The sequence below is a fragment of the Cryptomeria japonica genome, chromosome 8, assembly GCF_030272615.1.
Source record: "Cryptomeria japonica chromosome 8, Sugi_1.0, whole genome shotgun sequence".
Lineage (NCBI taxonomy): Eukaryota > Viridiplantae > Streptophyta > Pinopsida > Cupressales > Cupressaceae > Cryptomeria > Cryptomeria japonica.
Genome location: NC_081412.1, coordinates 571764117 through 571836205, shown reverse-complemented (window position 1 = coordinate 571836205; position 72089 = coordinate 571764117). Strand labels below are relative to the sequence as shown.

General features: G+C 35.8%; 1 protein-coding gene across 1 annotated transcript; it reads left to right on the top strand.

Annotated features, from left to right (window-relative positions):
- Positions 1-45319: 45319 nt before the first annotated feature.
- On the top strand, positions 45320-70928 carry LOC131048150 (cucumisin-like). Its single transcript, XM_057982026.2, has 11 exons — positions 45320-45469; positions 45593-45696; positions 51454-51551; positions 60727-60870; positions 61063-61168; positions 63515-64040; positions 67839-67942; positions 68201-68428; positions 68814-68925; positions 69019-69232; positions 69996-70928. The coding sequence occupies exons 1-11, from the start codon at positions 45320-45322 to the stop codon at positions 70559-70561; spliced, it is 2352 nt and encodes a 783-aa protein (XP_057838009.2). The 3' UTR covers positions 70562-70928.
- The last annotated feature ends 1161 nt before the right edge of the window (positions 70929-72089 follow it).

Below are 72089 nucleotides of genomic sequence, written 5' to 3'. Positions count from 1 at the left end.
TGTACACATTTGGCACTCTCCCTACTTGGCACGCACCAAATGTGGAATAGATACAAACTCTTCTTTGTCCCTCCCCTCTCTAGCTCTCACAATTCCCTTATTCTCCTATCCCTCGAGCTATCTCCCTCTTCATCCTTACACCCATCTAATTCCCTCTCTCACCTCTATCCCTCAGTTTTTTCCTCAATCCCTCCTCTCTCTAGGTCCTAAGGGGTCATAGGACACCATATGACCCCTTAGGACACAAAATGACCCCTAACGACACCTAAGGGGTCATATGGTTTCCTAAGGGGATAAGACACCATATGACCTCTTAGGTTACCATAGGACCCATAATGACACCATATTTTGTCCTAAGTGGTCATAGGACACCATATGACCCCTTAGGACACCATACAACCCATAACAACACCATATGGTGTCTTAATGGGTCATAGGACACCATATGACCCCTTAGGTGTCGTTAGGGGTCATATTGTGTCCTAAGGGGTTATATAGTGTCCTATGACCCCTTAGGACACCATACGACCCATAAGGACACCATATTGTGTCCTAAGGGGTCATATGGTTTCCTAAAGGGTCATAGGAAACCATATGACCCCTTACGACACCATCTGACCCATAACGACACCCTATTTGTCCTAAGGGGTCATATGGTGTCCTAAGGGGTCATAGGACACCATATGACCCCTTACGACACCATACGACCCATAACGACACCATATTGTGTCCTAACGGGTCATATGGTGTCCTAAGGGGTCATAGGACACCATACGACCCATAACGACACCATATTGTGTCCTAAGGGGTCATAGGACACCATACGACCCATAACGACACCATATTGTGTCCTAAGGGGTCATATGGTGTCCTAAGGGGTCATAAGACACCATATGACCCCTTAGGACACCATACGACCCATAACAACACCCTATTGTGTCCTAGGGGGTCAAATGGTGTCCTAAGGGACCATACGACCCATAACGACACCTAAGGGGTCATATGGTGTCCTATGGCCCCATAGGACATCATATGACCCCTTAGGTGTCCATACGACCCATAACAACACTATATTATGTCCTAAGGGGTCATATGGTGTCCTAAGGGGTCATACGACACCATATGACCCCTTAGGACACCATACGACCCATAACAACACCATATTGTGTCCTAAGGGGTCATAAGACACCATATGACCCCTTAGGACACCATACGAGCCATAACGACACCCTATTGTGTCCTAGGGGGTCATATGGTGTCCTAAGGGGTCATAGGACACCATATGACCCCTTACAACACCATCCAAGCCATAACGACACCTAAGGGGTCATATGGTGTCCTATGGCCCCATAGGACACCATATGACCCCTTAGGTGTCCATACAACCCATAACAACACCATATTATGTCCGAAGGGGTCATATGGTGTCCTAAGGGGTCATAAGACACCATATGACCCCTTAGGTCACCATACGACCCATAACGACACCCTATTGTGTCCTAGGGGGTCATATGGTGTCCTGAGGGGTCATAGGACACCATATGACCCCTTATGACACCATACGACCCATAACGACACCTAAGGGGTCATATGGTGTCCTATGGCCCCATAGGACACCATATGACCCCTTAGGTGTTCGTATGACCCATAGCAACACCATATTATGTCCTAAGGGGTCATATGGTGTCCTAAGGGGTCATAGGACACCATATGACCCCTTAGGACACCATACGACCCATAACAACACCATATTGTGTCCTAAGGGGTCATATGGTGTCCTAAGGGGTCATAAGACACCATATGACCCCTCAGGACACCATACAACCCATAACGACACCCTATTATGTCCTATGGGGTCATATGGTGTCCTAAGGGGTCATAGGACACCATATGACCCCTTACAACACCATACGACCCATAACAACACCTAAGGGGTCATATGGTGTCCTATGGCCCCAGAGGACACCATATGACCCCTTAGGTGTCCATATGACCCATAATGACACCATATTATGTTGGTATTTTGGTATGGGTTTGTCATTGATGTGAACACCTACTAAAACACTAGCACTTTGGAGATCCAGCGGCATTCACCAGCAAGCAAGTAACTATTGCACAGTTACTGGTATATGGTTCACCGACATGATATAATGATCATCGACACTTGGAATGATATGGAAGACACCTGGTAATGTTGAAGACATCATGTGGTCACTTTGTTTTGAAGAATTAATCATTGGTATATTCATATTTGCATATTTGCTTTTACCGGCAAATAGGTCTAGGGTTACCTAAGGTTACACCGGCAGGTTTATCTTTTCTAGATCAACATGGCACACTATGGAGATGATTAATTATTGTTGTCAATGCATTAAGCCGACATGTTTAATCGGTTATTGCATCAGATATTATATTGTTTGTAAAATGTTTTTATTGTAATATCTTGTAGAGCTGGCCTACTAAAATTGGTCTTAGGTTATGGTATAAATGTAAGATCTTATTTGTAAGATCGAATGTGGAATGTGAAAAAGAAGTGTGTGAAGGTATATGCGAGATTAAGCAGAGCTATACACGAAGACGTCATTTGAAGGTGAAGCTAGGTTTTTGTGAAAGCATATCGGCATTACACCGATACTGAATCTAGCATATGAAGATGCTATTTTATGCAGTACATTCTTATTGGATTTAACCATCCAACTATAGTCAATGTGACTCCCATTTTGTGATTGAGCAGTGAGCTCTAGGCTATTGGCCTTTCTGCATGTGCAGACCCCATTTATGTACACTTACTATCTGCAGTAGTATCATCTGATTGTGGGTAAGGTTTCCCATCGTGGTTTTTCCCCTTACAAGGTTTCCACGTACAAATATTGGTTTTATGTGTTGTGGATGACTTTGTGTTTATGTTTCATGCATTAATCTTTACCGGTACAACAATTAATTGTTAACACTGTCTACCGACATACTTAACTGATTTACCAGTAATAAGCATTAAGTTAGTAAAGTTGTTTTTGGTTTGAATTTATTAGACAACTGATTCACCCCCCCCCTCTCAGTTATCTCCGGGACCTAACAATTATGTCCTAAGGGGTCATATGGTGTCCTAAGGGGTCATAGGACACCATATGACCCCTTAGGACACCATACAACCCATAATGACACCATATGGTGTCCTAATGGGTCATAAGACACCATATGACCCCTTAGGACACCAGATGACCCATAACGACACCCTATTGTGTTCTAGGGGGTCATATGGTGTCCTAAGGGGTCATAGAACACCATATGACCCCTTATGACACCATACAACCCATAACGACACCTAAGGGGTCATATGGTGTCCTATAGGACACAATATGACCCCTTAGGTGTCCATACGACCCATAACGACACCATATTAAGTCCTAAGGGGTCATATGATGTCCTAAGGGGTCATAGGACACCATATGACCCCTTAGGACACCATACAACCCATAACAACACCCTATTGTGTCCTAGGGGGTCATATGGTGTCCTAAGGGGTCATAAGACACCATATGACCCCTTAGAACACCATATGACCCATAACAACACCTAAGGGGTCATATGGTGTCCTATGGCCCCATAGGACACCATATGGCCCCTCAGGTATCCATACGACCCATAACGACACCATATTATGTCCTAAGGGGTCATATTGTTTCCTAAGGGGTCATAAGACACCATATGACCCCTTAGGACACCATACGACCCATAACGATAGCCTATTGTGTCCTAGGGGGTCATATGGTGTCCTAAGGGGTCATAGGACACCATATGACCCCATAAAACACCATACGACCCATAACAACAACCTATTGTGTCCTAGGGGGTCATATGGTGTCCTAAGGGGTCATAGGACACCATATGACCCCTTACAACACCATACAACCCATAACGACACCTAAGGGGTCATAGGACACCATATGACCCCTTAGGTGTCCATATGTGGTGTAGGAGAACCCTTCCAAACTCTTTCTCTTTCTTTGTTTTGTTGGTGTTATGCTTCTTATGAAGCCATTGTACATGAATAAGAGCCATGAGCTCATGTGTGCTAGACTAGGTCCTAGTTTTAGGTCCTTAGTGTTTGTGTGATTTCTTGTGCAAGAGAGGTTGAGTGTGCCTGGAATGTGTGTTAGGCCTTATTGGCATGTTGATGTCCTTAGGATAGCCCAAAATAGGCTAGCTTAGGAGTCATGAAAAGCAACAATGGCAAAGTTGCTCAAAAGATGCAAAAGTTGCATGACAACTTTTAAAAGTTGTCAAGCAACTTTTCCACCCAAAATGGTCATAGACCCTTGTTGTGCATGGATAGCCCTAATTTTGGCACACCAACTGAGGTATGGGTAGTATAAGTACTTGCAAACCCTAAATGCATGGGTTGGATGTCAGACTTTGTACGGCCCAAGGAAGAAAAGCTTGACTGTTTTTGAGTTACCAGTCAGTTTGAATGAAGTTACCGAGCAAACTAATGGATTGATTTGTGAGAAAAATTGTGTGAAATGTCTTCTTTGGTGTATATATCTTCATTGTGAGTGATTATATTAGCTTTTTGTTTACCAGTTGAGTGTCTTTGTAAATAATTTGTAAGTTGCAGTCTTACTGTCCAGTTTTGGACCAGTTTGAGTAAATGAAGTCTTAACTCCATTCCCCATTGTGGAACCACCATGAAACCATGGGGAATGGATGTGAAGACCCTGTACTATAGTCCCAAGAAAGCAGGGCCCTTGGAAATGAAAGGAGGCCAACCAAAGACCCATTCCTAGGCGAGACTGGACAGTTCCCGGTTAGGAATGGTTGTTGGTGCAGAGGTCTTGGAGAGCAACGTTGATTAGTGGAGAGTGCATCCTTTGGAGGAAGTGCAGAGGAGTGAGTGAAGCATCATTAGTGTGAAGGAGGAGCCTCCACCAATCCAAACAAGGTGGCTAGAATACAAAACCTTCACTGTGACCCAGAACCCTCACAAAAACCCTTGAAAACCTTAAAATCCACCTAGGACAGTGTACGGACACTTGGAGGCCTAAAAAATTGAAAATCCTTGAGTCCTTGCCAAATGAATGGTAGTCCTTTTTGGGAGTTTGGGTTGTTTGTGCATCATTTGTGAGAGGGAGCCCTAGAAGACCGGTTTGGAGGCCTAATTGGTCCTAATCCTTGTAGCCCTTTTTGAAGGCAAAAATCCAAATTTGTGAAATCGGTAAGGGGTTAGAATCTTGAAACCTCTTGGGGGCTCATGAATGCATGGATAGACCATGAAATAGACCTAAAACAACCTTGCTAAGACCTTGGAAGGTGTGGAACAAGATTAGCCCTTATTAGCCATAGTAAGGGGTTTTGAGTCTCATGAGTAGGTGAGACCTTAGGAGTAGCATTGCAACTCATTGGTGGGTGGATTGGGCATGGTCAGGGGATTCCTCAAGAAAAGGGAAGTCCTAGAGACCCTAGGGTATGTAGAGAACACCAGGTGATCCAAGGAAAGGATCTAGGAGCATAGACTAGGCTAGTCTATCCCAAACCCTATCCCATCAGATTGGTATCAGAGCCAAGTTAAAGACTTGTTGGACTGTGTATGTCTCTATATACTAGTGAATCAGTAGGGGAGAGTAGAATGGTCACTAATGTAGAGCTGGCTAGAGAGGTGGAAGAACAAAAGGAGAAAAATAGACTCCTTGAAGAAGTTGTGAGTGAGATGAGGGATAAACTGCAGGAAGTGGTGGATCAGAGGACACAAGGACCTTGGGAAGAAGACACCAAGGGTAGAGGTAGGAAGACTATAGATATAGATGATATTATCCCTGAACCTGATCCCTTATTCAATGAAGAACCATTTGTGATGGCTATTAAGGCCTTGAACACCAAAGCCTTTGAAGGATTGCCACTTTTCAGTGGAAGAATGGACATAGACATTGTTATGGACTGGATTGAGGGCATGGAAAACCACTTTGAGTGTGAAGGAGTGACAGAGGCTTAGAAGGTTAAAGTTGCCAAATCAAGATTAAGGGGAGCAGCTTTGACATGGTGGAAGTACCTACAAGAAGAAAGGGTTAGCATGGGAAAGCTACCTATTGCAAATTGGAAAGCTATGGTGGGTAAGATTAAGGAGAACTACTTACCAGAGGATTATGAAGTCCAATTTCATAAGAAGAGACAAGGATTGAAGCAGAAGGATCTTGATGTGGCCTCCTACACAGAGGACTTTCAAAAGCTATGTCTAAGATTTAAAGTCCAAGAAGATGAATCCATTAAGGTGGCTAGGTATCTAAGCGGCCTTAAGTGGAACATTCAAGAGGAGATAAGCCTATGGACTCCTACTACTGTCTAGAAGTGTCATCAGCTTGCTGCCAAGGTAGAAGAGAGGAACAAAAGGAAAGGAGACTCCAATAACAGGGGTAGAGGTAGAGGTAGAGACCAAGTGAATCACTGAGGTGGTTACCAAAGCAAGACAAATGAACAGAGGAACCAAGGAGAAGCCAAGCTGACTGAACATGGCAGTGAAACCAATCCTAGAGGAGGACATTCTAGAGGAAGGGGTGCACAAGGTGGTCCAAATAGGGGTAGAGGTACCAGCAGAGGTAACTCCTATTTTGCAACAAAGAAGTGTTACAATTGTGGACAATTGGGACACTCGACATATAGATGCCCTGACAAGCCTACATCATCAAGCAGTGGAAAGAGGTTTGCTTATGCACATGAAGACTCTTCAAGCAGCAAGACACCTGAGGTGGACCATATTGAATCGAAGAGTGGAGAAAATATGATGTTCAATAGGGTCTTGATAAGACAGCCAGTCAATAGTGAACCTAAGCATAGGAGAGCATTGTTTAGGGTGAGATGCAAGATTCTTGGTAAAGTGTGCAAGGTGATACTGGATTCAGGCTCAACTGACAATATCATGTCAGAAGAGGTAGTTAGGAAGCTGAAACTCACAAGGATACCCCACACTAACCCATACAAGGTGACATGGTTGAATCATGAGCAAAGTGTGCTGGTCAATGAATAGACTTGGGTAGAGTTTTCCATTGGAGGATACAAAGACAAAATCCTTTGTGATGTGTTTCCCATGGATGCATGTCATCTACTGCTAGGAAGACCCTAGCAATTTGATAGGAAGGTGATCTATGATGGAGAGGATAACTCCATATCCTTTAAGAAGGACAACAAGACCTTCAAAATTCAGTCTTTGACAAAGAATGAAGAAGGAACTTCAAAGACACCTAGTGTTTTAATGGCTACCGGTAAAGAGTTTTTGAACTTGCTACATGAGGAGGAGATAGTGAAGTGTGCCATCTTTGTGAAGCCAAAGGAGGAAGAAGACAAGTTGCAGGCAGAAATACCCAAGGAGGTAAAGGAAATGTTGCAAGAGCATAAGGATATAGTGAGTGATGGAACACCTGCAACACTCCCACCTAGAAGGACTATAAGTCATTAAATAGACTTTGTTCACGGTGCATCCTTACCTAACAAGGCTGCATATAAGCTCACACCTGATCAGAACAAGGAGGTAGCAAGGCAAGTGCAGGAGCTATTGGAACAAGGACTGATTAAGAAGAGCATCAGCCCATGTCTAGTCCCGATAGTGCTAGCATCAAAAAAAGGTGGTAAGTGGAGACTTTGCACTGACTCAAGAGAAATCAATAGGATCACCATAAGGTATAGGTTTCCTATTCCTAGAATAGAGGATCTAATGGACTATTTAGGAGGGGCTATGTATTTCACCAAGCTAGACCTTAAAAGTGGTTATCACTAGATAAGAATTAAGGAGGGTGATGAGTGGAAGACTGCTTTTAAAACCACAGAGGGATTATATGAATGGCTTGTGATGCCATTTGGACTCACCAATGCTCCAAGCACCTTCATGAGGTTGATGAATGAAGTGTTGAAGGATTTCACAGGCAGGTTTGTGGTGGTGTACCTAGATGACATTCTCATCTATAGCAGAACCAAAGAAGAGGACCTTGAGCATTTGAGGTTAGTCTTAGAGAGGTTGCATGAGGAGAAGCTATCCATCAAACTAGAGAAGTGTGACTTCTTGAAGCAAGAGCTGGTTTACTTAGGATTTGTGGTGTCTAAAGGAACCTTGAAGATGGATCCAAGCAAAGTGGAGGCAATTTTGAATTGGCCTGCACCTAAAATAGGGACTGAGGTAAGAAGTTTCCATGGATTAGCTCAATTCTATAGGAAGTTTGTGAGGAATTTCAGTGGTATATGTGCACCAGTCCTTGACACCATTAAAGGAGGTCTTAAAACCAAGTTTAAATGGACTAAGCAGGCTAACAAAGCATTTCAAATGTTGAAGCAAGAAGTAGCCACAAAACCTATCCTTCTCCTACCTACGTTTGATAAACTATTCACTTTGGAGTGTGATGCAAGTGGAATTGCAGTAGGTGGTGTATTGAGTCAAGAGGGAAGACCTGTGGCATTTTTCAGTGAGAAGCTTAATGAAGCAAAGAAGAAGTACTCAGCCTATGACCTAGAGTTATATGCATTAGTGTAGTCACTAAAGAAATGGAGGCATTACCTACTCCTAAAAGAATTTGTAGTGTTCACAGACAATCAAGCATTGAGTTACATTAATACTAGAGAGAAGCTAAGCAATAGACATCTAAAATGGATGGAATACCTCCAATCCTTCACCTTCACCATTAAGCATAAGAAGGGGCAACTTAACAAGGTGGCAGATGCATTGAGCAGGAAGTTGTTGACTGTTCAAGAGTTACAATTGCAAAGCATAGGCATAGAAGGTTTCAAAGATCTCTATGAAGGAGATGAAGATTTCTCATCAACTTATAAGATTTGCAAAGAGTTTGAGAACCATTTCCATGGTGAGTATGCAAATTACACTCTCCAAAATGGTCTCTTGTTCAAAGGTAACCAGTTGTGTGTACCTAGAGGATCTATGAGGGAGAACCTCATCCAAGAGAAACATAATGGTAGTTTGAGTGGACACTTTGGGATTAACAAAACCTTGGATTTAGTACAGAGGTACTACTATTGGCCAAAGTTGCCAAGAGATGTGAAAAGATATGTAGAGCAATGTGGAGTGTGTCAAAGAGCAAAAGGAGGATCAAGCAATGCTGGTCTCTATCAACCATTGTCGGTCCCTAACAGACCTTGGGAATGTATAAGCATGGACTTTGTAGTAGGACTTCCCAAGACTAAAACAGGTATGGAGAACATCTATGTGGTACTAGATAGATTTTCCAAGATGAGTCAATTCATTCCATGTAAAACTACACATGATGCTAGCTATGTTGCACATCTCTTCTTCAAAGAGATTGTTAGGATTCATGGACTCCCTCTAACCATTGTTTCAGATAGGGACAACAAGTTCATGGGTCATTTTTGGTAGACATTATGGAGGAGACTAGGAACTAACTTGTCATTTAGTTCAGCTTACCATCCACAAACAGATGGTCAAACTAAAGTCATCAATAGAGTGTTAGGCAATTTGTTAAGGTGTTTGACTAAGGAGTATGGTCAGACATGGGACCTTATCATTCCTCAAGCAGAGTATGCATATAATGATAGTGTGAATAGGACCACTGGTAAAAGTCCTTTTGAGGTTGTGTATGGCAGACATCCAAGGGGAGTATGTGAGTTAAGAGACCTTGGTACTTTGGAGATGAAGAGTGGACAAGCAGAGGAATTCACTCAAACCATCAAGGAAGTTCAAGAGCAAGTTAAGAAGGCCATCCTTGAATCCACTCAAAAACTGAAAGCCAAAGTGGATGAGAAAAGGAGAGAAGTTCAGTTCAAGGTGGGTGACTATGTGATGGTCCATTTGAGCAAAGCTAGGATGCAAAGTGGTAATCCTACCAAACTACAAATGAGAAGGGTAGGACCTTGTAGAATCCTGTCACAATATGGTAAGAATGCTTACAAGATTGACCTACCTTCAGATTTAGCTATATCACTAGTCTTTAATGTAGCTGACCTAATCATGTACAAGGGTGAGATAGAAGGGCAGACTGCGAACCAAGCTAAGGTATTACAAGACTTGGATGTAAACACCTTACCTCAAGTGAAGATGATGTAGAGCATCATGGACCCTCCCACAATAACATTGTAGCTTATCATTCTTGCTTCTTCAAAAACTCAAGTCTTCTTGTTTCACCTTCCTTCACTAGGCTTCACCAAGATGCCCAAATAGAACTCTCAACCTCACCAACTTGTTACAACACATCCTAGGGTCTCTACATAACCTATTCCACTTTACCCAATAGGATTCACTCACCCTATCAATTGGTTAACTCACAAACCCTTACCCGGGTCCCTAAATAGGCCAATTCCCTAGTAGCCCTGTTCAGTGGGTATTCTAACCTTTACTCACAATAATCCCAAAACACTTGAGAAATAAATTATATATCTGGATACCCTTTTGGAAGTTACATAGTATATGTGAAAATCAACTATTGATCTTTTGACTAATTACTCAAACCAAAACCCTACTACACACCAACTAGGCCCAATTAGCCCTCTTTTTCAAAGCAAGTACCAACAAATGGTATGACCACAACTCCAAACCAAAAAAAAGTCTTGAAAAATGTTCCAAAACCATATATTTTCTAGGTTTCAAGACAATAAACATTGATTTGATAGGTTAGATACTAAACCCCCCTTTTTAGGCCTAGGAAACTAGAACCTCGTTGTTCAAACCCCAAAACTCACTTACAGATCTTGAAACTTGTTATTCACCATGTATTTACCATCCTCTAACACTGTTTCACATAAAAACACTACCTCCTTAAGGTAGATCTTCTGCTGCTATACTCATGCCTCCATTTTCATGCTTTTCCTTACTCAATCTCTTAGCCTAGGGTATCAACACTTGATCTCCACATTATTCCCTACACATGTAAGGTTAGAGACACATATAATACAATATTCCTGACCCATTCCACAAGAAACAACCACCACATAAAGTGGAATGGGTCACATTTGGATAGTGACTCTCAAAACTTCCAAAAAACAATCACCTACAACAGATTTTAGGACAACAAATAGAAGTATATCAGATTTGAATGTAAAACCTTCAATAACAGTATAAAATGATAGTAAAAATACTCCTCTACATTTCCAAATCCATTTCCAATCAAGAATGAAGCAAAGAAGAAGAGTTTCAGACCAATAAAGTGCAGATTTTAGACCAAAATTGCAAGGAAAACCTTGTATTTTTATTGCCAAACTCCAAACTCTTACAATGCCCAGCAAATCCGACCCTGTACCTCTCAATTTTGGATTATTACAAACATATTTAAACCTCTTCCCTTCATGGAAACTGAAAACCAACTCTTAACCACCCATACAACCACTTTTGGGTGTTTACAACTTTAATTTATTGTCAAATTGACACTTTTAGTTGTCAATTGACAAGTTTTTAACTTTTTTGCATCTTGAAACTTTCTAATCAATTTTATTACATTAATATGGTCACAAAAGACCTTATGAAACTTAAAATGCTCATTAAAAACCTATTCTACCCATTGAACCCCATTACATTACTCATTTTGACATTATTTGCCCAACATGGCAATTTTGACAACTTATTACAAAATGACTCATTACATGAGTTTGATGACTCCAAATGGCATTATTTATCCATGTTTAAAATATCAAATGGTAATTTTAACCTCATAGACTTAATTATCTCATAAATCTTCATTATGGCCTCATGGTGGCCAATCTTGTCTTGGGTGCTCCTGCACCAGAAGAAGCCTAAAGCAGAGGAGATCTTGCAATCCAGAGTAAAGAAGTCCACCAGACACCAGGTCTACATGGAACACTTGGTGAAGTGGGCAGGAGAGCCTGATTCTGAAGCTACTTGGGTTGAAGAAAGCAGGTTCAAGACACTTGGAATAGACTTGGCTCTCATCTCTTCTTCTATTTCTTAGTTGTGTGCAGAGGGGGAGTATGGTGCAGGAGAACCTTTCCAAACTCTTTCTCTTTCTTTTTTTTGTTGGTGTTATGCTTCTTATGAAGCCATTGTACATGAATAAGAGCCATGAGCTCATGTGTGCTAGACTAGGTCCTAGTTTTAGGTCCTCAGTGTTTGTGTGATTTCTTGTGCAGAAGAGGTTGATTGTGCCTGGAATGTGTGTTAGGCCTTATTGGCATGTTGATGTCCTTAGGATAGCCCAAAATAGGCTTAGGAGTCATGAAAAGCAACAATGGCAAAGTTGCTCAAAAGATGCAAAAATTGCATGACAACTTTTAAAAGTTGTCAAGCAACTTTTCCACCCAAAATGGTCATAGACCCTTGTTGTGCATGGAAAGCCCTAATTTTGGCATGCTGACCAAGGTATGCGTAGTATAAGTACTTGCAAACCCTAAATGCATGGGTTGGATGTCAGACTTTGTACGACCCAAGGAAGAAAAGCTTGACCATGACTATTTTTGAGTTACCAGTCAGTTTGAATGAAGTTACCGAGCAAACTAATGGATTGATTTGTGAACAAACCTATGTGAAATTTCTTCTTTGGTGTATATATCTTCATTGTGAGTGATTAGATTAGCTTTTTGTTTACCGGTTGAGTGTGTTTGTAAATAATTTGTAAGTTGCAGTCTTATTGTCCAGTTTTGGACCGGTTTGAGTAAATGAAGTCTTAACTCCATTCCCTGTTGTGGAACCACCATGAAACCATGGGGAATGGATGTGAAGACCCTGTACTATAGTCCCAAGCAAGCAGGGCCCTTGGAAATGCAAGGAGGCCAAGCAAAGACCCATTCCTAGGCGAGACTGGACAGTGCCCGGTTAGGAATGGTTGTTGGTGCAGAGGTCTTGGAGAGCAAAATTGATTAGTGGAGAGTGCATCCTTTGGAGGAAGTGCAGAGGAGTGAGTGAAGCATCATTGGTGTGAAGGAGGAGCCTCCACCAATCCAAACAAGGTGGCTAGAATACAAAACCTTCACTATGACCCAGAACCCTCACAAAAACCCTTGAAAACCTTAAAATCCACCTAGGATAGTGTACGGACACTTGGAGGCCTAAAACTTAGAAAATCCTTGAGTCCTTGCCAAATGAATGGTAGTCCTTTTAGGGAGTTTGGTTTTTTTGTGCATCGTTTGTGAGAGGGAGCCCTAGAAGACCGGTTTGGAGGCCTAATTGGTCCTAATCCTTGTAGCCCTTTTTGAAGGCAAAAACCCAAATTTGTGAAATCGGTAAGGGGTTAGAATCTTGAAACCTCTCGGGGGGGCTCATGAATGCATGGATAGACCATGAAATAGACCTGAAACAACCTTGCTAAGACCTTGGAAGGTGTGGAACAAGATTAGCCCTTATTAGCCATAGTAAGGGGTTTTGAGTCTCATGAGTAGGTGAGACCTTAGGAGCAGCATTGCAACTCATTGGTGGGTGGATTGGGCATGGTCAGGGGATTCCTCAAGCAAAGGGAATTCCTAGAGACCCTAGGGTGTGTAGAGAACACCAGGTGATCCAAGGAAAGGATCTAGGAGCATAGACTAGGCTAGTCGATCCCAAACCCTATCCCATCAGATTGGTATCAGAGCCAAGTTAAAGACTTGTTGGACTATGTATGTCTCTATATACTAGTGAATCAGTAGGGGAGAGCAGAATGGTCACTAATGCAGAGTTGGCTAGAGAGGTGGAAGAACAGGAGGAGAAAAGTAGACTACTTGAAGAAGCTGTGAGTGAGATGAGGGATAAACTGCAGGAAGTGGTGCATCAGAGGACACAAGGACCTTGGGATGAAGACACCAAGGGTAGAGGCAGGAAGACTATAGACACCATATGACCCCTTAGGTGTCCATACGACCCATAACGACACCATATTATGTCCTAAGGGGTCATAAGACACCATATGACCCCTTGGGATACCATACGACCCATAACGACACCCTATTGTGTCCTAGGGGGTCATTTGGTATCCTAAGGGATCATAGGACACCATATGACCCCTTACGACACCATACGACCCATAACAACACCTAAAGGGTCATATGGTGTCCTATGGCCCCATAGGACACCATATGACCCCTTAGGTGTCCATACAACCCATAACAACACCATATTATGTCCTAAGGGGTCATATGGTGTCCTAAGGGGTCATAAGAGACCACATGACCCCTTAGGACACCATACAACCCACAACAACACCCTATTGTCTCCTAGGGGTTCATATGGTGTCCTAAGCAGTCATAGGACACCATATGTCCCGTTACGACACCGTACGACCCATAACAAAACCTAAGGGGTCATATGGTGTCTTATGGCCCCATAGGACACCATATGACCCCTTAGGTGTCCATACAACCCATAACGATACCATATTATGTCCTAAGGGGTCATATGGTGTCATAAGGGGTCATAAGACACCATATGACCCCTTAAGACACCATACGATCCATAACGACACCCTATTGTGTTCTAGGGGGTCATATGGTGTCCTAAGGGGTCATAGGACACCATATGACCCCTTACGACACCATACGACCTATAACGACACCTAAGGGGTCATATGGTGTCCTTTGGCCCCGTAGGACATCATATGACCCCTTTGGTGTCCATACGACCCATAACAACACCATATTATGTCCTAATGGGTCATATGGTGTCCTAAAGGGTCATAAGACACCATATGATCCCTTAGGACACCATATGACCCATAACGACACCATATTGTGTCCTAAGGGGTCATAAGACACCATATGACCCATAACGATGCCCTATTGTGTCCTAGGGGGTCATATGGTGTCCTAAGGGGTCATAGGACACCATATGACCCCTTACGACACCATACAACCCATAACGACACCTAAGGGTTCATATGGTGTCTTATGGCCCCATAGGACATCATATGACCCCTTAGGTGTCCATACAACCCATAACAACACCATATTATGTCCTAAGGGGTCATATGGTGTCCTAAGGTGTCATAGGACACCATATGACCCCTTAGGACACCATACGACCCATAACAACACCATATTGTGTCCTAAGGGGTCATATGGTATCATAAGGGGTCCTAAGACACCATATGACCCCTTAGGACACCATACGACCCATAACGACACCCTATTGTGTCTTAGGGGGTCATATGGTATCCTAAGGGGTCATAGGACACCATATGACCCCTTATGACACCATATGACCCATAACGACACCTAAGGGGTCATATGGTGTCCTATGGCCCCATAGGACACCATATGACCCCTTAGGTGTCCATACAACCCATAACGACACCATATTATGTCCTAAGGGGTCATATGGTGTCCTAAGGGGTCAGAAGACACCATATGACCCCTTAGGACACCATACGACCCATAACGACACCCTATTATATCCTAGGGGTCATATGGTGTCCTAAGGGGTCATAGGATACCATATGACCCCTTACAACACCATACGACCCATAACGACACCTAAGGGGTCATATGGTGTCCCATGGCCCCATAGGACATCATATGACCCCTTAGGTGTCCATACGACCCATAACAACACCATATTATGTCCTAAGGGGTCATAGGACACCATATGACCCCTTAGGACACCATACGACCCATAACAACACCATATTGTGTCCTAAGGGGTCATATGGTGTCCTAAGGGGTCAGAAGACACCATATGACCCCTTAGGACACCATATGACCCATAATGACACCGTATTGTGTCCTAAGGGTTCATATGGTGTCCTAAGGGGTTAGAGGACACCATATGACCCCTTAGGACACCATACGACCCATAACGACACCGTATTATGTCCTAGGGGGTCATATGGTGTCGTAAGGGGTGATAGGACACCACATGACCCCTTATGACCCATAACGACACCATATTGTGTCCTAAGGGGTCATATGGTGTCCTAAGGGGTCATAAGACACCATATGACCCCTTAGGACACTATACGACCCATAACGACACCTAAGGGGTCATATGGTGTCCTAAGACACCATATTATGTCCTAAAGAGTCATATGGTTTAATTTTTATGGTTGTGGCTATCAAACTATAGGGTATATAGTAGAAATTTATCAAAGGTTAAAAAATTTCAATGGAAGTATTTGGTGCTAGCCAAATGAGCTGCACAAAAAAAAGGTTATAGGGTATAGAGTAGAAATTTATCAAAGGTAAAAAATTTCAATGGAAGTCATTTCGCGCTAGCCAAATGAGCTGCACAAAAAAAAGGTTATAGGGTATAGAGTTAGTGTTTAGTTTAAGGTAAAAAATTTCAATGGAAGTCATTCGGCGCTGTAGACACCTAAAATTGTCCAGTTATATTAAATAAATATCTTTATTTATTTAATTACTTTAGCCTAATTCTTCTATTAATTAAATAAATCTTTATTTATTTAATTAATTCATTTATCCTCTTCTAGCCTTATTTCTCATTTAAATAAATACATTTATTTGTTTAAATTATCCTTTTCCTAAATTAAATAAATATCTTATTTATTTAATTGATCCCACTTCTTCTATTAATTAAATAAATCTTTATTTATTTAATTAATTCATTAACCTTTTCTACCCATGACATATGTCACTCGTCTCTTAATTCATACACTACCTACCCCTTTCATTATTTTATTATTTCCTCTACCTACCCTCTAATCATAGCCAACCTCTTTTACACCTCTCAATCTTATCCCTCCATTTCTTATAGTGTCTTCTATATAAGGAGATGCTTCCTTCATTATCAAACCCTGACTACCTCACTATGCATTCAGCCCCGACTATGCTTTCGAACTTGCATATGCGATCAAGCCTACTTGCAACCACATTTCCGGTCTTTGTTGAGCTCTTGTGCACACATAAAATCTTAGAGCAAATATATCAAGCAAGATCAATGGAGATAGGAAGAATGGAGATTCAAACCCTATTGGACATGTGATGGTATAATCTTTGTGATTTCATTTGATTTGCATTGTCTTAGGTAATCTTCATATGTTATGGTGGATCTTTGTTGTTGTTAGGCTAGGGTTTTGTGGTTGAATTCATTTAGTCTTTCAACATTGTTGTTATCCATTTTCACCATATACAGGCGCTAGCCAAATGAGCTGCACTTAAAAACGATTATATGGGACCCTTGACCCGTGATCCAAGCCCACATTCTCTTCCATGATCCAAGCCCACATTCTCTCATTTTGTCTTCTTTCTGTGCATGATCAGACAAAAAAATGCTTTTTGCATGGTGTTGACATTTTATGCAAGGTTATTTTATACATTCCATTAGCTCTCCACCACCTTTTTTTTCATTTGGCAACGTCAAAGAGGAAGAACATAGTTTTTTTAATCAAATTTGAATAATTGAGGTAATATTTTCTTGTTTTTAGAATTCAAATACTTATTAAGTGTTATTTTGTTTAAATGTTAGAATAAAAGTGTGAGTCAAAATTGATTATAATCCTATTTGATTTACATTAGATTTAACAATGCATTCGAAGGAAGTTGCATAAGAAAATTATTTGTTTAGTGGTTTAAAACAAAATTTGCAATTTCATACATCCTTTTTAAGATCTTATGAAATAATTTAGAAAAGGAATACATGAAATAATTTCAATTTCATATATCCATTTTAACATATGCATAATCATCATCATGTTGAGGAAACAACCAAAAAATGTAACATCGGAAGAGCGTGAAGCTAAGAATGGAATGAATCAACTTCATGAACAAAGGAAATTGAATACCATAGAAGAAGAGGTGTCAATTGAAGAGGTGCCAATTGAAGAGGAACATGAAATATCCATCCAATCTAAGAGAGAGACAAAATTGGCCACACGAAGGCAACAGATGCAAAACCTTCGTGCATGAGACAATTGAATCCTGAGGTTGAGAGCATGTCTACCACAATTCAAGTTGAAGGCACCCCATCTCTTACATCTCAAGTTGAAGGCACGCAATCTCTTATTGGCACACCATTGGTGTCTACAACATCTCATATTGAATGCACTCCCTCTATGAAATTTGACGTTGCAAGTACTTCACGACTGACATCAAGTATTGGAGCTACACCATCTTGTACACCTCAATTTCAAGGTATGTCATCATTTTCATCTCCTGTTGAAGGTATGCCACCTATCCCTAATGTTGTTGACATTCCTAATCTTGAGATAACTCAAAGTTTGAGAACACCTCCTAGAGTTTTGCATAGAAAGCCTCAGTATTTGATTGATATTGATGCTAATGTTTTGAAACTAATGGTTGACAAGTTTCCGAAGCGTACTTGTCAAAGACATGCTAACCGGATATGGAAAATATTTTTTGAGCCTTTAAATGAGATAGGAAGATGTCAACTATTTGTTGAAATGATGAGAAATCTGAAATTTAGGCCTATAATGAAGATTCTTGGGCTAAGAACATCGATTGAATCAAGCGACAAATGTATTGTGAAGAATCTGATGAATGCATATGATACTGTTGGTTCTAACTCATGCACAAAAGATAGTAATGCCACATGACGTGTCATTACATCAACAATTGTAAGCACTCAAACTAAGAAAGATTGCCTCCTTAGAAAGACAAGTAAACAATTGAAGATAAGTAGACAAACTCTAATGAGAGCTTTGGGAAGGCAACAAAGAGTGAAGGATCCATATAATAATGAGTTATGGGCATTTTCTGGTAGATTACCACGGAAAGATAAAGCAATTGTTGAAGCATTGAGATCCCTAATTGAATATTTTTGGAAGAATAACACAAGGGTCTCTCCAAATCAAAGAGATGTTGATTGTGGTGGATTGCGACATTTACAAATTTGTCAACATATGGATATTGGACAAGAAATTGGTAATGAATTAGTAGAATTTGAAAAATATAAGACAGTGGCCTACATGCTAAAAGGTGGAAAAGAAGAAAAAAGGTGTGAATTGGTTAGTGAGAAGATTCCAGTGTATCAGTTTATGGGCATCTTTCATGAGAATATAGTGTATGAGTATGCAAGGCATAACCATCGAGCTCGTTGGTTGGACTCACAATTTAAGCTATGCAAGGACACATTTCCACTTCATACAATCATTTCAATTGTTGAGTTTGTAGAGAAGTACACACTACAACCACAGAATGAGGTGCAGTCACAATATTACAACTCCACACAAGTTGCCATATTTGTGCATATAGCATTCATTCATGCACATGATAGTATGGAAGAGGATAGGAAGATATTGAGGGAGTATCATTTTTACATCAGTGATGATCGCTCACACTCTATAGAGTTTGTGCAAGGTTGTTTTCAGATATTCTATGATGATTTGGCTAGCCGAGGCATATCATTCTGTCAACATATCATATGGTCAAATAATTGTGCATCACAATTTAAGAACTCTCGGATGTTTTATTGGCTGAGTAGGATGCATAAGTTGACTGCTATTCAACATATGTGGAATTTCTCTGAGGCTGGGCATGGAAAAGGGGAGCATGATGGTGCAGGAGAATGTATTAAAAGAGCTTTAGCACGCGAAGAGTTAAAGTACAAAGGGAATGTAAACTTGAAAGATGCTAGTATTGTGAACACTTTGACCCTGATTTTTTATCATAATAATTTACTAATTTAGATATATTCTCAAATTTACATATAAGATTTAATAAAAAGAATGAAATGAACTTGTAATGAAATTCACCTGGGTATCAATGCCAAATGTTTCATTCAACAAGGATTCTGTCATGACAATGTTCTCTGTAGCAAACCCCGCTCGTGCACGTGCATTCTCAGAACTATTAGAATCATAAGTGCAAAGAGAACCACAAGATCGACAAAAATGAGCTGGAACTCGATGCCTAGAAGAATCAACATCATCACTTGCATCATCCTCTACTAGAGGACTAGCATACTGTATAAGGGTCTGAGTGAGTGAGCTAATCGAGTCTAGAGTTTTGACCTCAATACTCTCCTTCACAATGGAAGGAATAATAACATGCTCCACCATAGGTTTGGCCAAGGGTCTTCGTGGGAGATTTGGATCACGCTGTGCACCCTCTCTATCATGCGAGGAACCCCCACCTCTACCTTGGAAATCTAGAAAATCAAAATAGTTTGGGATCTCATTAAGGACAAACTCACAGTACAGTTTTCTCAAAAAGTATTGGGGTACCTCATGATTATTGCATGGGGGTTGATCAAATACCATCCACCACCTATCCCAAAAATTGTTCTTAATCCCTTCATGATGACACCAATGAATAGGGAATCTCCTACATCCAGGATGTAAAGGTTGATTTGTTCGAGGGTCCGTAAAAAGAGCACACAAGTCAAATTTATTAATTTTATTTTTCTTCACTGCCGCATATGATAATTTGTCAGCATAAAATTGCTTTTGTTCTTCCTTCTTACGGGACCAAAAAATTATTTGCCCACTCACAGATTGTATGTGAGATAAAATAGATTGCAAAGAACTGGCAAGGTTTGTCCTATGGGAGTTTGTTCTAGTGGGATCTTTTAGCCTTGTGATTAAACCTTCAAGCTCTTTTTGGCTATTTTCTATTTGACCTAATAGGTTTTCTTGTGTACCTATGGGGTGTCTAGGGATTGTAGGAGGTTCTTGATGTGCTTCTTCTTCAATATGGTCTTCATGAGGAGCTGATTGATGTGCTTCTTCTTCAATATGGTCTTCATGAGGAGGTGATTGAGTGTTTTCAACATTTTCTTGTCTAATCTCATTTCCTGATAATGAAAATAAATTTAAATCAATTAACCTAGTTTAATCTTCAAATTAATAAAAAAAAGGACAATAAGAAAATAAAATTACATACCTCTTCGAGCTCTTCGATGGTGTGGCGGCATTTTGATGAGAGATGGACAACTTAGTGCCCAATTTCAAGCTTTTACAAAGAGTGAGCGCAAGAAAATAGCACCCAAAAATGCCAAAACGTGGGTTTGGAATGCAGAATGCATCCAAAATGCAGAGCAAGGTTTTTTTGAGGTTTACAATGCACATAAGGTGCACGCCTTATAAGGCATGTGCACTATAGGGTGCGCGCTCTATAGTGAGTGCTTCTTATAAGGCGTGCGCCTTATGCGCTTTTTAATTTTTTTTTGAAGTGTGGCACCTTTTTGGTACCACAACTTCGTGCATATACCCACCTATGTGATGTATGTTTCTATGTGATGCATGTTTCTATATGATGCTTATGATATTAATGTATATATGTACATGATAGAATGAAATATAATTTTATTCTTTTATGTTTTTAAATGTCATGCATGATGCAAATGTGAATCGGTGATAGATGGATGTATGATAGTGATATGATATGATTATGTACAGGATGAGATGTATGATGTGTATATGATATACTAATCAGATATCTATATGTATTTATGAAATGAGATATGATATCATGTGATGATGTAGATGCAGACTACATGAAGTGTATATATTTTTGGTGTGTTATTATACTCAGTCATGTGATAACGGGCTACACGGACTCAAGAAGGACAATGGAGGTCAATCAAGAAAGGGGGATGGAAGGTAGAATATATGGAAGTGAAAGAGATTCTTGTGCTTTATTATCATTGAGCTTTATTATGGAAAATAAGTTATGACAATCCAGATATAGGTTCGACCTAGAAATTGTATCCGTTTGCATGGAGATCAGACATTTGCAAACAAAGAATGCCATAGTTCATACTAGACGCACAAAATCCTCATATCCTTGGACAAGTCATAGAATTACTAAGAGACAATCCACAGACAACAAAACAATAGGTGAACATATCCCATCCTCGCCTTTCTAGTCAAAGACATCCTGGAGATAGAATCTCTAGTCAAAGACATCCAGGAAAAGCTAAAAGACATGTCACCAAAAAGATGAAATCAAAAGAAAACCAAGACTCAACACAAACATCCACTGTAGTCCTCAAGTTTAGTGTCTCTTAGCACTTGTATAAGTCTACTTGATTGTGGTCACAATGTTTACTTTCACAAAAGGATAAATAACATTGAACCATAATGTTGTCTGAGTTTGTTGAAAGAGCCGATTTGTTGAGGCCCATTGTTGTTGTGTCTCATCTTAAACTAACTGAATCCATGAAACTGATACTTTATTGCAAAGAAGACGGAACTTTATTGCGGATCTGTGATGCAAGTGTTGCTTTATTGTGGATTGTGCATGGATATATTGAAGAAAACTGGAAGAAACTGTACTCCTCAAAACATGTGATGCTCTTAGTTCTACACCCATTGCTAGACTAAGGATTTTACTTAGCCACAGATAGGAGCTGATTTATTATGGATGGAAAGGGAGGAAAAGGAGGGATTATTATGAATGGCTAACCAATCTTAGGTAGATCAATAACAAGCCACGATGGGAATGGGTAAGTTTATTATGGATGGATAGGTTGTGAGTGTGTGCAAAGTGAAAGGATGAGATTGAATCCTGAAGGAGGGAGGAGCAATGTGTCTACACATGGTGCCAGTAACCCGGTTTTCACCATGGTACTTGCCCAGGGCGCCGTCGAAGTGGTTTTCACCGTTGGACGAATTTATTTCTTTACTTTTTTTTAATTTTTTTCCAATTATTTTTGTGTCACAAGGTGCCTGTTTGCCAAGTTTTCACCAACTAACAATTTTTTAGTTTTATGATTTTTTTTTTGTATTTTTTATATTTTTATATTTTTTTGATTTTTTTGTATTTTTTAAGTTTTTTATATTCTGAAAAGCTATGTGTAGAACCTGCGAAGGTGCATGCTATTGATAGGATCCTCCAAAGGTTCTCCCTCTGGTGTCGAAAGCTGATATACATCTGATCCATAGACTGCTATGATGACATAAGGACCAAGCCAATTGGGCTCAAATTTTCTTTCTTTTCTCAGTCTTGTTGATTTCTTGGATTCTCCTTGAGAACTAAGTCACCTACCTCAGATGTACAAGGCTTAACCTTATGATTGTAGTTGCATTTTTCCCTGACTGAATGATGTGTAGCTTGAGTGACTGTCTTCCTTGATGAAGGAATTGAGATAGAATTACTAGTGTGTGGACTACACATGCTTGTATGCGTGTCACCTAAAGAAGTTTGGGAATCCCTGATAACAAAGTCCTTCAAGGAAGTTCCATTAAAGGTCCATGATGTATCACCAAAATGGGATAAATGTGTCGAACAAGTGGATGAGGAATGACGACTTATGATTGTGAAAAGAAGTGAAAGTAGGATAGCATGATGGAGAATTAGGATCAACAAGTAATCTTTTTGACTTGAAATTTTAGAACTTTTGCCCCCAGCTATTTTGATATTAGGGGAGATCATCTTTGTTCTTTTTTTCTTCATAGGATTTTTATCCTTGACTTTGATTTTTGCAAAGTCCAATAGCTTTTGATTTTGATTTGGATTGAAGGCCCTTTCTTTATTTTTGACCTTTAGATTTTTCTTTTCAAAGCTTGATTTTGGATCCCCAATTAGTAAGGGCTTTTGTGATTCATGTTGATCCAAGTCTGGGAGAGGAGTGGAAATGGAATGACTGGATAAAATGGTAAAGCTATGTGAGTTCTCAAGAGGGTTGGTGATACACTCAATATATTCTTTGTTGGAACCACTCTTAGGACTATTGATATAAAGAGTTGCTTGCACCACTAGAGGAGATTTGCATTCAGACTTAGAAGCCACAACACTAGGTGGTTCACACCCAATTCCTTGGGATTGAAAATTGTTTGTAAGTTGTTCCTGTCGACTGAATACCTTAGGAGATAGTGGGAGTTGATCAACATGAAAGATATATTCACCACATCCCATGTCTTTAATCTTGAACTTTTCTTTTATCTCTGCTCGTTTTGATATAGAAGCTTTCAAGGATTCTAGATCAACATATGCTGATGAAGGAACAACCTCTCGATTGATTGGGTTTGTTATTTATGATTTAGGGCACAAATTATTGCAATATATGAATGGGTTTGGATCAACTTTGATGGTCACTTCAACTCCATTGAGTGGGAACTTGATACATCGATGATATGTTGAGGGAACAACTCTCATTTCATGAATCCATGGGCGTCCCAAGAGTATGTTGTATGTGAGATCTAGATCAAGGACTTGACATACCACATCCTTCGTAATTGGCCCAACTTTGAGAGGTAAGGTGTTTGTGCCTTTGGATGAACGCTCTTTGTAATCATATGCTTTGATGGCAATTTTGTTTGTAGCATTCACAACTTTTTCAGAATATCCCAATTGCTTAAGAGTATTAATGTACAAATCTTCATACCTGCTCCTCCATCTATCATGACTCATTTTATTTGATGTTTGTGTAGGAAGGCTTCAATGTGTAAAGGTGCATTATGTGGTTGGCTTACAAAGGCATCGTCAGCTTCGGTGAATGTAAGGTAATGTAGAACGGAAAGGTATCCCACCATGACTTGAAATTGGTCCATGTTTAGATCAGTGGGTACAGATTTTTATCTTAGGACTTTGTCGAGTATGGCTTTATGCAAAGGAGAGATACACAGTAGTTCTAGGATTGAGATAAGCATTGGTGTCTTCCCTAACTGTTCTACTAGGTCGTACTCAAGTTTGGCCAATGAGGAAATGGTGGTTTTAGCTGGAGCACCTTGCAAGGTGAACTTACCTCAATGCGTTGTGACATTACATTCGGAGGTAGATTCAGAAGAAGTTCCAATGCCTTTCAGGACAACTTTGGGTCTTTGGGTAGAACTTTTAGGCGTTTTGTCCTTTATGATAATAGTAGAAACATAGTTGTCCATCGAAATGTGATTAATGATTGAATCATAATCATAGGACACTTTGGTATAGTTAGCTTTCTCATCTGTGGTTTTGGCTTTTCCCTTGTCATGTTTGGGGAATGGTTCCTTAAACATCTCATGTTCTTGATTAGATGTATGTCCCTCGATCTCAATGTCACCTCTATTAATAAGATCTTGTATAATGTTCTTTAAGTGATGGCAATTTCCTGTTTTATGTCCCTTGCTCTTGTGATATTCGCAATACTCATCGTCATTCCACCAATTTGGTTTGAATTTTGGCTCATATGGAGGATTGTTTGGAATTGTTATTATCTTGTTTGCTACTAGCTTCCTAAAATCTGACTCAAGTGGTTCTCTCAATGGGGTGTATTTCCTTCGTGGTTTTGAAGTTGCTTGAGTATTTACTTGGTTGTTTGTAGAAGAACTTGAACCTGAAAGAATGATTTTTGGTCTCACTATGTTAGTATCAACAACGCCATCATTTACTGTGTTCTTGTTCTTGTTCCAAAATTGTGGCTTGTCCTTTCCTTTAAAATCTTCTTTATTTTCTTTGAATATCTTGATGATTCCTTGCTCAATTAAGACCTTCTCTGTTGCTAAGCCTTTCTCAATGATGTCTTTGAAAGTGGAGAAAACAAGCTTTCCTCAAGTCATAACCAATCTCCCTATTGACATTCTGTGTAAACATTTCTACCATTTGTTTTTATGCAATTTCACAAGAGTATCTGTTGGCTAAATTTCTCCATCTTTGTAAGAATGATGAAAATGACTCCCCGTCTTTCTGTTTGGTATTGCACAAAGTGGCAACTGATATATCTATCTCTATGTTATATGAGAAATGTTCGATAAATGTCTCTGCGAAGTCACCCCATGACTTAATTCCAAGCGGAATTTGGGAGAACCATTCCATAGCTTGTTCACCTAAGCTTTGTGGAAACAATCTCATCAAGTATGTTTCTTCTGCTACTACCTCAATACAAGTTGTGAAAAATTGTCTTATATGTGCCTTAGGGTCTCCTTTGCTTCTATATTTATCAAACTTTGGTGTTACAAAGTATGTAGGAAATGGAGGCATTAGAATGCTTTTATCAAATGGATAGGGACATATATCTCTCATTGTGTAAGTTGGTTTTGGTGTATTGATGTCCTCCATCTTCTTTTGTAAGTCCTTTATCTGTTGTTCCAAATTATTTTTGGGTGGAGACCAACTTCTTGGACCATATCCCATGTCTGATCCACTAGGTGGAGGAGGAGAATATTGCATATATGGATGGTGTTGATCGTAAACATGTTCATATGGAGGAGGTCTATAATGATAATGTGTGTAGGGACCACTTGATATAGGGTCATAAGGCATATCATGGGTTTTCTCTTGTGTATTGCCCCCAAATTTGACACGGGGTTTTCTTGTGTCCAAATTTTGAGCATGCCTCTGGATATCCAATTTCTTTTGAGTTTGGTCCAGAGTATTGGTATGCGATTGAGTGTATTTATCCACATACAATTTCCATAAGGGTCTACGTAGACGAAGTTGTTCATGAGATGTTCTTTCGTGAGTATCATAAGATTGACCATTTGTATTTGGGATCTCAAGTTTTTGAAACAAGGACGATGGTGACTCATGCATGAAACGTGGTCCTCTAGTACCTCCACTATGAGGTCTCCTTTGATCCATGTTGAGTTGACTTTCTTGAGTAGGTCAAATTTCTACTATTTGAGACATGTCAAAATGATGAGGTATCTTAGCTCCACTTTGTGCCATCACTTGTAGGAAATATTGTCTAACTCTTCTCATGATCTCCTCAACCAATCTATTAAAATGATGATCCATTATAGTTTCCTCCACTTCTACTGAGTGTACTGAAATATTGTCCACATTGTCATTTTGTGCATCATTGTTGTTTGTATCATCTAGGTTCTCAACATTCTGAATGTTTCTATAGATGTCCATGTCAGGTAATGTGGTATGATCATAATTGAAAAATATATCATTGTCGTACTCATAACCACTCATGTTTGCAGATTATTGAGCCTCTTTAGCTTCCCTCGTAGATTTATGGGAATGGGTTTCAACCTTGAACTAGGTCTTGACCAAGATGTGTGAGACTAGATGAAAATGGAAAGAGTATGGAAGACCAAGAATTGGATGGAATGTAAATGAATCTGAAGTGTACTTGCAATGTCCCAAGTGTAAGACCAAGTATGTATGTAGTAGAGTAGGTGTGGCTTCCAAAGAGATGATAAATATCTTGATGAGGTAAGTTAAACTTGACTCTAAGTAAGACCAAATGAGACCCAAAGGTGATAGACCTTGATGAGGGACCACTTAGCAAAATGTTGTTGTATGTATTGTGTTGACAAAGTAAGATGAGGACAAGAAAGTGACCTTTTGACTCAAGTTTGGATAAATGTGAATGTAATGCAAAGTGTAAGGCAATGATGAACTTTGTGAGACCCCAAAAATAGGCTGAATTTTAGATGAAAACGCAGAGAAATAACCTAGGAAGCTCAAGAATTCTGAAACTGATTGCTCTTGTTTGCTGGACTGTAAATTCTCCCAATAATGAACATAGACGTGCATGTATACTTCATAGACGTGGTTCCCCAACACAGACATGATTAGACACTGCACATACACGTTTCTGAGAATTTTGTGAATGCAATTTGTTATGATAACAGATACATGTTTCTATCCTATACAGGCACGAATCTAAAGCCTGAGTACAATTTTTCCAATTTGTAAAGTTATTGTTGTGACCAAATTTAAATTTATGACCATTTTTCGTGACAAGAGGACACAATGTTGATGAGGACCCTACGTTTGCAAGTGTTTAGACTCAAAATGACTCAAAAGAAAGTGCGTTGTTTGATGTAAAAATGTTTTGCGTACACTTGAAGACACAAAGACACAATGTTTTGATGTTTGATCTTGAATGTTTAAATGTTTAAAAGAAGACACGCGCAATTCTTATGGTTGGCCAGGACAATAGTTGTTGATCCCACATGGGGTTTCCCCCAAGGCTACGCTATTCAAAGCGGATACTTAGATTGTTGACCCCACTCGCTCCACCCTTGGCACTCACTTCTCCGCGGTAGCCAATGTGAGGCCCTACCCCAACTCATCCTAGCATTTCTGTTATTTTCATGTTGAGACTATTATGGATGCTTTATTTTATTGCATTATGGACTTTGAACTTATATGATTCCATGATTTGGATAACATTGATGTATATTGATGCTTCATTTTTATGCATTATGGATATGAAACTTTATATGATGCTAGAATAGAATTACTTTGAGATGATGTATGTCATTATTGGATTTGCAGGACTTTATTATGATGATAGAAATAGGATGCATGGATCAATTATGAGGATTATGATAATTGCCTATGTGGATTAATTGGGATATATGAGATATTGATTTATTACTGTCAATTGTATGAGTGTTTGATGTGTATTCAAATTCATGTGTTTAATAATATATGTGGTTATTTGTAATTACTAATGTGTAAATTGAGATGCACAGGAAAATTATCCATGTGACCATGGAAATATTATGGAGAACCAAACCTAGACCTATGTACGTTTGTAAAGCCAGGGGTTGTCTATTTGGAGAGACAACACCCCGTTTGTATCGTATTTTATTTATGAAAGTAAATGTTGCATGTGTGTTGAATTGAATTTATTAACTTGTGTAAATCCAACAAGAGACAAATTCCATGTGTAATTTTGTAATGTATTTTATTGTGTCACTTGACACATGTGCTGATTAGTGTCATTGATTTTGACTTGTCTCTTGGAGGGAGTTTGTTTCTACCAAAGCCCATTCCAAACATTTGAGTGTGGTCCCAAATTTGTCTTGGGTAGGGAGTCTTGGGAGTGGTCAACTCAGGTTTGACCCGTAGGTTAACTTCAGTTGGGTTTCTAAGGGGTCAAATGGACTCCTAAGGTTAGTTTTAGGGCTTTTCCAAAGGTCCAAAGGGTATACCTATGGGTTAGGGGTATTTTTAAGCATGTGACTACTCCCATGTGACTGTTTAGTCACCTCAAAAAGTGGTTTTTCCAAGGTGAGCGAAAATTCAACTTAGAAGATTCCTCCTAGGATAGACAACCTTCATTTTTTATGTCAGACTCTCTTCCCCATCCTCTCTTACCTTTTCTCTTTCTAGTTCTAGCAACATGTAAGAAGTTGGGAAGACCAACCAATGGGAACTCTCACTCTATCCAAGGGGTTGGAAAGAGTGAGAGAGGTCTTCTTAGGAAAGGATTAGGGACTTAGTGAGTTAATCACCCACTCTCCATTGTTGGAGATTATGCAATTTTGAGAAGAATAGTTGTAGGAGAATTTTGGCTAAGTGTTGGTGAAAAGATTGTGTGGATTTGTGCTGCTCATCCCCAACTAGATCTAGCAAAACCTTTGGGCAGATTAAGGTTGGTTCTTACTCTCTTTTTTGTTTATGTTGCATATGTATGTTTGAAGAAATGCTTGTATGAAAGAGTTGTTTATTTGTATTTTACTTTGTGAAAGAATATGTGATTTTCCCCTTCATTTCTTTTATGCATTTTCTTGTATTGGGAGTATCCAAGGCCTTCTACTCTTGGGAGAGTAGGATGGTCTTGGGGTGGAAGAAGTTTGACAGCCTTGGGTGAGAGGCTCTCATTAAGAGAGTGATCTCAAGGGTGTTCTTTTGTGACCCTTGCTACATAGCCTTGTTTATGCATTTGGGGGTCATAAGGAGAGATGATATGGCTTATATGCCTTTGGGGGGCATAAGGATGTGGGGATGGACTTGTGTTGTATTTGGTTGCCATGAGGTGGCTTGAGATGTTCCATGCTTGCAATCTCCCCAATGGTATTTGGTCCACTTCCACCCTTGGAAAATCATCACCATTTGTGGTGAAGTGTAGCCTTGGTTGGGAAAGTGTTTGTTGTGTGTTTATCCCTTGCTTGTTGTGTTTGTATGTGTGTAACCCGTCTAGTGCTTGGTTCTCCAAGCTCGGGGGTGGCTTCTAGTAAGCCTAGGCTGGGAGGTGAGCACTCCATGGTCAAGCCTTATGTTAATTTGCAGGTTGTTTGGGAAGAAAAAGGAAAAGAAAAAAAAAGAAGCTAGGAGTTGCTGGTTTTTATTTGACTTGCAGAAAAGTTTGGGAAAGGGAATATTGTATTTTTAATGGTAGCAATGTAAAAAGGAAAGTTATATATTGTATTTATTTCAAAAAAATATGTATTCATTTTTATTTCAAGTCCTCATTTAATGGAATGAGAGACTAGTTGGGTATCACACCCTTTTGTAATATTGACTACTTTGTATTCTATATGCTCTTGAAAGAAATATGTATTTTCTCTATTAAGTTATTTTTGCAACAACAAAAAAAATGTTATTTATGCATTAAGTTCCTATAGTTGTTGAGTTAATATATTTGTTGCTTTCTTATTATTGGAAAATAAAAGTTCATTTTATTCCATCATGCAAAATGAAATTATGGGATTTGTAAACGCTGCATCTAGACCTATTTAGTTAAAAGCAAATACAAATTATGGTTAAATAGGTTTTTAAATGTTTTCTAGGTTAATATAGTTGTTGTTAAAATTTATTACATTCTGTCATTTTATTTATTGCAGAAATTAAATCTGAATGTAATAGTCTACTTCTAAAGTTAGCATCTAGACTTAAATTTTTTTAAATAGGAAAGAAATATACAGAATGCTTTGAACAAAAAAATATAGTATTTCCCACCATGCTAGGCTTAATGTGCTAGGGAAAAAAAATTAGTTCATGATTTGTATATAAAAAGATTATGACAAAATTTAAAGCCTAAATATTAGCATAACAGAAAAAAAAAAGAACTTTGCATCTATTATCATGCTGCTAATAATTTAATATTTTCTGCATGTTATAAAGAGATTAAAAATAAACAAAATGCTTATATATATATATATATATATATTTTATGAGAGTCTACATATTTTATTTGAAAATAGACTTAGCTTGGGAAACTTATCTTTGAATCATTATATCCTTAGAAAATTATATATATATATATATGTGTGTGTGTGTGTGTGTGTTTTGTATTTTAAATTAAAAAAAAACTAAAAACCCCCCCCCCCCCCCCAACCGAGGGTTCCGTGGAGCTGATCTCCACGCGGAGCCCCTCAACAGGTCGAGCCCCACAGAGGCGCTGATGGCGCCGCTGCGGGACGCGACCCGCAGGGGCGACCTTGGCCGCCATTGTGAGCCGCGCCCCGCAGGGACATCGTGGTGCCACTGCGGGCCGCGTCTCGCAAGGACGCCTCGGCGTCACTGCAGGCCGCAACCCGCAGTGGCGCCTCGGCGCCGCTGCAAGAGGCCCCGCCTTCCCCTGCACAAGCCGCCGCCCTGTGTGAAAACTCCACTGCTCCTCCCTCCTTTGGCTCCACCTTTCGCCATGGCCGCCACCTCCTCCAACTTGCACACACAAAAAAAATAAAGAAGACATACACACACACACATGCCCTAACCCAACTTTTGGGTTAGGGAAAAACACACATGGATATTATAAAAAAAAATGTGTGTGGGGTGTGTTAAAAAAAAAGGAAGTTAGGGTTTCATTATTTTATAAAAAAAAAAGGGGGGGGAAACCCTATTCGAATTTTGAATAGGGTATCCCCATAGACTTTGAACAAGACTGTATTCATGGTGTAATAGCACGCGCGCACGCGCGCACACACACACACACACACATATATATATGAATATGATTTATAAATTAAGATTTTAATTGGATTATCCTTCAAATAGTGAAATTACAATTGTTATTGAGTAGAGTTTTTCTAAGGGTTTTTATTTAGAAGCTAGTTTTAGTATCCTTTGGGTTTGAATTTTATGGGAGAATAATAATAACTACTTTGGTTAGTATTTAGCCTTAGTGGAATTAATTAATTATATTGGCCAAATAGTAATAGGGTAAATTACATTATGGACTTCATTGACCCCTTTAGTCAAATATTAGACAAATTAAGTATATTGATAAAATAAACAATGGGTTTATTAAATCTAAGAGCTAGGGCTAATAAATTTAGTTTCTAGGTAATTAAACGACTATTTGAGATTAATGATATCTCTTGCAAATGGATTTAGAGATTCTTTTTTTGTATAAACGAAGTTATTAATTATTATTTGATGAGATAGAAATAATTCTTTGGAGAATTAATATTCCATATTTAATTTAGATTATCTCACTTACTTGATCTAATGTTTAGATTATTATTAGTTGAAAAGAAACCAAACTTAGTTAAGACAAGACTTGTTAACGCGTTATTTAGCAAATCTAGTTTTATTAGGTTAAGTTTTTAAAAAAAAAAATTATTCTGTTTGTGCCCAAAAGTTTGGGCATGACAGCCAAGCACCAGTCCCCATGAAAACTCCCCATGGCGAACTTTGTATCTCTACTAAGAATCGTATGTGTGTGGGCCACTACAGAGGTTCGACCTCCTACCCCAACAACTAGAAGGATTTTGGCTTTCTAAAACAAAAAGGTTCTAGTAAGGGCATCCGCTCGTGTGGCCATACATGCGACACTTTCAGCTCTATAAATACAGAAGGTTCCCAGCCGATAGGGTTACACCCTACTACTGATCAAATATATTTGATCAAATGGGTGTATGGGGAGACATAGTGTCGGTATGAACTAATCAACACACGTTACCCATGGCTTTCACCATGGATACAGTTATTTATAGTGGTTCGGAAGAGGTGGGTTTTCCTCGCTACCACTTGGGTCGTTCCCTCCTCACTAGTAATCCTAATGACCACATGGGGAGGCAGACCCTCCAAAGATTAAACACAAAGAGCCTATTTCTCAAGACACAAAAGATAATGGTTCAATTTTAGTGCACCAATTGAAGTGTTTGCTAGACTAAGAAGACAAAGCAAACAATTTTAAAATGAAATCTTTGCCAAAGTTCCTACACCAAGATTATTAGTAGTTTTGAAATAATACCCCTCCTACAAGAACACAAGTAAGGTAAATTTTAAATCCAAAAGACTTTGTGAAATAGGGGCCTTCGACAAGACGTTTTTTGATAGATTCAAAGATATGATTTTCCACAAGTTGTTTTGCATCATAAAAAACATGCCGCCTGTAAAATTTCAAGAAATTTCCATAAATGTAAGAAAATCCAAAATTTTTTTTTTACTGGAAACTCCTGATAGCATTCCAAATCTGCATAAAACAATTCCTGCAAAAATTCCAAGCAGTTTGTGAGATATGATCAAAATAAAGCAAAAACCTACTTTTTTAAAGATCTGATTTTTTAGGAACTATTTTGCATCAAAATTAAAATGAAAAAGAACTAATATTGTTTATAATTCTAATAAATTTCCAAAGATATAAGAAAATCCTAAAAATTCGCTCATTTGCTCTCAAAATTAATTTTTTATGAAAATGCATAAAAAATTCATAGAAAATTCAAATATGCTCCAAAAAATCTGATTTTTTTACTGCACATTTTTGATACTGTTCTTGACCTACACAAATAATTTTATGCCAAAATTAAAATCAGTTTGTGAGATTTGTTCAAAATAATGAAAAACCCTAATTTTTAAAGATCCGATTTTTTAGAAAATATTTTGCATCAAAATTAAAATCACAAAGAACAGATCCTATGTATAAATATGAGAATTTCCAAAAATATAAGAAAATCCAAAAAATTTGCTCATTTTCTCTCAATATATATTTTTAATGAAAATTCCTAAAAAAATCATAGAAAATTCAAATATCCTCCAAAAAATATGAATTTTGGATTGCAATCTCTTAATAGTGTCCCAAACTTGAAAACAAAATTTGGTGCAAAACTTTCAAGTCGTTTATGAGATCGGATCAAATCTCTCCAAGATCTTAATCTTGTGTCCAAAACCCTAGCTGCAGAAAGTTATTCTCTAAATTGTTTTAGAAAATAGTAATATAGGGTTAAAAAAACCTGCAAAAAACATAGATCTAACAAAAATCCATGTCCCACCGGGCATGCCAAAATGTGTATGGTAAAAAGTGAATAATGGAAACAACAATATTTTAAGACTAAATGAATTCAACCATGAAACCCTAGCCTAACAACAACAAAGATCCACCATAACATATGAAGATTACCTAAGACAATGCAAATCAACAAAATCAAAAGATTATACCATCACATGTCCACTACGGTTTGAATCTCCATTCTTCCTATCTCCATTGATCTTGCTTGATATATTTGCTCTCAGATTCTATGTGTGCACAAGAGCTCAATAAAGAATGGAAATATGGTTGATAGCTTGATCGCAAAAAGGCTTGATTGCATATGAAAGTTCGAATGCGTAGAATACTTAGGAAGATTGATAATGAAAGAAGCATCCTCTTATACAGAAGACATTGTAGGAAATGGAGGGATAAGATTAAGAGGTGTAAAAGATAGATGGTCAGCTAGGATTAGAAGGTAGGTAGAAGAAACAAGAAAATAATGAGAGGGTAGGTAGTGTAGGAATTAAGAAATTAATGACATGTGTCATAGGTAGAAAAGGTTAATGAATTAATAAAATAAATAAAGATTTATTTAATTAATAGAGGAAGTGGGATTCTGAATGGACAGAACATATGATGTAAGGGTAGTGCCTATTTTTATCTTTTTGAAGGCTACAACTGGAGGTTTTCTTGTGGGTTCTTTCCTGCCGATATGCCTTTTTTTGAACCCGATGTAAACACTTTATTATTAATATATAAGTTTACTGGATTTTCCACTTTTAATTTAAAAAAAAAAAATTAAATAAATAAAATATTTATTTAATTTAGGAAAGGACAATTTAAATAAATAAAAGTATTTATTTAAATGAGGAAAAATGCTAGAAAGGGATAAATATATTAATTAAATAAGTAAAGATTCATTTAATTAATAGAAGAATTAGGATAAAATAATTAAATAAATAAAAATATTTATTTAATTAGATAAGAAAATTTAAGGTGTCTACATTCCTTAACTAAGGTGTGAACACAAAATTTTTTATATGGTGTTTGAAGTATATGGGTCTCTTGGCCCCCAGTGATTAAATAATGATGGTGGAACCCCTCCCATTGCTCTTGCAAGGTGTTTGACAAGTGGGAGATTTATTAGGAAAATGGTGTCTCAACCTTGTAATAATAAAAAGGTTACTATTGATATGTGAGTGATGATTCAAGGGATTTCCTCTGACTATCGAGGATTCAAGGACAACTTCCCTGACTTGGGGGTTGCAAGGAGTTCCCCCCTTACCAGCCTCAGTCTCATGATTAGTTGGGGGTCTAGGGAGCAACATGCCTTGATAGGGGTTTTTTGGGGTAGTGCCCTTGAAATAAAATTTTACTTATAATTTATTATTGTGAATCATAACCATTTATCATTAGGCCATAGATCTAATAATGGATATTTTGAGTGATTTGTTTGTCCTAGAAGGCAACCCTATATTATAAGGGCGTTGTATTATAACTATGTAGTGCATGATGTATTATCATAGTCTAATAGTTTTTGAGTTGCCTCAAGACCTCTGTTGGTGATACTCTCACAAGAAGCTTCCTTTGCAAGTATATTGTAATATGCTAATATTCATTTTTGAATAATATATTGGGGAGCTTTTTTGAGTGTGGGTATTTTCTCTTGAAGGAGTTTTCCCCACACAAATCACCGCGTTTTGGTATGCATGCTATTTATGTTTAATTTTGTAACTATTGAAAAGGTGTATAAAATTTTTGCATTACCCTCCTCTTAAGGTTAGTGTAAGAAGTTGTTCCACTACTTAACATCCTTTTAGAAATAATCTCTTTAGGAGTCAACATGAACTTAAAAAAGAGTGATGATAGACCTCTTTGACCCACTTTACTTTATACAAACTCAAATTTTAACAACAGAAAACATCAATGTCTATCATGTTGAATATAAAGACTTTCAATAGAGATATAACAAGTAGTCTCATTCTCAAATTTCATGAATATGAAAAAAACTAGAGGTACAACTGGATGGGATCTGAGAACTCAACAAAAGAAGAAATATCATTGGCATGCGATGGGGAAGTTGACACTTTCCACTTCTACTAGATTTGACAAGTGTACCACTCATGTGTTGATAAATAATCTAGACATTTACCTATCTCTCAAGCCTATGATTGAAGATAAAGCTATCAAGTTTTCCACTTTGGACTTGGAAGATATTGTACATGAATGGTGGTATCATGAATTAATTACATACGGTCACAATATCATCAACATCTATGATGAGCTATGTAAGAGACTAATCTAGAGATTTGATTGAAAGGGTCTTGAGATGAACACTTTAGGAAAATAGAAAAACTATGGAGGACACATTTAAAATTTGAATGATATAGGAAACAATGAGAAAAAGAAAGGGAAACACTTAGAGCCAATAATGAGGCAAAATTGGAAGAGAAAGAGATAAAGGTCAAGAAATTGATAGTTAATCTTGAGAAGATGGATGACCGAGCCAACCAACTTAGAAGTTGTCATCCCCTTGCCAGAGTGTATGAATTGTATGACTGAGCCAACCAACTTACTTAGTAATGCACCAATATCAATTATCACACAAAAGTCATTTCTCACTCCATACTCCAAAGCAACCCTTGAAATGTAAGACCAAATGTGTGAGTTCTCCATAACTTGACGGTATCGTATAACACCAATTTAAATCCTTTGATTTATGGTGGGGGATGTGTAGTTGAAAGAACTGACATCCTACCTAAGGAATAATCTAGAAATAGGGGAACTACACCAAGCATATCAAGAGAGAGAAAAGGCACATCCCTTATTCATTAGAGTTAAGTCAGTTGAACCTAATCAAAATATGGTTGAATGAGTTTGGTTGGTTGATAACCTAGAGGTAGCTGCAAATATTCATGAGTGCATAGAGAAGAATTATAACAAATTTAGAACTTTTATGAATGAAACAAGTAAGGAGACAACCATGATACATTTCTAGAACAGATTGACAAAGTTGACCCTAGATCTTAAGAAGAGGGAACCACACTCCCTTTATAACTACATTGCCTTGGAATTAAGAGAAAATAGGTACATCAAGGCCTCAAAGGACACTGAAGCATCATGGCTTCCACTTAGGTTTAATCCTCTTCTCCTCCTTTACAGGGAGTGCCACATTGGATCGGGAGGAAGGTGATAGATCTAGCTAAGGAAAGAGAACGATGGAAGCATATTACAAAAGACAAAGGCTTTTACTTGTATCAACTTTTAGGTGTCATCCAGTCTATAAATTACAAGCTTTCTTAGTTTTCTTGAGAACAAGCATAAGGCATAGTTGGGGGTGATGAGTACTATAATTTTAACCATTTCACTTGTTTATTACTAATTTTATCAAACTTTTTTTTATACTTTAACCATATCTTGAACCATTCTTTTATCTTGTTAATGATGGCATTTGAATATATGGATATGCTATGACAATTTCTATGGTTGATATACTATCAATATGTTATAAATGATGATTTATGTGGATGAATTCTCGACTTCAGTACTAACATGCAATATGTTATAAATGATGATTTATGTGGATGAATTCTTGAATTCAGTACTAACATGCATCTTAAAAGATTGCAATCAACCCACAACCAAAGGAGACATTGCCTGGTTGATTTGTGTGGAAGCAGTCAAGGGATTGCCAATAGGAACACAACTATGCTAGAGCAATGGTGACTTTGTTTGCCAAATGAATGCAAGGAAGGATTGTAGGATCCTATAGAATGATGAAATTATGTTTCATGAATTTGTATAAATGAGTTTTTGCATGATTCTGATTTACTATTGTCATTTGAATAAAGAGTCTGATTCAAATTGGGACTCATGAAAGGAATAACTTGTTAACTCAATTTCCTTTTGGAATAAGTCATCCTTAGCATTAGGGAGGATTGACACATGTATTATTTAGAATTGGAGAAGTAATTGTTCCACTCTCACAAACTATTTATAATAGATAGTTCTTCCCAAGTTAAATTCTCCAACAATTTTATCATCTTCAGTAATTGAACATTTCATATGTAAAAAAAAATACAAATTAGATTTGCACCTAGATTTTTGTGTAGTTGAGAATATTACTATTATTATTATCTGATCAATATGAATAATGCATATGATTATTACATTATGAGTTAGAAGCATTGTTATCTCTGGAGGTTACATCTCCTCAAGCAAGGACCACTCGAGGTAGTGCAACTCTCTCTCTTTCCTTTCTTCTTAGTTTTATTCATGCAAAGCATAAATTAGATTATCATTACTTTTCTAAAATAATTGTCATGGTTTATTTAGTTCAAATGTTCTATTAATATATTTGATGGTTAAGAGTTTAGGCTATAGTTCAAGCTACAACTGGGTTGTTACATTGTTTACCCATTGTCATTGTTGGGTCAATTTTTCAAGTTACCCATAGCAATTGTTTTACAAATAAAATTTCTATTCTAATATTTTTTATGCTTTCTTTAGTTAGCACTTTCCTTTATGCAACTAATAGCTGGCTTAAGAATCCTTTACTACTTATATAGTACAAGCATCATCCAAGTATATACATCTTTCTTTGATAATTAAATGATCCTCTACTTTAGGACATTAGGTTACTTCGTGTGGGATTAAATATCCAATAGAAACGATTACATTGATTTACTACATCAATCTCTTGTGCTTAGTAGAGACCAATCACCCTGTTTCCTCTTGATTGAATTATTTAGAATGTAATTGGCTCAAATTTGTGTTATGTGCTTATGTTCTATGATTCAATAGTATCTAGGGATCTTCCTAATTTGAGAATCCTCTGTATCCATTTTTTTATCATCTATATTTTGGCTTGTATGTTTTTTCTACTAGCATCACAATCTCAACTCTTATCTACTTTATCTTTTGCTATTCTTGAACTATGTAAGGGTGCAACTTACCTTTGCGTTCTCTCTGAACAAACGTCATGTGATGCACCTTCTTGTGCCTCTTTGTTGTCTATTTTGGATACTTAGGGTTGATGAATCTCTCACGTGTTCTCTTTCCCATATGAATCTTGATTTGAATTTTCATCTTCAACCTTTTTCGGGCTGGTTGAAAGGTTTTCCCTTCTTTTGTTTTGTATTCCTTGAATTTATTTGCCTCTGCTTCTTGAGTCCTTAAAACTTTATTTTTTGTTTCTACTTCCTTTGTTTGGTTTGTTGCATCAATTCTTATTTTTCCTTATTCCTTTATTTCTTGATCTATTGGTGTCTCTTTACTTTCATTCCCTTCTACTCGCCCAATCTCACTCTCTACTCTATTTTCTAAGGTTTCCACATGATCTTCCCTCCCTTTCTTTGTGATTTAACTCTTAATAAATCATTTTTCCTCTAAGTGATTCATTTTCCCTCATATAACACAATATAGTTTTTGTTTCCCCCTTTTAATTTTTTTTTAATTCCTTCTCATTATATGACAGTTGCATATTTTTTGGAAGTGGATCAATGGTTAGCAATTTTATTCTAAAATATAAGGCTAAGTCATGTTTCCCCATATCTAACCCTAATACAATGCCTAAATTTCATCTGATTGTTTTGAGACAGTATTCACTCCAATAGTCTATTGGTAAATTATATAATCAAATCAATAAGGTGTCATTTGCGGGTTCCTTAATTCTTCGGTTGAAGTTCATGACCCATCTATGTACCTTTCTATTTAATGTATATATTAGGTTTTGCCCAAACCACCATCGGGATGCATTAATAAATTCTTCTCTTCTTTCGTTTGAATTGAATTTTTCTATTAAGAAAGTATTTGGGATGAAGCTCATTTTTGGATTCATCCTCCAATTTTGTTTGATCTAGTCTCTTATTTGCATTCTGCTCCCATTTTTCTTATGTTTCTCCCGGTTAGGGTAGTGTTTTATAACGTTTCTTCTTATTTTGTAACTGCCATTGCCACGTCTATTATTGGCGTGCGCCCCTTTCCTAGGCACAAATTTTGTTTTTCATTTGTTTCGCTTCTCTTTGGTATGTCTATTACCCTGATTTATAGTTTCCTTATTTCACTAAAAAGGGGGTAAAAACTTATTGAAACACAAAAGAAATACAAAGCATAGGCATTAAACAACCATGTCAGTCTCAACCAGGTGGTCCAACTTTTGAGACAGATCTGGGGGTAATTGACCCCTATCCACAATGTTCCAATTGTACATTTGATCAGAGGCCCATATGGCCAAATAGTCCGCAACGCCATTCCATTCTCTAAGGATATGACTGAAAGTAACAGATTCCAAGGAAACACACAAATGAAAAATCTATTTAATAACCAAAGCTAAATGCTAACATAAATCATCTAGCCTCTTCCTATTCAACAAAGTCACCACAACCTAAGAATCAGATTCATATACTTTCTCCACCCAAAATCGCAACTATGCTCCACAACATAACGAATGCCAAGAGCCTCCATCAAATTGTTAGAATGTATGCCCTTATAGACAGAAAACATAAACTAAACAATACCAGAGCTATCTTGACCAACTCCACCAATACCAACATGACCAAGATTTCCACGAGAAGAACCATCAATGTTGATTTTCATAACTCCTTGAGGAGGAGGGCACCAATGACCCTCCCTATTAATCTTCGGAAGAGGATGTCGACATCTATTTCACATGACCTATCCAACAAACCTCAAAACATCTCCTTAAGGAGGAAGGTTGAGGCGATTGCAAAAACCAACATCTCCTGGATCCACCTATTCACCCAAGTCACACGTTGCCGAAATAGTTTCACCAAGAGAACAAAGAATTTTCCACAAAACATTTTGGACAACCATCTTGACATCTTGAAAAATCCTACCATTCTTCTCCAACCAAATATACCAAATAATGAAGGTAGGACCAAGAGCCCAAACAATTTAAAAAAAAGTCTTAATCGAGGCCTGCCCTAATGAGAAAAAAATTTAGCCAAAGAAGGGACATGCCAACAAGCCTAATTCCAAACACCCCACCAAGAGTGCTAGAGCTCCATAGAGAAGGAACATTAGAAGAGTAGATGAGAAACACTCTCCTCACAATTTCAACACAAAACACAGGTCGAGGGACCTTGGAACCCATACTTGCACAAATTATCCCAAGTAAGACACCGATTTTGAACCACCAAACACAAGAAAAAGTTGCACTTGGGCTAGGAGAATTTGTTCCACACCTATTTCCACCAAGGTATCTCTATGCCTCCAAACATTTGTCTATCAAGATCTACATACCCCAATGAAACAAATAACTTACCAAATGAATCTCTAACCGAAGCTAAAACATCATGCCCAACCAAGGCATTACATTCACAAGAAGAAAAAATCTGAGCTAACTCTTTCCTATCCTCCTCGAATCCACCTAGCAGCCATTCACCAAAGTTCTTCCATTTGTAACCAGTAGCCTGTCCTAAATTACGAGCCACCTTATAATGCACAACCTTATCCCAACTAGCCTCAGTTAAAATATCACAAAGGGATTGGAGGTGCAGATACATCGTAAGGATAAGAGGATTACCATCCCAAGAATCCAACCAAAAAAGGGCCTCTGAGGCCAAATTACAGGTCCTAAAAATACCATTCTTAACCAAATGAGCCCCCCTTTTCAAAGTATTATAGATCATAGAGCCCCTTCCCTTCAAAGAGTAGCAAGGAATATCCTAAAAGCTCACACCTTTAAGATACTTGTGAGTAAGAATACGAGCCCAAATATGATGTTAAATGGTACACCAACGCCAATATAACTTGGCAGCTAAATTATGCCCATTCACAATAGCAGAATGAAGACCAAGGCCCCCTTCCTTCCTTGGCCTACACACAAAATCCCACTTCACTAAAATCCACTTAGTAGTTTGAAAATTACTGCTCCAAAGAAACTGTTGCAAGAGAGAATCAAATTCCTTAAGGAAATACATAGGAGTTGTTTGAACTAATTGGCCAAGTTACAAAGGTTAGGGTCTTTCCTTTTGTTTGACTTTTTCCTTTTTCTCCCACTATCATTTCTTTTTTTGACTTTTGATTTTTCCAATTTTGCTTGTTTTCTTCTAATTTTCGCATTTTTACAAAGCTCATCACAACCATAAGTGAACAGTAAACCTAATTAAACTAAAACCCCCAGCCAAGAATTTTAGTGTACATGAAGGAGGAAATAATAAAAGTAAATGTTTCTTGAAAAGGCCATTCAAAGAAAAAAAAAACTTTATTTAAAGTAGAAATAAAATTTGAAATGAAAAGTTTTAGTGAAGAAATTAATGTGAAAAATTTGGATTCTTGAGTGAAGAATTTACAAGTTTAATTCAATGCTCACTCAAAATGGAAGGCATGCTCTTGTATGGGGGATAACTATGTCTAGTTAATTAGGATTTTTTAAAAAAAAAAATTAAAAGAAGAAGATAATTTAAGACACTGGGAAAGAATTCAAAGAATTGACCCATTTATATATTTTTGAAACAAGAAGATACAAAAATTTAAAAGATTACAACATAGAGTTCCCAAGATAGGCGATTCTAATAGGCACAAAATTGAAAGAACATGATATGTTTAGCAATTACCTTGGAGGGCTCCACTTTAATATCAAAATAAGAGTAATAACCACTAACACACAAGAATTTGGTGAGGTATGTGTCCAAGTGTTCCATGTGGGAAGCAAAGGAAAGCTACCATCTTCTATGGACGATGAAATTGGCGGATCTTCTCCTCACTCATAATCATACGAAGCCCTTTTTATACTAAAAGCCTCTTTAATAAGAGGTGTGATTTATGATCACAAATTGTTGTAATAAAAATACTTATACTTTGATTAATAGTACATTCAATGTTAAGCCTAGATGGAAGTTACAACAAGTTGGTCAAAAATAAGGTAGAAAAATATACAAAGATAAGACCATGAACATGGTAGTGTCTAGGATGGTACCGCAATCATGTTATTTTTTCCAAATGTGAAACTTAGAAATTACCTACAATGATAACGTTAAGAAGCCTATCTAAACGTATATAAAACCCTAGGAAATCCTAGTCCAAGGTGTTAATTGTTGTGGTGAATGTGTGCCTATTTTGTGAAGAAAATAACAAGTGGCAATTTTTAATAGTTTTTAATATTGTTGATTTTTCAAGGCAAATTATTTTTCAACTTTGATCCCTAATTATTTTCACTTGGTATTTTATTGAGATTATGAGTTCATGTACGAGTATGAAGTAATCATGTACCAGTATGAAGTAATCCTAATTCCCAACTCTTAACTCCTTAACTTATTTTTTTAGGCTACCTATTTGACTCATAGTTTTTGTCATCCCTTTGGCCATGTATCCATTCCTTAACATCTCCAATCATTAAAACCTAAAACCTTGAAACTCTTGCTATTAATGTCCAAATTCTACGATGAAAAATTATCAAATTCCTTGCCTTATTTCCACCATTTCCTTCATAATAAAATGTGGCTAAGGAAAAGAGAACATTTTAAGTTCGATTTGTCAAATTTTCAAACCTTGTTGTACCAACATGTCTTTCATCTAATCTTTGATTCTTTAGTATTTGCTTTGTCTTTCGATACAAAAGTTTTAGGCATATCCTTACTTGAGTAATGAGCCCTTAATATCCCCAAACCCCAATCATTGAATCTTTTCACTAATAATTTATCAAGATCAAAGTTTCAAATTTGTTCTCCTTTGAGTATCACCCAACAATTTCTCACAACCCAAAAACTCTTTCCTTCTTTCCAAATGAATGTTTTTTTGATTCATTTATTATGTTTCCTAAAAAATATCAAGTTACCTATTATGTCCTTTCTCTATGTAGTACCAACATCAATACAATAGTCCTCTAACCCCCCACCCCCTCGCATATTGAATCTTATTCTCTCTCTCTCTTATGCCTCCTTTTCTTCTTCTTATTTTTTTCAAAACTAATTTTATCAAGGAGCAATAACACAGTTTGAATTAAAGCTAAAATAATTTCCTTAACTTGATAATTAATTAATTGAACTAAACTCATAACCAAACTATTTAACTAATTAAAATAACTATATTTAATTTAGATATCATTTAAACATAACACAAGAAAATTCATTTTTTACTTCTTTTCCAATTTCCAAATGGATCATATATCATTACCATGCAATATCCATTCACCAAACATAAACAAATTCTATGAGGGAATACACAAACATGATCAAACACACATATACAATTTACCCACAACATAAAGTCTCTAGAATTATCATCGTGTTGAGTATGATTTTCATAGGGTTCTAATAAGGCGTATCTTGTATTCAATCTATATACAATAAGGGTTAGAAAATGCATTAAACTTAATGTGACATCTCTTAATAACCCATCATTGTATAAATAAACCAAACCTACATATTCAAGTGGGGAAATGGCTCTGTACTTACACACTCAATTCACATGTCAAGTATATCTACCCCATATATATAATAGCCGAAGCAATATAAAATCATCTTAGAATATAATCATCTCATCCAAACATGGAAATAAGATAACCAATTAAAATATATAATATTGAGAACATTTAATAATCATATCCATAATCTTGATACAATGAAAGATAGCAATGATAAAGTGCTACAATAATCTAGTCATAGAAAACATAACACATGCATCTCAATCTACAACATAACAATTGATAAACACTCAAAATGGCAACAAAACAATAGAACAATCAATGAACACCCAAAGTGGTAACATTTTGATAATAACATGCATATGTGAATATCCAAAAAAAAAGAGATAAACTTGTCAAATTTAACAAGAATATCACATGTATTTTGTAATAAACACTCAAAACCCAAATACCAATAGAAAATAACCAAAAGCAACTGTTATCAAGAGTGCATTTCTGGATTCGATTGTGTGTAAGATTTTTGCATCAACATTTCGGATCTGTGATCCAGAAATGCACTCTTGATAATTATATGATAGATTGTGGAAATCTCTTAGAACCAAAAGCAACTGTTAAAAAACATTATAAGTGAGTAATGTGAATCAGCCCAGATAGTTGGAAAGCCTAAATTTCTTTGCGATTTCAATCAAATGCATGCAATTTGAAGATTGTGTAGTTATCATCTAACATGGTGAAGTCTAAGAATAAATTGATACAATATATTGATGAAAGTTTATATGATTCATCATGTTACATGAGAAAAACTTATCTATGGTAGAAGCTTAATTCATCTCCCTAAAATTCTAAGACATGATACTCGCTCATATCTATGAATCTCTGAATGTGAGACAAGCTCTTTGCCGTATTTGGACGACACATTTTGTAGCGAGGAAAACAAGAAGAACAGAACTAAAGTTGTCTCCGCCTAAAAATAGAAAAACGCCTTGAAAGTAGTGAACCAATCTACAGCATTTAGCATATATTCAATCGTCTACTTCTTCAACAAGTTATTATATGTGACAAACACTACTTCCAAACATAGTTGGTAAAATCTACGGTCTCTGTAAACATCCAAAAGCTCTCGTACAATTGAAAGGTTGTTTAGCGTTAGGATTTAGTATTATTCACACAAAATTTTGATAAGAGAACGAACATGACACCAGGAAAGAAAGAAAGATTACATCGTAATATCTGGATGTCTTCTCCAAGAAAAAGAAAACATATCAGATCTGATCTAAACTATAAATAAGAGGCTGAATATGGTGAATTGGAAGATGCCCATTCTGCCCAATTTCAGAATGGCAGATATCAGCAAAACCCAGTTTTTAGCACTTATCATTTTATTTCTGTTTCTGTTACACCTCAATAGTAATGCTTCTGCAGGTGTATTTGAAGAATCAGATAAAAAGGTATTCAATTACGAAAAAAAGGATTGGATTTATCATGACCAAACTAAATAAGATATTTAGTAATTACATTGTGCAAAATGTTTACTGATAAGAGAATTCATTTGGGTGTTACTGTTGAATCAGCTTCATATAATATATATGGGTGACATTCCATCTGATGTTGAAGGAGATTTCCACACAGTAGCTGCTTCATCTCACATTGATATGCTCCAATATGTTCTTGGAAGGTAAGAATATATTTGACCTGAAGTAAGAATATATTTGAGATAGTAGATTTTTCTAGATAATAATTAGCGTGTTGCGTAAGATTTATATTAATATTTTAGATCATATTTTCTGATTTATCATCTGAAAAAGGGGGATCTTCTCATTATGATCCCAAATGTAAATAAATCTTATGATTTAATCCAGAAACACAACATATTAAAAAAATATTTTCTAATTTTTTTTATATAACTCTTAAACAACGATAAAAAAAAACTACGTAATAGATTTTTAAATAGAAAAACTATTAAGAGACATATAAGCAGGAAGCTTCTGTGGGAACGTGCAGCACCTAGACTTTATCATTTAATTGTGTTTTTTAGATAATTAAAAATTAAAATATAATGAGTTTTTTTTTTTCAATTAATTATTAAATACAGTGAATGGTAAATTCTGGGTGTTGGATAAACGTTGTCCCTATATGCTATAGAATTGAAGTAAAAAGTTAAAAAGTGTTAAGACCCTGGCTTAAGCAAGGTAGGTGGGTCAAAGGTGTCTTATTTGTCATTAAAAAAAAACATGTGTAATCAATTTGAGTTGATCTAGTGTGGAGAATTTGTACTTTTGAAAAAGAGGTCACAAGTTCAAATCTCATAGAGGGTAAGGTATGTATGCTAAATATGTATATAGAGTGTCCTTATAAGATGATCTTTTTTTCTTTCTTTATTAATGAGAGAAAATAAGTGTGTATCAATGAATTTGAGTAAGGAAGATCATTGGTAGATTTTTTTAAGGTGATATTACATGTGTAATCAATTTGAGTTGATCTAGTGTGGAGAATTTGTACTTTTGGAAAAGAGATCACAAGTTCAAATCTCATAGAGGGTAAGGTATGTATGCTAAACATGTATATAGACTGTCCTTATAAGATGATCTTTTTTTCTTTCTTTATTAATGAGAGAAAAGAAGTGTGTATCAATGAATTTGAGTAAGGAAGATCCTTGGTAGATTTTTTTAAGGTGATATTATTTTTATGGATAACTATGTTCTATAATTTACAAGTGCGAAGAATTTTGATTTGCTATTTTATTAAAAAAAAAAAAGATAATTATGAATATTGATTGATCAAGAGATGCTTTATGAGGATATTGAGAGGAAATATCAATTAATTGTAGTATACCTCTATTTTTGTTTAGGTATGTGGATTGACAAAGAAAAAAATTGATGGTGAAATATCAAAAGAGCGATGAAGTAGCAAAATAAATGTGTTCCTTTAGTACTTGGAAGCCACAATTTTTCTTAGTTCCTTACAATTTTCAAAACTCATTCTCACAACCATGAAATTATATGACTAGGATACAAGAGAAGTCAAAGATCTTGAGAGAGAGATGTTGGCTTGATTTACTCTAGATGTCATTGATTAACTAGTTATTCCTACCCCAATTGAATATCATTACATTCAATACAGTTGAATGTTCCATATTCAAACAAAGAGACATGGTCAAAATATATTTCCCACCATTAGTTAATTGACAAAAAGAGGGTTTCAAGGTTGTTAAAGAACCTCTTAGGATAGATGAAACGTGTGATCTCAATGAATAACAATGAGTCCAAAGGTAAGGACATTCAATTTATTAATGTTTTGTGTGAAATATGGTTTGTTCTACAACCTTTAGTATTGACCAACCATTAGTGAAAGCATACATTAATAGTTTTGCATTGTTGTTCAATCATATGAATACCATTTAATGCCATATATAGTTTCCATCCTCGTGCATGCAAGGATATTCCTAGAAATGAATAAAGTGGATGTGTTTAGTCCCACTAACCTTATTTATAATCATCTTACTTAGCTACAATATGGTAACTCTCTTACTATTATTAGGATGGTAAATAATGTATTTATTGGTCAATTTTTATTATGGAAATGGATCAACCATGAAAAGACTCTCTCACAAGAATGCAAGAGGGTGATTAAAATATCATGGAAATTGATTCATATGATCATGGAATTCACTTATATCAAGGTGGTTGTATTTGGTGAAAGACCTCTTATGCTACCAAGGTACCCTAACAACGTAATACTTTTGTTGGAATTCAAACGATAGTGTATTTTTATTAGTTATTAAAGTCTTGAAAGACAAGTGATGATGTCAATGTTGTTGGTAAATAATGCTATTTATAACCTAAATTTGTTTGTAGCTAGGTCATCTTTTTATCTTAGGGAACTCATAGAAGAAAAGATAGGAAATAGCTTCATTAATGACCCTCAATTAGAAGAATTTTGAGAAATTGTGCAAAATAAATCTCAAGTTATAGAAAGAGATTATTGCTAATTTACTCAAACCCTGATAAAACCATGTCATTTATTTAAATTTCATAAGGAACCTATGAAAGATGAAGGAAATTTGAAATCATCTACTTATGATAGAAAAAGGGTTAGCCATAATTTCTCTATGAAAATTTTGAAGTTGAATCCTTTTATTGCTTCTTTGGAGAAAGAAGTAGGTATCCTAGATTCAACCTCTAACTCAATACAAATGAATAAAATGTAAATAAAGGAGAAGAACGTCACAAGTGTATCTTTTTCTAAGGTTCCAGGGCCTCAAAATGACAAAACAAATATATTAGATTCATGAGGTTTCCACAGTTCATAATAATAAATGTGCTTTCTTCTATATTTGGTGACAAAAAATCTACATAGCCTAATCTAGAAGAAAGAACATTGAAAACAACTAAAATGCATGGCTTCACCTTTAATACCACAAGTTATTATTTCTTGTGAATCAAAGGAGAGAAAAACTACCAAGGTTACTATATAGAAGATCAAGATGATGTGAAAACTAAGAGAATAATCAAAATTATAGCAAAGAAGATGGTACAATTGCCTCCACATATGAGGATTTTTGAATCCACAATAGGCAATCTAGAAACAAAAGCTCCAAAGTCTCTATATAAGAAAAATGTATTAGAATAAAGTGTCACTACTTCAACAAATTAGGGAACATCTGTCACCTACTTCAAACCCTATCTTTTCTCCCATCTCTTTATCAATGAATTTTTATTCCTTTATCTTCTCCCCATCAATCTTTGTCTCCGCTTCTAGCAAACTGACCTACCTTCTCTCAATCCACTATTCATATTCTCATTCCCCCACATCATTTCACCTCTATTGATCAATATGTTCTCCACATCAATCAAAATACACTTCTCTTCCAATAAGGTATTCCTCTTCAAAGCCCCATAAAGGAAAACATAAATATAACAATATTGAGAGTGGGTTTTTTAGATTATAAGCAAAGGGAGGAAATAGTGGAAACAATACTAGATAAACATTGTTACTCTTTCTTATTGAAGAGTTCTTCCACAAAGAAGACAAAGAGACAAACCATATTGAGGGATGAGATTAATGGAGAATATTTTCTTGCAAATACTCGTGTACCTTCACCATATGTGAATAATCAAGATGAGCAACAAACAAATTGCTAGTCATGTGCATAAACTCTTTTAGGCACTTTCTTGCAAATACTCATGTACCTTCACCATATGTGAATAATCAAGATGAGAAACAAACGAATTGCTAGTCATGTGCATAAACTCTTTTAGGCAAGAGAACTAGATAATCAAATCTTAATTTTTTAAATATTACTATAGCTTCAATTAAATAATGAATACAAAAGGATGGAATACAAAAGGATAGAAATGAGTCAAAGGAACAATTTGAGATGAAAGAACATTAGCTTGTTAACAACTTATATAGAAAACTCGATCAATACAGTTTTAGGCATTTCTTTAGTTCTACCAAGTGTGAGACATTCAACAATTCCATTACTTGATAAGATTACATGGTATAGTGGGAGAGTAGATCCTTGAATTGAATTTTTTTAAGAAGCCTAAAATTAATTAATAATTTGTTGAAGTTTTGTAAAACGTTTGGCACCCAAAAGAAGATAATCAACCAACCAAAAAAGGAGATGGGGCTCAATTGTAGAGAATAAGAAAGGGATATTATTGAGTAAAAAATATGGTTAGAGATTGAAACAAATATTTTCAAAAGTCTTGGCGTTTTCCCTCTAGAAAAATAAATAATTCTTTTGACAAGCATGAATCTTCTAAGTTCTTTGTCGAGACAACATAATTTTTTACTAAATATGTCAAATAGATGTGTAATAAATTTGAAGGATAAATATGAAATCAATTTGTTTCTAGAGCCCATATCCAATTCTCTAGAAGATGTAAAAGACATTATAATGAAGAAAGATGATTTGGAAAAAGTGTTCATTAAACATGTGAAGGAAGACTTGGTAAGACCTACAAATTTGCCAAGTAGAAAATAGATGACTAAAGAGATTGTTAAAGTTCGTTGAGTTTGGAAAGAAAGGCCAACAAAAGGCGTGCATGCTTAATTATTAAGAATGACAAGGTGCTCAAAATTCATGAGTGGAGGCTTGATAATATTGCATTAAAAAATTGAGGTAAAATAAAAAACTATAGTCAAAGTATTTAGAGAATAATTGTTGATGAAAAAATGTGTGAAGATTATTATTTTATTTTATTTTGTTTTTAGAATGTCTTTAAACTAGAATTAAAATTATTTAGATAAAGGCTATCATGTTTAACGCACAGTTAAATGTTTTATTTTTAATATTTCTAGAAGAAGATTTTGTTTTTGTTTTCATTCGACTTACTTTTAAAGCTATTTTATAGTTAGAGGACATGCATTTGTGAAAATTAATACTTTGAAACCCCATTTATTTTGGCATTGTATTTGAGACAAAATAATAGTAAAAATTGCTATGCTTCGTGCAAAGTTTATTATTCAAGCTCAACTCATATGTGATGAAATTGTAATCCTATGTGCAATTATGTCATCTTCATTGAATATTGTTTTATGTGAAGAATTTTAATTATTGAATACAAATTAGTAATTAATTATAGACTTTTATTGAAACTATTATTAATTTTGTTTGTAGCTTTGTATACAATATTTGGATATTAATTTGTAAAGTCTTATCTTGTGAATGTAATGAAAATATTTAATTTAGCTCCTCTACATACATGTTTCTTTGTGTTCACATTTTATCTAGAAAGTGAGTGTTTGAAATAGGTTAGCTTGTGTATAGGGGTCATAAAATATACATAATCTCATGTTTATGTATAGTTGAACTATTTAACCATTATCATATTCAATAATTGTAATTGTTATTTTTTTTAGGAGTTTGTAGCTCTATATACAAAACTTGAGCATTTTGATTTATGAAATCTTATCTTGTAGTTGCAACAACAATCTTCAATTCTATTCTTATGCCAACATACTTTCCAATGACTACTTAACTAGATAATGTGTTTATTAACTTATTGATAAATTTGTAAAAGACACGTAGTCTCTCATTTATATATACATAAATTGTTAATTCTTACTCTTATATATGAAAAATAAAAGTAGATGGGACAATTCAATTTAATTTTTAATATATATTAAAAAATAAAAAATAAAATTACATGTATTATAAAATTTATAAATATTATGATTTATGATTGTAAAAATTATAAGTTTGTTCATACATTAACTTTCTTTGAAATTTATCAAGTTTCAAAGGTTTAGGAATCAAAAGGTTAACAAGATCCATGTTTCATAGATACATTGTCTATAAACATTACTATACACTCAACCATTGTACATACAAATGTTATTTCTGGTCTAGAGTGTATATATAAATAGATTAAAAAAATTATTAAGAATTGAATCAACGTATAATATATTTTTCATATTGTTGTAGCTATGAAGAAGCACAAGAGTGTTGGACACATAGTTATGGAAAGAGCTTTAATGGATTTGCAGCATGGCTTAATCCATCTGAAGTAGAAGAGATTTCAGGTTGGATTGTATGAAGTTGACTATTATAAATCTTTGTAGAAATAATTATTTTCTTATATTTTGTCTTCCCTTATTTTCATTGAATTAAAGTGATAGTAACTTAATAAATGCATGTACCAACAATCTTTTGCTTGTTATGTGTCACTCATTGTGGAACATATTTTCAAACTTAACATATTCTTTGCATAGTGTTATAAATTGGGGGAAATAGTCTTTCTTAAGAATACCAACCATTTGTAATTACTCTATTATTGTTGGGTAAGGAAACAATGACCATCTACCCACTATTTTTAAATCTTAGAGTCAAAATAGAAGTATTTTTACTTACTAGTATTTTTGGCTATAAATAACAACACATTTTATTAGGTGGAGTAGACTTAGTTTATATGAAAGGGTGTTGTTATAAGAATATTTCTTTTGTGTTGTATGGTCTTTCTACCTTATTATTTCTAGTGTGTTATATTTGTTTTTTTTTAATCTATAGTTAGTTAATAGGTTGCAAATCAAAGATAAAGGTGTGTCTTTATCAATTTGGTGTTAGAAAAAAAAAAGATGGCTTAGAGAGTTTTTGTTTTAGTTGGCAACTTGAGAGATAGGAGGAATCAACAACCAAAAAGGAATAATGATGAAGTATGATTTTGAAGATTAGAAGCCATTGAAGCTAGATTGCATATAAATGATTTTGAAGAGGAACAAAAGAGTCGAGGAAATGTAGCTATGGTAGTAGACCTAATTAAGACTCTCGTCAAAGCCATGTTTAAAAATGACTTCAAGATGAAAGTTGATATTTCATATCTTAAAGGAGAAATCAACCTAGATTTATTCTTAAACATTGGTCTATAAGTTGGTGTATTTTGAGTTGGAGGGCAGTGATGAAGATTACTGAAAAGGGTAAAAATTGCAGAATCCAAATTGAAGTCTCATGTTGAACTTTGGTGGGAGAATTTGTAGAGATTAAGGAGAATACGAAGAAGGAAAAAAATGGCCTAAGACATTAAAAATTCTAATGGTTCAATTATTGGCTTATGATTATTAGCAAAAAGTTTTTTAAGAATTTAATAAATTGAGACGAAAGGGTCAATAAGTATGGGTTGCATTGAGAAATTTATAAGGCTTTAAATTTGGACTAATATACATATGATTGAAGAACAAGTGTCAACTAAGCATGTAAATAGACTAAAGTTTCAACTTCAATATGAGCTTTCCTTTAGATCAAGGTACCTATTATAGATGACACATGAATATGCCTTAAAAGTGGAGGAAAAACTAAACCAAAAGAATAAAATAGTGAATAAATGGGTTGATAGAAACCCAAATAGAGGAAAATGTAGGTTCCTCCAAAAATATTAGAGAAGACCTCGAAGGAAATGTGAAGCCCAACTTCAAAGGAAAGGGGTGTTTCAAAGCTAGGGGACAAGGTGACAATATTTTGGAGATTGGAAGCCCTCAGATAGTTTCATATGAAATAAAACATAGAAAGCTAAAAAATGCCCATTAAGTCCTAGAACTCAAAATCAATTAATGCAAATAGAAGAAAAGCCACATGTTGTGGAAGTAGAGGCTAGGAACTAGCTTGAGAACTTAATGTTATCATAAGACTTTGGTGGTGGTTAATAAACAATCTATGAATAGCAATTGCAAGAAGAAAAATATTTTTTAGACTAGATGCTGCAAGTGTCAAGGAAAGGTATTCGAAGTGATTGTAGATAGAAATTCAATTGACAATTTAGTAAATATTAAAATGGTAAAAATATTAAATATTTCTTATATTCCAATAAAAAACATATAAGATTTCCTAGTTGAGGAAAGCTCAAAGTTTGTTAAAGTGTGTTTGTAGATAAGTCCTGTTTTGTTGTCTTTAATATTATCTCCTATAAGATAAGATTTTGTGTAATGCGTTTATTATGGATACTTAGGAAAAAAATATATCGATGGAGCTATAGATATTGTTAAGCCAATATTCAGATTCAACTTCATTTGACCTCCTAGCCGAGTTTACTCCTTTAGAGGCATTATACATCAAGTTGATCTAATTATTGGTGTCAAAATCCCAAATCAAACTACCTATAGGTTGAGTCCTCTAAAGAATGAAAAAATGTGAAAAACAATTTATAAAAAATTATAAGAAAAAGGATTTGTAAGGTAAAGCATAAGCTCATGTTCCACGCTTACTCTATTCTCCCCCAAGAAAGGATGGAAATGGAGTATTATGTTTTGATTCTAGAGCCATTTACAAAATCATGGTGAAGTATTATTTTTCATTGCCAAGAATGGATGACACATTATATTATTTGTTGGGTGCCAAAAACTCTAAGATTGACCTCAAAAGTGAATACCAATTGATGTCATGGAAATGGGGACAAGGCAACAACAAAGTTCAATGTTAATAAGTTAGTTTCAACCATAAAAACAAAACAAAGAACTAAAAACCATTCCAAACATATCAAAAAAGATTTCAAAAAGCATGAAAGAAGTTTAACAAAATAAAAGAAAGGAGAAGAGCCTCCCTAAGATGCTTCCATGATGTCTTTTGATGCTTCTCCCTTGTTTCTCCCCTCTCCAAGTCCCAAATGAATGTAGCTCTCAGCTTTTAGCACTAGCCATGGATGCCATATGGAGATTCAAGATGGTTGAATATGATAAGAAAATGCTATGCAAGTGTAGATAGTGATGCTATGAAAAAGCTCTATGCTAATACTAGTATAACAACAATACTCTAATGCTTCCTCCTTTGCTTGAGGAGAAGGGTTCTATTTATAGAAGAAATGGGAAAATGAAGGGTTAAGATTGAGAAATCTTAACAAGGGTTAGGATTGAAAGCTATTCAATCCATGTGAGACTTTCAACCCAATCCCATGTTGACAAGTGTCACCATGAGGAGGCTTGAGAGGAGAGATAAGGAGCATTAAATGTTTGAAGGGACATGATGGTTACCCTAGGGGGTTGGGTTAGGGTTAGGTTAATGGATATTCCTTTTATCCAAGGGATAAATGAATGTGCAAGGGTTAAATGGTTACCTTAGTCAAAGAAATAAATGCTTGAGGAGACACATGGGTTACATGAGGGTTAAGTTAGGGGTCAAAGTCCTTAACCATGAGTGCAAGTGGAATTAACCATTAATGGTCATGTAAGAGCCATAAGTGGTTTGGAAGACTTTAGAGGTTAATTTGTTGAACACACAAAGCATTAATTGCTTTTCAAAGACTTTGGAGTCTTTGAGAAGTGACTCCAATTTGCTTAGGAATGTGACAATATTTAGGGGATGGATTAGGTTAATTAGGAAGGGTTTAGAAGAATCTAGAAGGGGTTTAGACATGCAAGTGGATTTTGTAGGAAAATGCAAGTGGAAGGAATTTTGGTATTTTGAATTAAAATAAAATAATTTATTTCAATTAAATGGTGTAAGTTGCATTTGGATAAATATTTAAATAAATATTAATTTATTTACATGAGAAAAAGGAAGATAAAGCATTTACATGCTTGAAGACTTTGAGGGAAACTATTAAAGGCTTAAGAAGACTCTAGAAGGAAGCCATTAAGTTTGAAGACTTTAAGGGAAACCATTAAAGGTTTGAGAAGAGTCTAGAAGGAAGCCATTAAGTTTGAAGACTCTAAGGGAAACCATTAAAGGTTTCAAGTGGGTGAGGATAAAGGTGATTTAAATAAATGATTTATTTAAAATAGTTGTGCAACTTGCATTTGTAGGAAAATACAAGTGGGTGGAGGATAAAGGTGATTACATAAATGTTAATTTATTTAAATGTGAGAGGTGGGATTTTGGGGGATTTAAATAAATATTAATTTATTTAAATGTGAGAGAAGATTTAATTAGATAAATATGATTTATTTATTTAATTAATGGTCTGAATTTGTTAAGTGAATTAAATCAAATAAATTGAATAATTTATTTAATTAATAGGAGAAGAGGGTTAAGATGAATTAATTAGAAATATTAATTTAATTAATTATTAATTGATGGTTAAATAATCAAATAAATATTAAATATTCATTTAATTAAGTGGACAGATTTATGTGACTACACAAATCATATTCAAATTCATTGTGTGAAGGTGATGAATTGAAGCCTCAAAATCAAGGATAATTTATATGAATGGGTGTTGATTTTTGGATTCACCAATTCCTTCGCTATCTTCATGAGAATACTGTATTAGGTATTTAGATCATACATTGGAAAATATCTTACAGTCTATTTTGACAATATCTTGATTTTTAATAAAAACATAGAGGAGCATGTAGAACATTTGAGAGTGGCGCTTCACACACTTAGAGTTGAAATTTTGTTTTCTGTTTAGGAGTAAGTACTAGGTTTTGAAAGGTTTTGGAATTTTTTACATTGGCAAGGAAATGTATAGCAAAAAAGTGTTAAAGAACACAATAACCAAGCTATTATTGGAGAATAGTCAACACCAACCTACACTATGCACAACCTCATACTTGCAATCCACACACCCTTACATAAAGTGGATGATTTCAAAACAAATTTAGGAAGAACTCTCTTCCTTCTTTGAAAAATTATACAAGAAACACAATTATCTAAATCCTCTAACTATGGAGAGAGGAGGGAGTCCTCAACTAACACCTCAGGCATAGTCACCTCATGTAATGAGGAAGAATGTTTGATTGAAAATGTCATATATTGCATGAAATCCATAAACAAAGCAAGAGAAAGGATTGAATGCCACATCCCATCGACATGTAATGATATTAGACAAAGGAGATGCTTGAATTAGTTCAAAAGAGAAGTATTAATAGGGAACTATGAAGTCACTTGTGTCACACTAGCCCTAGGGGAAGCCACCTCAAGAGGAGCCTCCAACATCTCATTGTGATCCATCAACAAGAGGGTGGGGTAAGGGAACTCATCAAGTGGAGAGTCAGAAGAACAAAAAATCCAAAGTCAAATGATTAGTCCAAGGCATTCCACCACTGCATAGTTGAGCTTTTGATTTCAGCTAGTGAGAACATGATGAAAATTAAAAGCTATATTTCTAGTAGCAAATCACTATCTACTACAAAATAGTAGAATCTTGAAGTCAAGAAATTAAATCCACAAACTATTAACCATCAAGGCAACATTCCCATGAAGAGCCTTGAAAATATCAATATTCACAAAAATGTAGGCAAATGTAGAGTGCCCAATGTTGGACGTGGTTGAATCCACCTCAATAAAAGAAAAAGCATTGCTAATATCCTCAATGTAAGAATCCTCTCAAAATTGGAGAGGAAGATTAGACAACCTCACCCAAATTGGTATAATCTTGAGAGATTCAATCATAGGGTTGAAAGAATAAAAAACCACAATATGAGAGAGGGAATTCTCAAACCACATCCAACACCAAGACCATTCTCTTAAACTTTGAAAGCTTGTAAAAACCCCCTATCACAAGAAAAAAACTCAATTGTGCCTTCAATGAGAGGCCTCCAAGACTCCAAAACCCACTTATTCAAGTTGAATAGAGAAGGTTAGATGCAATTAAATCTAGAAATTATACTTTGTCTAGAGTAGAAAATTCATTGTCGATTACATCCTACCTAGAGACCAACCATGACAAGCGAAGCGTGTGAACAAGAAAAAGATAAGTTTTCACTCTGAGGAAGGTTAGAAGAATCAAAGGGAGTTAACAATGACCACATAGGGAAAACCAAGATTCCCACACACCAAAACCAATGAAACTTGACCAAAAGAATACATGATGGCATTATCCACAACGTCGCCATTGATGTGTGCATTTGAGTCCAATGCAAGAGAGCTCATGGCACTAACATTCCCAAGATCATAGTCTAGAACAAGAGCAAAGTGTTCGTGTTCATTTGAGTTCAATGCAAGAGAGCTCATGACACTAGCATTCCAATGCAAGAGAGCTCATGACACTAGCATTCCCAAGATCATAGTCTAGAACAAGAGTAAAGTGTTCATAGGTGAGTAAATTGCAACAATAACCACACATCCTCTAGAGGCTCGTGATAGATAAACTATTATTGAAAGTAGCGACAAGGTTTTCAAAAATGGCCAAGAGGGACACATTGAAAACAATATTCTAACACAATTTTGGGACTTGTAAAATATACTCAAAGGTGTTTAATCAACCTTGAAAAGACTGAGTTTTGCAAAGATAAGTTGGTATTACTAGGTAGTTTTATTTTAGTTGGTGGATTGGGCATGTATCCAAAAAACTTTAAGGTAATTCATGAATGGCCCACACCTCAAAGATTCATAGAGTTGTGGAGCTTTCATGTATAGTGAAATTTTATAGGAGGTTCATTAGAAATATTAGCAGCGCAAGCGCACCCTTGCTAGTTGCACAAGAGGGAAAGTCTTTATTTTGACTAATGCAACTAAAGTAAAATTTGAACAAGTCCAAAGAGGGATAATTGAAAAATTCGATTTTTGCTATACCAATCTTTGAGAGTGCGATGCTTCAAGGGTAGCTATCAAAGGGATGTTAAGCCACAAATCTAACTTGCAACCTTTTTCAATGAGAAATTGAATGATGCCAAAAGGAAATAAAATACTCATGATAAGAATTCATATGCTATTGTACAAGCATTAAAAAAAATAAAGCATTAACTTCTATATAGGAAATTCATTTTGATGACTCACAATCAAACCTTGAAAGTATAGTAATTTATCAGTTAGGCTTTGTCACAAATATGCCAAGAAAAATTCATTTTTTGCAAGAATATACATTTACTGGGCAATATAGGAGTGTGATAAAATGATATGGTAGCCAAGGCCTCGAGTAGAAGGCATTGTTTGCTAGTTGTGATGAGTAATGGGTTGGTTGGATTTAAAGAAATGAAAAGTAAATATGCAAATGAATCTTGCTTTGGTAAAACTTATGGAATTCTAAGTAGCTAAGACCATAAAAAAATGCATGCATTTAAACTTTATTAATTGATGACTTTCTATTTGAATCCTAGCTTTGTGTTCCCCTTTGATCAAGGAGAGAAAAGCTAGTAAAATAAATTCACTCTTGTGATTTGGATAGACACTTCAATATGTGTGTGTTTGTGTGTGCGTGCATGTGCACGTGTGTGTGTGCATTTGCGTGCATGTGTGTGTGTGTGTGTGTGTGTGTGTGTGTGTGTGTGTGTGTGTGTGTGTGTGTGTGTGTGTGTGTGTGTGTGCGCGTGTGCGTGTGCATTTGCGTATTTGTGTGTGCGTGTGCGTGTGCATTTGCGTATTTGTGTGTGCATGCGTGTGTGTGCGCGCGCGCGTGCACATGCATGTGCATGCGCTTAAAGAACTAGGGATTATATTTCCATGGATTTTGTATGAGTGTTGCAACTCAGAGGAAATGATTCAACATTTTTCGTGGGTGTTATTCTAACATGGCACCCTTTATAACGTTATGGTAAATGATATCAATCATGTTACTCATTTGTTCTTTCGAGATGTAATGCAATACACGGTATTTCAAACCCATAAGGTCAATAACTAAGACTAATTTTTTAACCCACTTTTAGAGAACTTTGTGGAAACAATTGGTACCAATCAAGTCATTAATTTATTCTTTCAAGATGTAGGGCAATCACATGATATTTCAAAAACCATAACTAATTACCAAGGAAAAAAAAATTAAGCCGCTCTCAAAGAACCTTGTGGAAGAAATTAGCAATATAATTCAAAATACCACTCCTAAATTGATGGTCAAATGGAGGTGGTGAATAAGAGCTTGAGCAATCTATTGAGATGCTTAGTTGGAGATAACCCTAGGCAATGAGATCCAATACCATCCTACTAACATTAACAGGTCTAAAAATAAGCCTACATTTCAAATTTTGTATGGTACACATTTTGAAGAAATAGCACAAAATTAATTGATATGCTAGAATACACATAATTCAACCAAGATGCCATAGATTTTGTAAAGAGTATTTGAAAGGTAGATCAATAATTCAAACACAAATTATAGGCAATGAATGAACAATATAAGAAAGCTATTGACTTGTATATAAGGGAAAACATCTTGAAAGGGGAATGGTCACATGGTACATTTGGACAAGGAGAGGTATCTTCAACAAGTTTATAACAAATTAAAGCTGAAAGGATAAATTACAATGCTTATTAATTTACCTTTCAAAGGATTTGGATACCAATACTATTTTTAATGTGGCTGACCTATATGCAAACTTTGTAGGGATAAATGATGAACATCATGACAAGACACTAACTAGACCAAGCACTTGACAAAATGAGAATAGTTTGAATGATTACTAGATAACAAATTGGCTACTAAAAGATCTAGGGCATAACAAATTCCTATAATACATAGATACTCAAGTTTGACTTAATTTGTGGAACAACTGTACCATAAAAATGAGAGGTGAATGATGTGCTACTCATTATAACAATTAATGTAGTTTTTGTAAACTATTTAAAATTGGGGGAAATTTTATTTAATAATAATACCAATCATTTGCAACTACTCTATTTCTAAGACCTAAAAGATAGAAGGTTTTGTGATGCTTTTATCAAGATTCAACTATGTAGTATTTGAGTCAAACTTATTTGCACCCATATTTCATGGGTAGTGGTTCACAAGAACCCATATGTTATGAGTACGAATGATTCACTTAGGACTCGTTACATCTAAAGTGAAGCATCATGAGATATGAATTCTTGCAAACCACTGCTCGTGAAATATGAAACATTGTAAACAACCATTCATGAAACATAAGTCAGTAATTTTGACTCTCAAACTTTGCAAAAAAAATCTTGATAAAACACCAAAACCCATTTAATAAAGAAAACAATGTCATCTATTAACTATTTTAAATCATATCTTCTGCATTTTTACATTGTTTTTAAGAATATTTATTCGGCATTGTATTTTTTCTGCCTTATTCTTCCCAGTTTGCTGCGTTTGTTTTTTCAATCTATATTAAATTAACAGGTAGCATCAGAGATATAAGAGTTTCTGCATCAACTTGGTTATTTCATAACTGTGAAATATTACATTTGTTCAACTTGTTTCCATCCTTATATTTCATTTGTTTCAGCAAGGATTTAAATATCTGTGTACATTATTTTTCGATGCTGTAGCAACAATGTTTTGGGCCAATTAATTATTTCTCCACAGGATATGTATCAATGTGTATATAATATATACCCTCACTCTTTGTTGATCAAACCATTTTTATTAAAATGTAGGGATTGAGGGGGTTCTCTCTGTATTTGAAAACAAAGAAAATACTATTTTCACAACGAGATCGTGGGATTTCTTAGGCTTTCCTCAGAATATCAATAGAAATTTGTCCTACGAAAGCGATGTTATTGTTGGACTTCTGGACACAGGTATGTTGATATATTTATCTGTCCTCTAGTATTAGATACTTTGAAAATCGCTATGTTCTATCCATTTTATATCTGTATATATAGAGTAAGAGCAGGCTGAAAGAATATCGAAAACACAAAGCCTAAAGGTGATGACTTATTTATGTTTCTGTGATTATGCTGAGCAGTTTTCAAATGTGGGATATGTTGCAGGAATATGGCCGGAGTCAGAAAGCTTTGGTGATAATGGATTTGGTCCAGTTCCATCCAAATGGAAAGGAAAATGTCAAACTACATCAGATTTTAAGGCCTGCAACAAGTCAGTTTTTCGCATTTTATTATTGTTGAAATTTTCATTTCATTGAAACTAATTTAATACCAAATAAAATTAGAGATTATTTCCCAACATGTTTTTTCTGAACTTTAAAGTAAGTAAAATTCACCTCTTTTTATACAATATTACCATAGCATCTAACCGGGTGGCATGTAAACAGTGTACACATTGTAGTCAAGTTACCATTGTTCATGTGGGAGATCTTATTAATTATGAGCATTAGAGATCTGTTGCTTTTTAATAAGAAATTGAGAACAAAAACATTATCACGATAATAGAAAGAGTGCTTAAAGCCTCTGTAAACAAAACAAGAAGAATGTACAAGAGATTAAGCAGCTAAAACCAATAATGAAAACTCAAGACTCTCTCAATTGTGTGAGAAATCTGTAATGCAAGTTCTTCTATCAAAACATATATGCCACAGTGTACATATCTCCTTGGCATTGAAACTTTATGTTAGTTCAAGCCACTAAGAAATGATAGAGAGATGATACAACGCAGTGCTTAGAGTTGTCGATATAACTCTGTATCTCAATGTTCACCATCAGACCCCTGCTTTAACCTCAATTTTTATATTAACACTACCTAACACTAGCATTACAGTGCATCCTAAGCCCACTTTGGGAAATCTCCCCCTCCTGCCTTGTATGGGAGATTTGGAAAGAACAGAATAGGAGGCTTTTTTATAACAAAGCAAAAAGGCTAGAATCTGTTCTTTCCACTCTGGAAGCTTCAATTGTGGAGAACATAAACAGCAGACTAGCCTTGTCTTTAAACATAAATAAAGACTTCATGGCATGGGATGACAAGACCAGATTAAGGTGGAATGGCATTAAAATACCCCCTAATGTTGGCAAGAAGAAGTGTGACACAAGGAGTGTGGTGTGGACTCCCCCCAAAGATGGCTGGTTAAAAATGAATTTTGATGGAGCTTCAAAAGGAAAATCCGGGTGCTTCTGGCTTAGGATGTGTGGTCAGGTACCATAGAGGATTTTTCAATGGAAAGATGGCTTTGCCCTCTCCTCCAGATACTAATAACATAGCAGAGTTTAAGGCGCTATTGTTAGGTCTCAAAGAGTGTTCTAGACGTGGAATTAAGAATCTAATTATCGAGGGAGATTCAGCCATAGCAATTAACGCTATTCAAACAAGAAACGCTCCAAACTGGAGGTTGCAAGCACTTTTGGACAAAATTTTGGAGACTTTGCCCCTGTTTGACAATTTCAGCTCAAGGCATATTTATAGAGAAGCAAATGTTGAAGCAGACGTCCTCTCCAAGATGGCAGCACAAGGAACCATTATCAATTGGTGGGCGGTTGAGTTTGAGACCTTATTACCAGGGACGGAGATTGATTTCCAAGTTCACTCTAACTGAGTGAAAAAGCAAGCTCCGAACTTTGCCTCCTGCCAAATCGAGACATGATGGAATAGGATGAGTGGGCTGACTCTGTCCTTTCTTCATAAGAGGAAAAGGATCATTTAAGGGCAATCTGCCCTGCATCTAAGAACATTGGTGAAATTTTATCTCTGAAATGTAAATTTTGATAAAATTTTAATATAAATTTCCTGACTTAGCTGTTTACCGACCAAAAAAAACAAAAACATTACAGTGCAACATTGATTATACTGATTATTACCAGTAATTCTAGAAAGATCTATGTTGAAGTATACATTGACAATTCAGTCATGTTCTTGCACCATAAATAAATTTTAATGCTGGTAGGCTGCCTTATTTCCTCCCGCCATCTAATTTATGTATTCTTCTTCAACTTCCTTCCAATAATATTTATAGCGTATATACATATCACAACTGGAAATTAAAGAGTCATCTCAGCTTATTAGTGCTATTAATAATCCCAATCTCCATCCTCACAAAGGAGAAATCTATTTAACTCAGGGTAAAGTTGTATTGGGAAGGTATGTTTTATTACAAGCGCTTGCTTAAAGTTAAGATTATATTATTTAACTTGATATATAATTCTGAATTATAATATTGTGAATTGACATAAGGATATATAGAAAGGAATCCACTTCTAATCTTTCACAGGGTAGGTCTTATAGGCCAAAATGAATAAAGTGTTCATGATGGATTATCAAGCTTAATAAAAAACATCTAAAATAATTTTGCAATTTCCATCCGTTTGAAGACCTATTTGTTTAGATTCAAAGGTTAATTAAGAATTTGGTAAGATTTTACATTTGGGGTTCATCATGTACTAGGTTGGTAAGGTAGTCAAATCTCAAACTTGCTGAAATTAAATTAAATTTTGTACAGAAACAACACAGTAGAATTACCACAATATAATTCTCTGAACAGCATTACTTTGGCAGAAAAATTATTGGAGCAAGCTTCTACAACAAAGGGTTGGCAGGTGATCCAGCTCAAGATTTCTTGTCACCAAGAGATGGTCATGGTCATGGATCACACACATCATCTACAGCAGCTGGGAATGTTGTGAAAAATGCAAGCCTTCTTGGAGTGGGGCAAGGAGATGCCCGTGGAGGAGTACCTGGTGCAAGGATTGCTATGTATAAGGTCTGTTGGGCGCCTGAAGGGACATGCCAGGATGTAGATATTCTTGCTGCATTTGATGATGCCATCCATGATGGTGTGGATATAATTTCTATTTCAGTTGGAAAAGCACGCTATATCTTGGAATACTTTGAAGATGCAATTGCAATTGGATCATTTCATGCCATGAAAAGGGGGATTTTGGTATCGGCTTCTGCAGGAAATGCTGGACCTCATCTACAAAACGTTTGTAACTATAATCCATGGACTCTCACTGTGGCTGCCAGCACAACTGATCGGCAATTCATCACCCCACTTGTTCTGGGGAACAATATGACTTTGCAGGTACGTAAACCCTGCCTTGTTATATTAATCTATTATTTGGAAAATAAGAATAGGACCACATTTATCATAAAAATAGATACAGTAGCATGTAAGTATCCAGGAATTGCCTTTTATAGAATTTTCAATTTCCATTGTTTCAAAGTATAGGAAGTTCTAGAGAGCGAAGCAACTGAAACAAGTAACCCATTTGTGATAAGGAAGAATTTGTTGAAATCGTTCACATCAGCTGGTAGTAGACAACTTGAAAATTCATATAGCCCTGATTCCCACTCCATGTAGCCATAGTTTCAGAAATAACAGAATCTTTCCATAACACTAACATCTGGATTGTTATTTTTGTTTTCAGAGAAAGAATATACTCCGATCACTTCTAAATTATGCACGTCTAGATTGCCATGTTCAAGCCAAGATTCCCATATTTTTGTTCTTTTTCAGAATCCATCTCCAAGGAACAATCACCTAAGCCAATTATGTTCTTTAAACACTATTTCCTACTGAATATCCAATAAAAGAGAGACTTATTGCTCCAAAATGGAAAGGAAAGATTAGGCATTCTAACGTAAACTAGAGAAAAATAAATAGTAAGAGGATTAAACCCTCGAAACCAGGTTTCATACCCAGGAAAACTTTGACCTAGAACTAGGGAACCCCTCAAAGCAAAGAATCCCTATCTTTGATGGAATTATCAATAATAAAAATAATAAATAACTATATTGTAACTTATTGTTTAACAAAGAGCCTTCTAGCTTCTGTAATCTATGTATGTAGGTCAGCCAAGCTTGGCCAAAAAAATTGGAATTTGTAAATCGAAGTACCTTATTATTTGTAACATGACATCATCCCCAAAATTCATACAATCTGAACCAAATCACACTAAACCTTATCATCCAAAGGAGGATCCTAAAATGTGTAAAGGATTTAGACTGTATACTATCATTGTTTGAGACTCTGAAGAGAGAATCTCATTATTGGGAGAAATGATACAAACCCTTTGATTTTTATTTACAAAATAAACATTTAAAATTTAATCATATTATATAATTTATTATTTTATTAAACTCTTAATATATTTGTAAACGTCATTTTTATCTTTGAAATAAATTATTAATAAAAGTAACCGTGTACCTAATTTAATTATTAACATTCTATTTGGTGTAGATTTAAAAAAATGGACCCATAGTTAATCAAGAATTTTTAATTTTAGAGTTCAAGAAAGGAGGATCCTGGCTCCTAAAATCAAGTCAATTAAAATGAGGAAATATGCTAGTCACTCTTAGAACCCTCAAAGATATATACTAATATTGGAAAATATATCGATGAGTTATTAGTCTTTTTTATGAAAGGGATTCTATAGTGATCAATTCAAACAGTTTTCATTTTACTCGACTGATTAAAATACCTTTTTTTTTTTAAAAAAAAACAGAACTTTGACTATTAACTTATATTATTCAGATTGTTATAAATAGCAAAAAACACAAAAAGAACTTATCTATTATTTTATTGGCTTCTAAACAATTTAGTCTTTTATTATACATGTATTTTACATCAATTTTAATTCAGTTTTTAACTCATTTACTATCGGATAAACATCAATAATTAGACTGCTATAATGCCATCCGCCTTGTACAGACTGTGTGTTAATGCAATTATGGCAACCAGGGTCCCTCATCTGCACAACATATCAACCTTCAGATATTGAAGAATTACCAAGATTACAAAAGATCATGTCTCTCTATGGAATGAGAAGTTCAAGTTTTCTATCAAATTCCTAGAGGTATACGTGACGGTTCTCAAAGAGTAGAAAAGCTCAAATTATTAAGTTGAACACAATATCAGCATGTTCATTACGTTGATACCATGTTTGTATAACAATGCTGATATGAAGGAAAACGATCTGATAGAGGCCAAGGAAGAATTCTGAAATCAAATAATAAAAGGATCCAGGTGTAGCAAGCCATGATCCGTTAAATCTAGTTATCATCAAAGTTAAAGGCACATAAGCTATCTCCTAAAAAATTCTAGAAAACCCAATCAGAAGTCTTTAAAAGACCAAGTTTTATGAGAACAGAACTTTTCTTGTTAACTTTCATATAGTGAATAGCTTCCTAGAAAATAACAATATCATCAAGGATTTTGCATCTATGTACAAAACCCTCCCTTGTTCTAGAAAAATCTCAGTTACCGGTTCTTGCCAACAATGGTCGGGTCCTGGTCCGAGCCTGGTTCGACCCGGGTGGGACCCAGGTTGAACCAAGGAGGACCCAGGTGAACCCAAGCCCGTGGGTTCCCAAAAACGGGGCCCACGGGTTAGGAAACAAAGAAAAATAATTAAAAAACAAATTTTTTAATCTTCTTTTAACATTTTGAAACTTGAAACTTGAATATTATCTTTTTTGCAAATTATGAATATGATATTACATTTATGATTTACGATATATCAATAACAGAATATTTATTGGCATTGGCAATTATGGATTTATGATTTATGATTTATCTGTTATCACTTATCATCTATGTATCATTGTATGGGAAAGTTACATTGCATGTTTCATATTTGTATGTTTGAATTGTGAACATATATAATTTTGATGTTTGAAGTTTGAACATATATATGTATATAAAATATATATATATATATATATATATATATATATAATGTACGAACGAACCCGTACCCATACCTAAATTTTTTTTTTTTTGCCGAATCCACGAATCCGAACCTGAATCCGAACCGGAACCGGTAACTTAGAGAAAAATGATAGAAGGTAGGAGCCTTTTTACCCCCTCACCAATAGTTTTACAAAATTTGTTATAGATGGTATTGTATAGAGCTATAGGTTAGACATCACAAAATATTCAAATATAATCATTTCTAGGAATCAAGGCCAAAAAGGAATTATTAAAGAGAGTATAACTTTTTTTAGAAGTGTGCAATTCTTTAGAAGCCTCAAAAACATCATTTCTGACAATAGCATAGAAATCTTGAAAGAATTCAATAACAAATCCATTTGGACCTAGGGTTTTACCTTTTTTCATCGAATAGACCACCTACTTCAACTCCATGAAAATAGGGCTATTGAAGAAGGAATTAGTTTGAGGGAACATGAGTTGAAGAATACAATTCACAACAATACGTTTATTATCAACAAAAAAATTAGTGGAAGGTTTGAACAACTCATAAAAGCCAGAAATGACTTCTAATTGAATATCTTGAATGGAGTCAATCTTGGACTCATCCTTTTTTTAGATCTCCTTGAAAGAACAACATATTTCTCTACCCCAAAATATTCCCACCCCTTTCCTATAATCAATTAGGACAAAATATTTTGTACCACATAATTTTCTCTTGAAGCTCATTTTTTTCTTATTCATTTTAGAATTTAGAATATTAAGTTAAGAAATCTGTACTTTAGCTTCGTTCTTGAAAAAAATATTAGATCCACACTAGCTTATTCCTTTTTCTTTCATAATGTTACCACATGATGAAAATTTTTATTTGACAAAATATAATTTATAAAACAAATCATATAAAATCATTCCATGATGAGGTTTAACTTCCTGCCACCAAAATCTAATATTTTCTTCTAAGTCATTCTACCAAATGTTCGGTCTCATCATGATCAATTTTATCTTACGTACTCTGTTTCTAATTTTTATGGTTGTTTATTTTGATGCATAGCATACAAATAAATGACTAGCTTGCGACTGGACATTAACCATAATCTTCTGTGATTATGTTTTAAACTTTCACTTGCAGTGAGCTCATCTTGAGCTAACAGAAGTTAGTTTTTACTACAGGGAACAGATATAAACACATTTTCCATGGAAGAGCAATGGTATCCTTTAATATATGCCGGGAATGCCCCCAATATTTCTGGGGGTCACTCTTCAGAGGAGGCAAGGTGACATACAAATTTATTTCAGATACCCGTAACTAGAGGTTTTAGTTTCTTCAATGCTTTTTAGAAAGCAATGTGTTATTTTTGTAATCAATGGTGATAAAAAAGAAATGACAAGTTGATTCCAAAAAAAAGTGGAAAGATTTAAATTTAAAGTTACATATTGCTTTCCCTTTATACATGTCAAAAAAAATTTTGAACACACTGGTATATATTTTTTCTGAAACCAAAATCCTAGATTTTGATGTATGCATTCCTCAGACAATGTTATCCAGATTCTTTGGATCCCGAAAAAGTGAAAGGAAAGATAGTGCTTTGTGACGAAACAGATGATACTTCAGCAGTGGTCTCAGCTGGAGGTGCTGGTGTCATACTTACTTCGGATTTCATTGAGGCAAACACTGATAAAGCAGGAAAGTATCTTCTTCCTGCAACAATGTTACCAAGTGCAGAAACAAACAAGATAAAGTCCTACATCAACTCCACAAGGTAATTGGATTACTTAATCACCTTAAACAATTTTGAACAAGAATGAGCCTTTAATGCATTTAAGAACTTAACACATCCCTAAAAACTGCCAAGATTTAACATGTTAACCCATGAATTTAAATGTGATACTCTGAAATAAGTTTTTTGGATGCAATAAGATAATAATAATGTTGATATAGCCAAATTTAGTGGCATGTGATTTTGTTTACCGACAAGGCAAAATTACAATGTCCCATCTGAATAAAGTCTACCAATGTCTAACCTTATCAGTCACTTTTAAAATTTTGATAAAATTATAAAGAGAGTTACAAGAGGTTTGCTATTGCATATAAAGTAACCTCATTTCTTCATTTCAATTTTGAATCGTTTCTGTATTCTGTTGCAGCTCGCCTCTTGCAAAAATATTGAGAACCGTTACTCCCAATGGTGCAGTTGCACCCATAGTTGCTCATTTCTCATCCAGAGGTCCAAGTCCAGTTATAAAAAGTTTGCTCAAGGTGACATTGTTGAACCTTGACTGACAATTGTATTCTTTTCTTTGTGTATCGTGCGATCACATTAACTAATTGATTTCATTTTACTGTTACAAGCCTGATATCACTGCTCCTGGAGTGAATATCCTGGCTGCTTGGTCCAAGGTTGCACCACTCATAAGTGACTCAGGGGATACACGGTTCGTGGATTTTAACATAATTTCTGGAACATCCATGGCCTGTCCTCATGCCACAGCAGCTGCAGTCTATGTCAAGTCCTTTCATCCTGATTGGTCTCCTGCTTCTATTAAGTCCGCTCTCATGACCACAGGTATCACATGACTTTTCAGTACAAAATCTTTTCTAGTTACAATCAAAGAACTATATACTCCACCTAGATGATTTGATAAATAAGGTATTATAGACAAATCTCATTCCTAGAGCGATCTAGTTACAGTTTTCCTAGTTAGAGTTTTCAGTAGTCTAAGTTTTAGAGATCTATAGTCCAAAGGATTTGGACCAAAGCTGTGGGGAACGATGAGTTTCATACTGTAGCCAATCTTCCAGTCTAAAATTTCTTGAGTTTCATTCACTAGCTATGAGGACAGATGGATATAGGATCTCCAAGAGTTGGCACAGATAGAGTTCATAGCTCCCTTGAAAAGCATTGAACAATTCAAGTAGGAATGGCAGAGTGCTCTGAAATGAACAATTCTTGACTTGTTAGAAAAACTGGGAGTTAGTGTGCTTAAGCTGGAACCAAAATAGTACAAAAATGATATTTAAGAATCAAGCATATCATTTTCATGTCATATTACAGATTTATGCCATGGACTACTGCAATGTAGATTCTCCAATCACCAATAGCTTCTTGTCTTCTTTCAAACGTTGATCAAAGTAATTAATTTGTATCTTTTCTCCATGCTATAATTTGGGCTATCTATATGAGAAACTCCTGGGTTTTAATTTTATTATTCGTTGTTTGATGGACCATAAAATGTGACTTGCAATGTTAATTATTCAATCTAATGTGTGAAAATTTATCCAATTTATCTGGAAGCCTTTTTATTTATTACCTTCAATATGAATTGCAGCTCATCCTTTGAATGATAAGCTCGGTGGCAATGAAGATGCAGAATTTGGATATGGCTCTGGCCTCATTGATCCAGTGAGGGCCATGGATCCAGGGCTTGTGTATGATGCAGATGTAAATGATTACATCAACATGATGTGCAGCCAAGGTTACAACACTACAGCATTGCGTTTAGTTACAGGAGACAATAGTGTATGCTTTTCCAATGTAACTAAAAATAAACTTAGAGGAGTGAGGCAACTCAACTATCCTTCCATGATGGTTCTTCCTAAGGAAAACACATCATATTCTGTAAAATTTCCCAGAACAGTGACTAATGTAGGAGCTGCAGATTGTACATACCAGTCTGTGATAATTGAACCCTCTGGAGTGGATGTGGAGGTAACACCAGATACCCTGTCTTTCACATCCCTCAACCAAAAGTTGTCTTTTACTGTGAAAGTTAGCGGTGAAGGTCTACCTGTGGAAACCATGCTAGCAGGTGCATTAACTTGGAACTGTGGCAAATACAGTGTAAGAAGCCCAATTGTTGTATATCCCCCTTTTGTTAGGCGCAGGGGATCTTAGTTTGATTATTATTTCTATTAATGATTTATTATCATTCGTGTTTTTTATTATTGAAAAAAATGTAAAAATTGACTGCAATAAGTAGACAGTCAACAGATTGCCAAAGGGAACTCAAAGAAAACAGTCGAGAAAAACATAAAACACATTGCATACTGCCCATAATTGTTTATCATCATTCTTGTTGATGACAGGTCACTCTTTTGATAAAGATTTATTGACGGGTCACTCTTTGGGTAGACAATTATTATCATTCATCATGACATTGGATTGCAAAGAAAGAGACCAAGTTTAGATTCAATTTTTATTCAGTTTATTTTGTGCAAAAATACCTTCTTACAATAATTTATGATTTCATGAACATAAAAATCTTAACTTGTCATGCCCCGCCTAAGGCTAAGGTTTGATAAATACCTAACATAGTCCTAAGCCTAGAGCCGACCAGGAAGAAATATGACAATGATAAATAAGAAATAATTACAGACCATCAATTGACAAAAGGAGGCCAACCTGGGAAGCCGACCCAGGGGTTTTGATGAGACAAAGAATATAGAAGTTTAAATTAAGGCCAACCTAGCCTTGAGATGAAGTACTTAAGGGCCGACTCATACCCCAGCCCTAGACAAAAGACATATATATATAAGGCTGAGGCATGGGACAATTTGGAAAGAACATGCAAAATACAAAAGATACAATTAATTATTGCAGAGTAGCAATTATTCTGCATACAACAATCCATGGGGATTAGGGGGCAGCGACTGCAGAAGGCTAGTACAACATGTTGATGCATGCCTCCTCACTTGAACAAGGAAACCTCAAATGCTAAACAATATGATCAAATATGGTAACCCAAGGTTCCTAATGCGACTTTGCAATGGATAGACTCAGTGAATGATGTGATTTGCTATTCTCACAAAGGAACTTATGCTTTCACTAGAACTAGAATACTAAACTCACTTGAACATCAAATAAAAGACAAAAGGGATAAAGTTAGAGAATCTAATCTAAGACCTATGAACAATGATAATAATGGATAGTGCTTTAGATAAATGGATTCCTTAAACCAAGCTTTGTTTCACCATGATAACAACGACTACACAAAACTGATGCAATCTCCAAAGGTAGTGAAAGATTTTCATATTGTATACATCCATCCAAATACCCAATGCTAATACAATCCAAATGTGTAAATGTTATTCAAATTTATGTTCAAGTCTGAAGTTGTATAATTTTTGATATTCTTTTATTGATATTTACTGTTGCTTCTGTTGAGACATGGACCAGCTAGGACTCGAACCTAGGACCTTCCATACACTGCTGGAGTGCTCTACCACTGAGCTACTAGCCCCTCTTGGACCAGTCCATCGTCGGTCTGGGTGTGGCTAATTTCCAACATCAACACCCCCCCTTAAGCCACACCTCTCGTGTGCTTGGGGCTCCTAGCCTAGACCTGACTCTGATACCATGTTGAGACATGGACCAGCTAGGACTCGAACCTAGGACCTTCCATACATTGCTAGAGTGCTCTACC

What these genes read in the sequence shown, in the direction of transcription:
- LOC131048150 (XM_057982026.2), top strand. Translation starts at nt 45,320, where the DNA reads ATGGTGAATTGGAAGATGCCCATTCTGCCCAATTTCAGAATGGCAGAT. An exon ending in TCCTACATCAACTCCACAAG is followed by an intron (nt 68,429 to 68,813) that starts GTAATTGGATTA and finishes ATTCTGTTGCAG; the next exon opens with CTCGCCTCTTGCAAAAATAT. An exon ending in TTATAAAAAGTTTGCTCAAG is followed by an intron (nt 68,926 to 69,018) that starts GTGACATTGTTG and finishes TACTGTTACAAG; the next exon opens with CCTGATATCACTGCTCCTGG.